The 71,596-nt window shown below is 38.0% G+C and overlaps 3 protein-coding genes, 2 long non-coding RNA genes and 8 other non-coding genes across 14 annotated transcripts in view; 12 read left to right on the top strand and 1 right to left on the bottom strand.

Moving 5' to 3' along the window:
- Positions 1-267, top strand: part of LOC115926577 — a 2,643-nt gene extending 2,376 nt beyond the window's left edge. Inside the window, exon 4 of the long non-coding RNA XR_004065124.1 lies at positions 1-267. This exon is cut by the window's left edge and continues 33 nt beyond it. This is a non-coding gene — a long non-coding RNA (uncharacterized LOC115926577).
- Positions 268-3,703: 3,436 nt separating this feature from the next.
- Positions 3,704-11,074, top strand: LOC584824. 2 transcript variants are annotated; one of them, XR_004065114.1, is made up of 7 exons: positions 3,704-3,810; positions 4,825-4,951; positions 5,966-6,129; positions 8,136-8,217; positions 9,316-9,498; positions 10,519-10,625; positions 10,891-11,074. It is a non-coding gene; the product is annotated as a development-specific protein LVN1.2 (long non-coding RNA). The 2 variants fall into 2 exon arrangements; XR_004065115.1 differs by lacking the exon at positions 3,704-3,810 and adding an exon at positions 3,859-4,010.
- Positions 11,075-24,781: 13,707 nt separating this feature from the next.
- LOC105441317 lies at positions 24,782-34,383 on the top strand. Its single transcript, XM_030991362.1, has 4 exons — positions 24,782-25,346; positions 25,806-26,127; positions 31,973-32,655; positions 33,258-34,383. The coding sequence occupies exons 1-4, from the start codon at positions 24,810-24,812 to the stop codon at positions 33,714-33,716; spliced, it is 2,001 nt and encodes a 666-aa protein (XP_030847222.1). The 5' UTR covers positions 24,782-24,809; the 3' UTR covers positions 33,717-34,383.
- Positions 34,384-35,448: 1,065 nt separating this feature from the next.
- On the bottom strand, positions 35,449-44,625 carry LOC105441797 (probable palmitoyltransferase ZDHHC4). Its single transcript, XM_030991359.1, has 6 exons — positions 44,549-44,625; positions 42,736-42,930; positions 42,139-42,224; positions 40,965-41,269; positions 37,212-37,456; positions 35,449-35,962 (listed from the first exon to the last, which is right to left on the bottom strand). Exons 2-6 carry the CDS (start codon positions 42,862-42,864, stop codon positions 35,624-35,626), a joined length of 1,104 nt encoding a protein of 367 aa, XP_030847219.1. The 5' UTR covers positions 42,865-42,930; positions 44,549-44,625; the 3' UTR covers positions 35,449-35,623.
- Positions 44,626-48,637: 4,012 nt separating this feature from the next.
- TRNAR-ACG lies at positions 48,638-48,710 on the top strand. The gene has a single exon. It is a non-coding gene; the product is annotated as a tRNA-Arg (tRNA).
- Positions 48,711-48,800: 90 nt separating this feature from the next.
- On the top strand, positions 48,801-48,873 carry TRNAR-ACG. The gene has a single exon. It is a non-coding gene; the product is annotated as a tRNA-Arg (tRNA).
- A 90-nt stretch (positions 48,874-48,963) lies between these two features.
- TRNAR-ACG lies at positions 48,964-49,036 on the top strand. Its single transcript has one exon. It is a non-coding gene; the product is annotated as a tRNA-Arg (tRNA).
- A 90-nt stretch (positions 49,037-49,126) lies between these two features.
- Positions 49,127-49,199, top strand: TRNAR-ACG. Its single transcript has one exon. It is a non-coding gene; the product is annotated as a tRNA-Arg (tRNA).
- A 90-nt stretch (positions 49,200-49,289) lies between these two features.
- On the top strand, positions 49,290-49,362 carry TRNAR-ACG. The gene has a single exon. It is a non-coding gene; the product is annotated as a tRNA-Arg (tRNA).
- A 90-nt stretch (positions 49,363-49,452) lies between these two features.
- TRNAR-ACG lies at positions 49,453-49,525 on the top strand. Its single transcript has one exon. It is a non-coding gene; the product is annotated as a tRNA-Arg (tRNA).
- A 90-nt stretch (positions 49,526-49,615) lies between these two features.
- Positions 49,616-49,688, top strand: TRNAR-ACG. Its single transcript has one exon. It is a non-coding gene; the product is annotated as a tRNA-Arg (tRNA).
- Positions 49,689-49,941: 253 nt separating this feature from the next.
- TRNAR-ACG lies at positions 49,942-50,014 on the top strand. The gene has a single exon. It is a non-coding gene; the product is annotated as a tRNA-Arg (tRNA).
- A 2,273-nt stretch (positions 50,015-52,287) lies between these two features.
- LOC115926559 (putative methyltransferase DDB_G0268948) lies at positions 52,288-58,193 on the top strand. Its single transcript, XM_030991355.1, has 7 exons — positions 52,288-52,358; positions 54,237-54,357; positions 54,824-54,984; positions 55,328-55,544; positions 56,118-56,215; positions 56,929-57,060; positions 57,721-58,193. The coding sequence occupies exons 2-7, from the start codon at positions 54,247-54,249 to the stop codon at positions 57,815-57,817; spliced, it is 816 nt and encodes a 271-aa protein (XP_030847215.1). The 5' UTR covers positions 52,288-52,358; positions 54,237-54,246; the 3' UTR covers positions 57,818-58,193.
- The last annotated feature ends 13,403 nt before the right edge of the window (positions 58,194-71,596 follow it).

Here is a 71,596-nt window from a genome sequence, read left to right as displayed (position 1 = left end):
AGAGGCTGGAGGAAAGGCAGCAGCAGCTGACGCAGTTGGTACAAAAACTGCTTTTGTCCAAATCGGGAGCGGCGGTTGATGTGGAAGACCTGAGGGAGGCGTTTACCAAACCAGTGAACACCAAATGTTCATTCAAGGTAGATTAAGATACCTTCATTCAGGGGCAATGCAAAAATCCTAAAACTCATATTGAAACCAAATTTGACCATTTCAGCTAATAATGGAGAAACTTTATCAGCGACATAACAGTTTTGTTGGTGCATCTTTTTTAATTGAATTGCCATCATCTTGTTGAGAATGCAAGACAAAGTTGTATAGGTCTGTAAATTTACTACTTTTTGTAAGGATGCTGAAACCGATGGCCCAAATTCACAAAGGAGGTTTGAGCTCAAACCTTAGTTTTCGTACGTCATATGACGCGTTTTACGCGTTTTTTACAAACCTGGTTTGTAAAGAACAAAAGGAGGTTTGGCGAAACAAAAGGAGGTTTGAGCTCAAACCTTGGTCTGAGCTCAAACCTTGCTTTGTGAATTCGGGCCAATGTGTGTGCTGCCAAACTCTCTTATAACCTTGTCTTCTATATTCATAGACCCTTAAATTTGAGTATTTATATTTGCCTGTTAATAATTCATATCAACTCATTTCTATCAGTTTATTGTAAATAGCTTTTTGTAGATTGTTCATGTGTTTTGTGTTGATTTTATATTTGAAGTAAGATGCAAGGTCCAATGCAAGGCTTCTGGGAAATATTGACCTGCCCACTAAATCCTTGGTCGATCAAAAGGACAATTTTTTACTCTGATTTAAAGGGGAAATCTACCCTAGAAATTTCACTGCTTCAATCAAAGGAGACAAATTTGAACAAAATTAAAAATAAGAAATGGGCAAACTCGGTAAGGAAACTACTCTTTTTTTTTTACATTTTCTAGTAAATTACTCTCGGCTATTCAAATTGACAATGCTGATGACATCTTGAGTAGCTCTAAATTCACTTTGTACACAAAATTTCACATTTTCTAACCCCCATAGTCAAAGCATGTTGTGTAGAAAGCTACTTGTCATTAGTAATCTGAACATACTCTGATTAAAAGCTGTGGAAATGTGTAACTTTAAGGAAAATTTAGAAAATATGAAATTTTGAGTACAAAGTTGATGGATCGCTACTTACAGTTGGTGTCATCAGTGTTGCCAATGTGTAGAGCTGAAACGAGTGTAGTTTCCTTTTTTTTTTTTTTGCCGTACTTTCACTTGAAATGTGACTTCTTAAAATAGTCACATTTTTATCACTTGTAGAAGTTGATGAGAAAGTAAATACATGTACTCTTTTGAATAGTTATAATTTGCACCGGATGATGAAGCTAATCCTGGGTGGAGGCACATAGCTAAATCGGTTATTCACATGTATTTAATGATAATTAGTGACATTTTGTTAAAAGGTTCTGGTGAATTTATTCACATTGAATTTGATATAGTACACAAAAAATTCAATCCACTATTTGGTTTTACCAAAGATCAAGACTTATTATAGAAAGATTTCTTAATCATTTGCTGGGGCATCTTTTTGGCATGAATTGCCAGGTTCTGTAAATAACTCAAATTGCTTTTATAAAGTGTGTTACCAAAGTTGCTATATGTGTGCTGCCAAATTATTGACACTATTCAAAGTATTAATTTTATCTTGCCTTGTATATTCATAGAGACATAGACCCGTGAATTATATGAGTATTCATATTTGCCAGTTAATGAGGCATATCTTCAACTCATCTATCATTTTCTTATGTTTTATTTGTAGATTGTTCATGTGTTATGTATCTATAGTTTTAAAGGGATAGTTTAGTATTGGTCAAACTTAACTTTAAAACCAAAACCTGCACCATCACGGTGCAAAGTAATAATTACAAACGGCCAAGTAAAGCCCCTGTTATTATTCAAAATGACCCGTTACTTTCAGTTTCTGCATTTAATGTTTATTAAAATAATAATTAAATAAATATCTATATCAATTGCTTTTTAAAGAACTATTCAGATTTGTTTTCTTCAAAGTAGTCTTCAAGCATTTTTAATATTTTGAATAAAAATATATTTATGGATATTTCAGCCGTTTGTGAATCGATATTGATCAAATATCAATTTATTCTGAATATTAGATTTGTATGTTCTTTCGGGGGCACTTCGGGAAATACCAATACTCTTTTTCAAATATACATGATGTACTGTATTGCCAAGCCTTTGTACATATTTTGTAAATATGTTTGATAATAAATTCATAAAATCAATCAAATACATGTGTGACCTAGCGTTTATTAAAAATTCACTGTATATTGGACGTTCTCAAAAGTTTTTCTGAACGTTCTTAAAACGTTTCCAAGACATTCTAGACGTTCTTAAAAGGTTTTCTGTACGTTCTCAAAACGTTTCCAGGACGTTCTAGACGTTCGTAAAAGGTTTTCTGAACGTTTTCAAAACGTTTCCAGTACATTCTACACGTTCTTAAAAGGTTCTCTTGGACGTTCTAGACGTTCTTTAAACGTCCTTGAAACGTTCTAGACGTTCCTTAAAGGTTTTCTGGACGTTTTTAAGGTTCTTAAAACGTTCTTAAAACGTCCCAAACGTCCGACAGGTTGCACTTAAAAGCAAATCTATAAAAGGTTTTTTATTGGTTCTAAGAACGTTTAGAAAACGTTCAAAAAACGTCCAGTTGGAACGTTCCAAAAGACGTCCAAAACCTACCACAAATAGACGTCTTTAGAACGTTTTCACAAAACGTTTAGGAAACCAATTTGGAACCTTTTTAGAACGTTCAGAAAACGTCCGATTGTTAGTTGGGTTGGAGTCATCCTCCAACGAAATCTGAACTGGAAACACCATGTCCACTCCATCTGCAAGAAGAGTAACAGTACACTTGGCTTCCTTCAACGCAACCTGAGGAAATGCCCTGCCAGCATAAAGGAGCGAGCATACAAGACCTATGTCCGCCCAATTGTTGAGTACTCTTCTTCTGTCTGGGACCCCCATACCAAAGAGCTCATCTCTAAAATTGAAATGGTACAACGACGTGCGGCCAGATTTGTGAAGGCTGATTACAACCAATAGAGCAGTGTCACAGCAATGCTGAAAGATCTTCAGTGGCAGTCTCTCCAAGAACGTCGAGCTCACAGCAAGGTCATCATGCTGTATAAAATCGTCCATGGAGTAATCGCCATTCCAGCTGCGCCGCCTTTCCTGTACCCTTCTTCCGACCGAACCAGAGGACATCACCTACAATTCAAACAACAACACTGTAGAATCCTTTCCTACCAACACAGCTTCTTCCCCAGCACTATCTGCTTGTGGAATGTCCTGCCTGCAACAGTGGTTTCGGCTCCGTCTACTGAGTCTTTCCGGAGCCGTCTTGCACCACTTACCCTCCGTTAGCTCTCCAGTTGAGACGCATCTTTTTACTTGCACTGTAGCTTAGTTCTTTGTTACTGCACTCAATGTCATGTGTTCTTGGGATTGCAGCCCCAGCAATCAAAGTACGACTTTACTCTACGAAGAGGAATGTACTCATTGGAAGAAGAAGAAGATCTGTCTAGAATCTAGATTTTTTTTTGGTTTCGAGTAACGGGGGCCCATACTAGCTTCCCTAGCTTGCACCGCAAAAGTGGGCGTTTCTATTTTATTGGACCAAAGTTCAGATCACATGACTCTTTGTTTGTCACGTGATATATATAACTCGTGTAAATCAAGTGACATGTTTTGATCTGTTCACTCAGCTCAGCACAGTAAATGTTTTTTTTTCATCCGCAGCGATAGATCTGTTCTGAAATTGTAAGTTTACAAATGCACGATATAACGATTCATTTAGGATAGGAGGATTTTATAGACTAACTTGTGTATTAGAGCATTAATCTGTGCCAATAATGTTGTTGCCGATTGCCTTGGCTGCCTAAAATAGGCAGGCGCAGGCAAGGCGGCCGCAGCCGAGCTACAAGCAAACACTGGCTTAGCCTTTACTCCGCACCTCCCCGGTATACTCCCCGCCTAATTTCGGCAGGCTCTGCGGTAGACCGAATTTGCCGTCTCTTTCGTTCGTTAGCCTCTTATTGGGGTAGGGTCGGCTCTGAGCAAAGAGACGGAAAATTCGGTCTAGCTCTGCGGGTTCGGGTGGCCGACCAGTTTCTTTCAAAATATTACAATTGCAATCTTTGTTGAAAAAGCTGTCGGTATTTGCATACTGCACGAGCTAAGATTGTATATTTTGTCAAACCATCGGCATCAGACCTAGTTTAGGCTAAAGACCAGAAGAAAATTTCCTCTTTTTAGATTGACTGTGAAGTGTGAGTGTTGATGTTGCATGTTCATGAATGTTGCATTGCAATGCAAACACTGCACTTCCATCGATCATCACTAAATCCAGGGCTTGTAACAAGCCCTGACTAAATCAGTCAATATAAAAAGAGGATATTTCCTTCAGGCGTTCAGGGCCCTGTTTCCTTCTGTTTTTGCTAGCATTAGTATGCACATTGAGAATTTTAGTAATTTTAAGTCACAACTTACTGTATTTCTTGACCTAGAAGCTGCCTGTTTTTTAAAATATATATATTCTATTGCGATGTCTTGTAGGCCTATAAATTCTCGTTTAAAAAAAATAATAATAATACCATAGTCCATACTCTTGAGAATTAATTTGCCCATATTCTGATCCAGTGTGCATAGGAATGCCAGCAAATCCATCTCAAAATGATCCAAATGTTCTCAATATGATTGATGTATTTTAATCAGATATTGACTAATTGTAGACTTTGTCACCTTTCCTTTTAAACATTTTTGCCTTGTTTACAGCCTAACGATTATAACGGCAAGATGAAAACTTCAGCGATTATTTCCCTGCTTACCTGCATTGTGATGATGGTGTCAGCACAACAGCCAATTCCTTGCTGTGCTCCACAGCAGTTTGTTCTTCATTATGGTAAATATTTAGTTTTGATAAAGGATAATTAAACCAAAGGCCCATTGCAAAAAATATTAATTTAAAAATTAATTTTGAAAAGGATAAGTTGTAATTTCATTGACATCCCATTGAAATGTTTCATTGAAAATTAACACATGTCATTCGGGTGTCCTCAAACTACATACGTGATGTGTCGCTGATTTGCCAGATTTTTATCCTACTTCTTTTCTTATTTTGTTATTGAAGCAATTCTCCATATGACCTTGCCTCTAATATTTTGTTTTTTTACTTTTTCTTTAAAAGTGAATAAAGAATATGCATTTTATTTACTTGATAAGAATTTATCAGGAAAAATTATTATATTTGATTTTATTTTGTATGGTATGAAGCATTATAATTGGAACTGCCCTTTTATATTTTGTTTTGGCATACAATACAAACAATTTTCAAAATTTATTATACATGTGTAGTTGTGTACCATACAAAATATCATCATTTTCTCTCTTTTTCTTTGTTAGTTGCTTCATACATGAACTGTGAATTTTGTTTGTTTTCATTACATTTAGTTGAATTGGATTGAATATAAAATCAGGAAATTGTCTAAATCGTAATCACTCTACCGTTACTTTCACTGCGTGTGATGTAAATGCATGTTACATGTATATAGGGACATTATTTATTTTAACCCTTTCAACAATATGTTTTCTCATTAACGCATTATGCTGCATGAATAAATGCGATAACAGCATTCAAAGATTTTAAATAGCATGGTTAGATAGAGCAAGCTGTAAGCATACAAACACAATATGAACAGTATTATTTTGCTCCAAATTTGTTTACTGGTATGTTTCTTTCAACATCATCATCATCATCTAGTGCCGTCCCCTCGGAAGGGGTTGGCGGCTATGCACCTCCATTGCTTTCTGTCATGTACCCTTGTTCTAACTACTCCATGATGGGGAGGAGTGCATTTCTTGATATAAATGAGCTTGGGTACATTTCCAAACATTGCGATTTCTTTCTCATGTACAGAGCAAGTTTTAGCCACACAAACTGCGGATATGCCAATGGCTATCACAGAGGAAACATTAGATGCTGCTTATGATTTTGTGAATGCCTTGGTAGGCATGGACCTCACCATCCGTCCGCTTAATCAACCTGAAACCAAAGCGAGGCTCGTACAGAACTTCACTGCGGTGAGTAGAAAACCACTCTTGATACTCTAATTCAAATCGACTGCAAACTGATAACAATCACAACTCTGTACTGAAGACAGATATATAGGAGTTTGTAAGTTCGCGACTGATTGGAGGATATATGCAAACAATCTGGATCAACCGCAATTCTTTATATGACAGGGCCTAGGCAGTAGCACTTCTAAAGGAGGGCTTAGGGTCCCCCTCTCCCCCCCCCCCCCCCCCCCCCCCCCCCCCCCCCAAAAAAAAAAAGATTTAAAAATAAAATTCTTCAAGCCTGGACCTACTCCCCCCCTCCATTTTTATGATAAATGAATTTTAACAATGCACGTGTATAAACAAAAAATAATGCCAGAACCCATAAGTCCCCGAAAGCCAGCCCCCTCCCCCAATTCTTCTTCTTCTTCAATTGCCCCTTGGGCCCAGGTTGATCTTTGGAATCTAAATCTAAATACTCAACACTTCTAATGGAGTGAAGTGAATACTTTGGGATATTAAGTGTTTACTGCAGATGCTGGTAAGGAAGCTGGACCGATTAATTTCTCGTGTGTACATGAGGAAGAGACGGATCTAGATTTTGTGGTTAGGAGTATTGATACGATCAATTTTTTTATTAAGGTCCTAAATAAAAGATCGCTTGCATAAGTAGAAAGAACAGCAGTGTCATGGAATGACCCTTTTCTTGTTCTGAAAGTTATGTTTAAGACTTGTGACGAGACTAGAAGAAATAGTTCGGAGAAAAAGGGGAAGAGGAGAGTTGTTATCTACGTAATGGCAGTTCGCCAACAGCGACGACAGTCGCTAACAGTTTAGCAGTTTGCTTGCAGTTCTAGCATTTCTATGTTGAGATGGGAACTCTTTAGATAATCCTTAGGGTATGTTTATTCATTGAGTTATATTTCTTAAAATACAGTGCTGTAAAATGCCACTGAAAGTAGTTGCAAGTTATAGATTACAGTTGCACTATGGAAGCGATAGCCTAGATCTATATGAATAGTCTATGTGTAGTGACGTGAAACGAATCGCGAACATGGATTCGTTGAAAGTTTGATCGATAGTTTAGACGGTCTTTTGAAGACCTTTTCCTTTGTGAAAAGATAAAGTAGTTTAAAATTGATGGTTGTCAGGAAGATGATATGTGAATTTAACTTAGTTATGAGCATGGGTAGACTTTGAATAAGTTAAGACCAAACTATGTTTACTTGCGTAGGTACGTGTGAAGGTATCTTAGTTATGAGAACCTCTTCACGCACGATTTAATGTGCGGATGAATATCATTTTAGAGATAACGTGATAAGTTCATGATTGTTAGTCTCGTTTAAGGGCTTGAGAAAGTTTCTTGTTTGTGTTATTGATTATTATTTTTGTCTATGATTATGCATTTATGCTTTAAAGATTTGTGGTTTATTGAAAGTTGGCATATTATTATAACTATAAAATTTAGATTTACTGACACAAGAATGGAACTTGAGTATATGTGGAAATTGGATTCCTAAGTGTTAAACGTATTACAAGAACATATATTTAGTGTTTTCATTTGTTGTATTTTGCAGGAATTATCCCACACAGTTGTTGAATTTTCTCTTCACTTTCCAATGATGGTCCACGACAGTGTCACAATAAAGGAACCAACATGAGTTAAACGGATGTCTCCTTTGTTTCATCATTGAATTGCAACAACGTGATTAAACTAGAAGTCACATAAATCCTTTGAGTCCGTATTCCATCACAAGCAGTATCTGTACAGACTACACAGTATACTAATATTTTTGTTTAATATCCAAATGCTGTTTGTTTCCAGGAACTTCAAAGGAAAACAAGCATTGAAATCAAAATAACTGCTTTTCATTTACCCCCCTCCCCCCCCCCCAAAAAAAGAAGAAAGATAATTGAATAAATGAAAATCAGAAATGGCATGCTATTTACCTACTTTTCATTGAAGTAGTGTGGTACATTGAAGACCAACAACCAAATTGAAAGCTGAAGTATTTATAAATATCTTGCAGGGTTACCAATGGATCATACAAGGAGCGACTTGTATCAAGCAATCTTTGGCTGCTGTTACCCCACCCGCAAGATGTGTACCAGGTAACAGAATTACTAATAGATAATGATAATGATGTCAGGCTTATATAGCGCATTTTATTTTGCAATCTCTATGTGCTTAACAAATAGCAAAGGAACAAAGTTACATATTATAAACATTTGGAATAGTTACAGTAACTTAATTACATCAGTCAAGAAATTACCGGTATAGCAATACATGAAGATTCTAAATTGAAAACAGCCAACAAAATTAAGATTTTTAAAGGATAAAATATAACGTCATAAAATATTACCTTAAAGATAAACTTTAGTACTGGTAATGCGATTGCATTGTGAAAGAAAAGTTGTGGAAAGGATCAGAAACAGTTGATCATGTAGCATGTATTGGTGTGCACTGCAAGGTTCTGGAGTCATCAAAATCATAATAAATTTGACCGAGTCTTGGTAAAGTAACAAACACTGTACACAGAAAGCTATATATGGGACAACACACATGGTGTCGGGGCTAGACTAGTACTACCTTGATTTCCTTGTCTTTCTATGCTCATTACTCAGCCAGTATACATTTTCTTCCAAAATTGTTTGGCACATGTCATTTATTTGTAATCTTTAACATTCAGTGTAAGTTTCGTTTGATTCTGTGAGAATAAATTTTCTTTTTTTTTACCAGAACTGGAGTTTATCTTTAATTAATAACACAATGTGAATAAAAGTTGATTCCTAGTTTCTGATCCAGACTTATTGTTGAAAATGATAAGGGGGTTCCATGTTATTTGATATTTTACTAAGATGGCCACCGCACATGCATTTCGTGTATAATTTGGGACTTCAAATTCCCCATTAAATACACTTTTAATTGGGTTTTTTTATACTCAAATGAACTATAAAAAATATGTTATCAATACTTGTACATAATACTGGGCAATTGATGTTTTATAGGGTTCAATACATTTATGAAACCTCATGTTCATTGCTTGGGATTATATGAAGACAGGTAGTCTTCATTTAGGTGAAATAGGATCAAATTGAGTCTTTTGCTTAATAATTTTTAAAGCTTTTTGAATTGTTTATGTAAGTCATTTGCCTGAACTAATTTTATCCACCTCTTCCTTTTCCCATCACTCTTCTAACACTCACTAGAGGATGCAGTGTTCGAGGGGACATTCGATGTCGGACTGGAGAAGTTAAAGGTCCATACATGGCTCATCAATGCCACCGCTCCTGGCCCGATCAAGGGTACGCAGCGCTACACTGTCGCAGACTACATGTGCACACCATTCAGTAGCACGTTCATCGGGACCGAGTCCAACACACAGCCACCAAGTAAGTGCTAGAGTAATAGAACCCACCCTGTGAGTGTCAGCTCCAGATCTTATACTGTACTCCTAGAATATGGGGGGGGGGGGGGGGGGGGGGGACTCATCTCAGAATTGTGTAGAAATGCCTCAGTGATGTTGATCATCTGACTGCTAAAAAATATATACCATGTGCAGCTTTGACAATATTGATATCGTGTCCAATTGTCCCCGGTCTCATGTAACTTTAGTAATGTGAGTTTCCATCTCCTTTCCAACATCATGGCTGGCCCAAACCTCATCTTAGAGAAGAACAAGGGCACATGTATTAATGGGAGTCACTCGTCAGTTTCCATGTGCAGAAGGCCATAATTCGCTGACACCAGACTTGGTTGATACAAATCATTAACGTGTGTGCAGGTACTAGGTCTGCACACAGCGAACCCGTAGGCCAATCAAAAAAGTACCCCCTCATCTCTCGGAGAGAGTCTTTGGGTGACTGGGTGAGGGAAAAGTGAGATAATGGCTTTACCATGTGGGGGGATGGTCAGAAACCGCAGTACGTTACATAAGGCCTACTGGTCATGAAACTGAAGGCTAATCCTGGTGATTGACAGCACCTCTTATTTGGTAAATACCCAAACTGTGTTGAATTCTCCATGAGAGCTAACCACTGAGTGTCTTTAATGGTGATTTCTTGATGAAATTTGAAGAAGAAAAAATATATTTGCATTATTTTGTAAGGTTCAATCATGTATTTGTAAACATGAATAAAAACTGGGCAGTTTATATTGCAAGGCTCGACACTAACAGGAGCCCGGGATAGATGGGCATGGGCGCCCAAAATCTAAGGTCAGTCCTCCAAGATTTTAAAGTTTTACTTTATGGCTCATTTATACAGATTGTAAAGTGTTACAATTCGGACCCCCTATTAAAACAAAGTTAGTGTGGAGCCCTGCTTATAGTCTATGAATTAAAGCAATGTGCACATTACACATTTGTCAGGCCTGATCACTAAGCTTTTTTCGTGGCTCTCTTTTTCTTTTAGCAACATTTGTCAACTCTGGCAACTACATGAATTTCTCCAACAAGATAACTGATCCAGATCACTGGTTCAAATTGCCATCATCATGTAACAGCACCGCATCAGAAGTGGTAAGATTCGTTCATCAATTCTGGCTTTATGTCTACTTTCTGCCGGGCAATCACAGCCCGTTAATTTTTTGTGTTCATTGTTCCTTTAGCTTTCATTCATATTGTTTGATTATGGCTTTCTGTTCAGTCTTGCGATTTACTCTGATGAGGGCAAAAGTAAAGCTTCAGAATGTCTGTTTTCTCATTTTCGATTTTGTAGTTCATACCAATCATCTCTTTAGTTATTTGTATTATCTAGATACTTTCTTTCCATTTTTCTTTGCAGCCTGTGACTGAACGAATGATCAAGCTTTCAAGTGCACGTCACATGCGATTCTTCTAACTTCTGAAGACATCATGTTCACAATCATGATTTATCCTCATAGTAGTAACCTTAAAGCCTATCTGCACTAGTTTGGCCAAGGGGGGTTAGACCTCCCTGCAAGGTCACCAACAGGTGGTTATCTCATCAAATCAGCTCTCAGTTAACATAAGAAAAACGGAACCGTGGAGGACAGTGGGGGACCAATGGTCATCGATTAGGCATTGTTTGCTATATAGAGGGCGCAAGTAGCTATAAGTAGTGCAGTGGGGCTTAAAAGTAATGGCTAGTTCTGGTAGTTAAAGGATATTGAAATAGTCTCATGCTGTTCTATGTAGAGTGCCTAATTTTTGTTCTAGTTTTCACTCCATGATTTCCAGTAAATTTTAGGGAAAATGTTTGGCAGGACTCCAAAATAATAGAGGATATCACTCTACATACGGTATTACATTTGCTTCACACAAATTTTGCAATTTCATGCCCCCCCCCCCCCCCCGCCCCATTTCTTTGGAAAATCCTGGATCCGCCCCTGGCTATATGTGATGGCTTAGTAAAAATGCTGAATTGATTTGAAAACAAGCCTTCATACCAGTTATGAAAAGAATTTTTTTTTTTTTTTTTTTTGGGGGGGGGGGCTGGGTGAAGGAGGGAGGCTGACCATGGTCATATATGGGCTTTACCCATGATCCTAATCCTAAATACAGTAATATTTCATTTTTGTTGGGATGAGAGAACATTGCCACAAAGAATGAGAAACTATCATCGGTCTTGTTATCCCATGTCTGATGAAAAACCAACCCGAGCCTTAATCAATTCCAGGGCTATTGGTATATTAGGGCATCACTAGATGTTAAAAAATTGTTTGGTTCTACACAGTGGCGTACGCAGGATTTTTTCAAGGGGGGGGGGGTTTTAAAATCGGGTCCAAAATTTCGCAACGACTCAGGAAAATTTGAAAATCGCGCCGGCCAAAAAGTCGCTCAGTGGGGGGGGGGGGGGGGGTGGGGGGTGGGGGGTGGGGTAAGAGGAAACTTTTTTTTTTTTGACATTTGGTTCCATTGGGGGGGGGGTAAGGTCACCTTTCTTAGGTCAGCCATGGGGTAATTTTTTATTTTTGTTTTTATTTTTTAAATAATTTAAAAAAAAAAAAAAAAAAAATCCAAAGGGAGGGGGGGGGGGGGGGGGGGAGGTTTAGGGATTTTTTAGGGGGGTTTACACACATAAAAATACCAAAGGGGGGGTTTAACCCCCCAAACACCCCCCTGCGTACGCGCCTGGTTCTACACCTTCATTGAGTTTTGTTTTCTGACGCTAAATCTGTTGTTGTCTAGAAGCAAACTTTGGAATCGTTTCAAGCCTTGTTGGCTAATATGAAAGTCTTTGAAAGCGTTTTGAGTCTTGTAAGCAAATTTGGAATTTAGAGGACTTTTTGAGGATCATTTGACTTCAAATTGTCTTCCGATTTCCCTGATCATTGAGATGAAAACGAATTTATAATGTGTAGGTAAAAATGAATTGTAAATAAAATCTTGCCAAATTTGACTTAATTCTGTCTTGCAATGAAGAATTCTGTAATGAAAATATATTAACTGAAATGATTATAGTAAATTGTGTTCAAATCTACATCGACAGTACTTAATTAATTAAATTAGGCACTTAAGCATGTGATCCTTTTGGAGAAGAAAGAAAATCGACGGTATGATGTCAATGGTTTGTAAAACAGTTTGATACGACAAGGGACTTTTACTGCTAGATTTTTGATATTTGTATAGAAAATACTTTGTTATAATGGTTCTTATTTAGAATACAATGCTATGAAATGTAATGTCAATACTATATTGACTGGCTGATGTTTCATGTCCTGTTATGTGTAAAAATATGATTGTCTTTAGAAACACTCCCAAAGAAGATTTTGAGTAGCCCGTAAAAGCGGTTTTGAAATGATTCATCATCATGATTTTATACTGAATATGTACAAAGACACGTATTTTATATATTGTATTTCAGATTTAAAATTTCAATTTACAATCAATCCAAACTGAACGTAGTGAAATTCTATATTTCTATGCTTGTAAAATCAATTTTATATACAATGTTGAATGAAATGTTTCCAATAAAGAAAAATTATACAAATGCTTGAAATAGAATGTTTGTTAATGGATTTTATGTTTGCATATAATGTATATAAGTCTTAAATCTCATGACATGAACACTTACAGTTCATTTAAAACACATAAAACGACACACAAATATTGTAGAGAAATACATTAGTAATAACGCAATAATGAAGCATCTTTAACAACTTTGAAGCGATATTTTATCGGTTCTAGGACAATCGCCCCTTGGCCAATTACCAGCGGGACAATCAACCCCCCCGGAAATTTACCCCTAGAACAATTACCCCCACCCCTAATTGCCCTGGGGGGGGGGGGGGGGGTAATTGTTCTTGGGTGGTAACTTTTTGAGGGGAGGGGGGTATTGTCCTTGGTGGTAGTTTTCCGGAGGGTGATTGTCCAGGGGTAAGGACTAAACAAATAATGTTGTTTGTCCTTTGCGACCGACCGACCCCAAAATCTTGATATGTACGGTCGGCTTTTTAAAGAAAAAAAATATTAAAGCATTCAAAACTGAGAAATATCAGCCCAAAGAGGGAGACGAAGAAGAAGAAAAAGATTTCCGACCCACGTTTTGGCACCTAAAAGGAAAACAACATTCCTTTTTTTTTAAGGCCTAATTGTCCTGATATGTCTTTTATCAAATATTATATTATAATATGGTTTATCATTAGTACAATTGACAACAAGTATTTTGTATATTTGTATGTGTATTGTAATATATTTGAGATGTAATTTGTTTGTGTACATCAGGGCTCCCTTGTAAAGCAGGCCTTGCGGCTTGAATGGGACTACCCTGCTTTTTATAAAGAAAACATGAATAAATAAATAAATAAATAAGGTATTTACAGCGGAATCATCGATAACAAAAATAACATATCTGGCTATCACACTTCACGTTATAATAATATTTATTACCATGTTATAAGTAAGTCTTCATGCAAACCCAGAACGGCGATTTAGTTTTGAAATACATATGGTGAAGCTGTAAAATGAAAATAAACGCCCACCCCCTCTCTCTCTCTCTCTCTCTCTCTCTCTCTCTCTCTCTCTCTCTCTCTCTCTCTCTCTCTCTCTCTCTCTCTCTTCTCCCTCCCCATATCTCTTATCTTTCTTTCTCACTCCCTGTTTCTATATTATTTATCATGCTCTTTCTCTTTGTCCCTCTCTCCATCTCTATTCTATCTTTCTGTTTCTGTAGTTCCCTCTCATTATGTATGATAAAAGAGGAAATGCCTCTCCTACATCTACCAGGCGCGTAGCCAGAGAGGGGGGGGGGGGGGGCAAAAAAAAGAGGGAAAAAAAATAAGAAAGGAAGAGGACGTAGGAAGAAAAAGGATTAAGAGTCGAGAACGGTACAACGAATTGTCTTCTTTCTCTAATAATTTAATGAAACGTCAGAGCTTCCGCGCTTCGCGCGGGAGGGGGGGGGGGAACTGAATTCAGATAAGGATTAAGAGTCGAGAACGGTACAACGAATCGTTTTCTTTCTCTAATAATTTATGAAACGTCAAAGCTTCGCGCGGGAGTGGGGGAAACTGAATTTAGATAAGGATTAAGAGTCGAGAACGGTCCAACGAATCGTCTTCTTTCTCTAATAATGCAATGAAACGTCAACGCTTTCGCGCTTCGCGATGGAGGGGAAAAACTCCCCCTCCCTGCACCCACCCCCCCCCCCCCCCCCCCCTAGGGAGCGCGCTCTGTTAGTGATTCGCACGCTTTGCGTGCTCACCACCACCCCCCCCCCTAAAATGAAATCCTGGCTACGCGCTTGGTTTTTACTAAAGGGGCTTTCACACCGGGCCTTGCGTAGAGTTGCGTAGAGTTGCGTAGAGTTGCGTAGCGACTACGCCGATCGTACGCAACCCTACGCCGATCGTACGCAACCCTACGCAACTGTACGCGGAGGGACGCGAATGGGTACGCGAGATGAACGCAAAAAATTAAACATGTTTAATTTTTTTCGCGTACCTTCGGCGTAGACTTTACTACGCAACTGTACGCCAAGCCTACGCAACTGTACGCCAAGCCTACGCAACTGTACGCCAAGCCTACGCAAATGTACGCCAAGCCTACGCAAGCCTACGCTACCCTACGCCATTCCGACGAAGCATTAAAAACGTATGGTATGAAGATTTTTTTGGTATATACCTGGATGTAAACTTGGCAGGTATTGATCATTGATAATTCTTTCTTGTAATTCTGTTTGTACTACTACAAGGTATTTCAGACTGACATGTTTTGTTTTGTTATGGTTTATTCAATTTGTGATAATTGACATCTCAGGCTGTTGATATAATAAACAGAGATAAGATTCATAAACTGATGCCTCATGCGAAATGTTATTATGTTTTGTGGAAATCTGTATGTATTTGTGTCGGTTTGTTTGCTTGTGTGTACGTTTGTGGTCCTGTTTGTATGTTTGTAATATAATTTTGTTTAATTGAAATGAGCAAAGAAATAATTTTGTCTCACTCTGTTAGTGAGACTGAGTGAGTGTGTATGTCAGAAGTATTTCTTTAAATCTAATAAATGACTAACATTTATATCATTACATTGTCACACACAAATACGCTACGGACCAAGGACAACAGATATCGTCTTCAAACTTTCAGGAAACTGTTATGGAATGATATTGTACAAATGAGTGAAAAAAGGGATATAGTCAACAAATATCAGACTTCTGTCCACATTTATTCACAAATCAAAATAAGCGCTCTCTTTTGTTGGCGTTTTGAGGTATCAAATCACATCACGTGACCTTGCAATGTTCATCAAAAGAAAGTTCATGTATTACCTTTTTGAATGATACATAGTACAATAATGTAGTACATCAACAAATATGTCTGCATTTTTTGGAAAATAAAATCTTGAACAAATTAACATTACTGCAAAATAACCTCAGCAGTTGCTAAAACCTACTAAAAAAACTGAAAATTTAACGGTCAAAAACGTGTACCAAATGGCACTTTTTACTATTAAAACTTATGGCAGGTTTATAAATGTTATTTTCTACACTCACTATTTTACGCAAATTGGCCTTTCAGCCCTATTTCACGCATGCAAAAGAGACCCACTGCCCCTTGGATGTCACAGTTTGTCAGAATGTTATTATTATACTAAGATCAAGTTATGTTCACATGTAATAACATGAACAATTCTTTGTACACTGCACAATTCATATTGAACTGTCTTTTTAACATATTTTTTGTATTATATATGTTTATAAAGCGCCAATGGCTATACTCGCAGCTCCTACTAAGCGTCTATTGCATTTTTACATGGCATTTTCGCACATAGTAAGCAACCGTACGCAACCGTAAGCAACCCTACGCCAGGCCTACGCAAGCGTACGTAACCCTACGCCAATTGCCTACGCCGTAGGTACGCGGTGCCTACGCCGATCGTACGCAACCCTACGCCGATCGTACGCAACCCTACGCAGGGACTACGCCGAAGCATCAATTTATTCATGAGTACGCAGCTTAACTTCGGCGTAGTCGGTACGCAACACTACGCAACTCTACGCAGATCCGGTGTGAAAGGGGCTTAAGGGTTAAAGATAAATGTATATGTCTCTTTCATAATTATAATAAGCTCATCCACTTTAATGTCTCATTTTACATGTACCACGGATTAATTATTGTTGTTTTTTTTATCTTATTTTGTAAACCCATCCCACTCCCCTTATGCTCGATCAAGTGAAAGAAAAATGGACAGATAGTCTGATTCTATAATTATTATTATTATTATTAATTATATAATTAATCGTACATACTTGAAAGATAATACATCATCATGCGAGTGGGCTTGGGTTATATTACCAACAATGTAAAGTAATAATACAAGCGATGAAGAGGAAGCGTGTAGAGTTTCACAAGGACTCAAAGTGTGTTTTACTGGATTATGATCTGCGTTGTGAGCATTTGGGTAAAGGAAGTCAAGAGAGCACCACATTTCATCTTGATTATATGCTTGCGTTACCAGGTCTTTTTGGATCTTCATAACAAACTGTTAGGATCGGAAATAATAGCCGATTAAAGTTAAACCTCCATGCAGCCGATATAATACCTTGGAATGTTCTTCATATCTTCGCCACAACATATTGTTCTGCTGGAATAGGAATAGATGAATTAAAAAGGTAAGTGCCAATAGATATCATGCACACTCAACTACAGAGCCTAATGAACCAAATGGACACCAAGGGCAATCGGCGGAAATCCGGGGGGGGGGCGTAGGGACACGTGTACCCTCCGCTGGAGTTTGACATGGGACACCCAAGCAGGGGCGGCGATTTCTTTTCATGACCGGGGGGGGACGACGAAATGCGAGGAAAGAGGGAGCAGAATGTAGACTGTGCTTACGTGATACCACGGAATACAGATTTTCTACAATATTTACTTGTACATTTTGAAAGATATTATGCGAGGGAGCGTAGCGACCGAGTGAGAAGATTTTTGCATTTTTATAAGTCTAAACGCTGCACTCTTGGGCCCTCTAGAGCTTAACAGTGCGTTGCATTCTTTAGTCAGTATTTGCTATACATTTTTGGGGGGCGCATTTTTTGCACCCTCTAACAAAAATTGAGGGGTCCACCCTCCCGTCTCCCCCAGGATCACCGCCCCTGTGGGACACAATGTTGAATGTTCCCGCTTACGAATTTAGGTCTTTTATTATGTCTTCCCCATAAGATGGCGCTAAAAAATAACGGTAATCACTTTTTTGTTGTTTATATTTTTGTGTTGCTTTTCAGAGAAAGACAAGAAGTTCTATCCATGTCTTGGCATATACGCCACGAGACTTTTTTTTTACAAATGCCCAGTCTAATTTTTCTGATAAAGATCAAGCTCTAAGTACAAGGCTGCCTTCTTTAATAGAAGAAAAAAGAAAATGGTTGAAATATACAGATAAGATAAACAATCTATCTCATATATTGGAAAGATTCAGATTACAAGATCGACGTTTGCGTTTTTTTTTTTTTTTTTAATTATTTTTTAAATTTTTTTCTGGGGGGTGTTGCTTTAAAGTGAGTTATTGTCTAGGTCTCCGTTGTTGTTGGATTTATGATAATAATTTATTTAAAAAAAACTTATCTTTGGTGATATCCTGACACAGATCGGAGTTCATTTCATTACAATAATGTAGTAACTATTGCGCTGCTGGGAGTGGCCCTGATATTGCCCAATGTCGTGATTTATAGAACTGTTTATGTTTCTTTGTTGAGGGATTATCGGGTGATGAGGAAGGCAAGTGAAACCCATAGTGCCCAATGTCATGAGTCACAAAATTATTTATGTTTTTTTTTCTTTTTCGAGAGGGGTTATCGGGTGATGAGGAAACTTTTTTTTCAGTAATTTCTGTTTTAAGAATAAACAAGACGAAATAATACTGGTCCAAAAACCCATGATCTTGCCTAAGAGCCTGTATAAGCTGATAATTGATAATGCAAATTTGCACACTTTTTTGTCCTTTCCGAATAATTTAATAATTTAATTTGAAGGATGAAGGATAATGTATAACCACTGAAGAATGCATCTACGATCAATGAACAGGGATAGTCATATCATTGCTGGATTAAAGTAAAGTACAGTAATGTCATGAGTTATACAAGTATTCGTGTTTCAATTTGTTAAGAGGGGCTATCATGTGATGAGGAAGGCAACTAAGTGAAACTAATGAAAAGTCAGCTAACCTTCATTGCTATTTCATTTGAAAAATGTATGAGCATTGTATGCCCAAGACACTGTGATAAAGGTAACTAATGAAATTGATAATGTGAATTGAATGAATACCATCTCAAACGATTTACTTTTAATAAAATTCACACATTGCACAAAATCTGCTTCTCATGAGCAAACTTTCGTAACAAGTGAAGGCTTCGATCTATATTAAATTAAGTTATTGTCTGACGACTCGAAACCAATAATGACTTGTAAACGACCCATAAATAGCTGCGCTAAATCCTGTTGTTCCTGGAAAAAGTCTCATAATGCATGGTCTACGGCTCTATATACGCTTTTCGGGGTTTACCCAATAACAGGTGTTGTCAATCATCATGATTTGGTTTCATATTCACACACAAAATATGAACACATTCACTCAATTTTAACTTAGGACCGCCCAAAATAGTCGAATTTGAAGTGGTAAAAAAGGAGGGAAAAGCAGCCAGCGAAACATCAGTATATTTTTTAAATTATTTCTTCTTCAAAACATTTTAAATAAATGTACATGTACTATCCGACAGTTAAAAAGTATTTTATGTTGGTCCCTAAAGTCGAAGTTTCGTGCTCGGAGGCTAATACTATTAGGTATAGCACACCAAAAATAAGTACAACAAACACATGTTATTTGATGATTGCAAATGATCAAGCTTTATGAAAGCTTAAAAAAAAAAAAAAAAAAAAAAAAAAAATTGAAATCGGTCAATGCGTTGTGATTTTATACCATTTTTTGATATCGCAAAATTACCGAAAAACCTGCCAGAAATGGTCAAATTGGCAAAAAATCGCAAAATTCGACAAAGTTGACAACTTAATTCATCACTTTCTTGGACACAAATAATAAATTAAATTATCAGACACTAAAATATCATCTTTGTGGTAACAAATACAAAAAAGAAAATTCAGATATCTATTACCGTTTTGAAAACAGAAGCAAACAAAATAAGTCATTTTTGCCATTTTTTGCGAATCTGCAGATATGAAAAAGTTGTGAAAATAACAAAGTCCGTCTAATTAATATGCGCATATTGTAATGAAATCAAAACCGAACATGATACATCAATGAAACCTATGTATACCAGACAGGTATGGAAATATTTTTTTTTTCTAAGAAAAAAAAAATTATGAATATTCATCAAATATGCAAATTAGGTAATTTCAGCTAATTTTATATATATATATATATATAGGAAAGTCAAACTGTTCATTTTTTGGCATTTATTTAAAGCATAATATTTATAGATCATATTTACACCAAAATATTAACATTAAATTCCAAATATTTTTGCAATGCCAATAAAATATGGCGATGGAAATTACTTGGATCACCGTTACAGCTATTTCCTCATATGTTTCAGAAATTATTCAGAAAAACCAAACAAATGATAAGAATCTGCAGACTACATCGCAGTATAGTTTCTTTAAAAAAATGTCAGATTTGAGGATTTATGACGATTTTCCGAGAAACCATTTAATTCAACAGGCCATAACATTCCACAGGGACTGAATTTCAGAAAAAAGGAAAATTTGACGACCACAGTACAGTTGTGGCTACCTTGAGTGTAAATAACAAATTGATTCAATGAGTGAAACACATGAGGATATTGCATTTTTGTAGGGGAGTTTTATACATTGACGTGCATTTTCACCACGCAGAATAACAGTCAATGGGCGATCAGCGGGCCATGTCACACATGGCTTAAAAGACAATATTCTAATTAATAATTTAACAAATTTCCCACATGTCTATAACAATGAAACTAAACAGAATTGTAGTTAAAGGTATGCTCGAAAGATATGTGAAATAAAAAATAAAAAATAATGTTCAGTTTGTTTAAAATAAATTGACGAAAATTGTTATTTCTACCAACTGACTGCTGTTGTGTGTATGTATGTGCATGGGGCAGACTGTGTGCACAGGCAGTGTGATCACCCTACTAATACAGCACATTGGGATTTGCCGAGAAGCATCTGATTTTGCCGTAGCAGGGGCGTGGGGGACGGGGGACACGTCCCCCCTCAATTTTGTTTAGGGGAGATTGCCCCCCCCCCCCCGAATAATTTGAAAAGTGCAGAAAGAAAGTGTATAGCAAATACTGACTAAAGACTGCAACAAACTTTTAGGCTCTGGAGGGCCCAAGAATTTTTAGACAAATAAAAATCCAAAAATCTTGTCGCTCGGTATAACATCCTTTAAAGTCTATGAATAAATATTGTAGGAAAGTGAAGTGTGAAAGTATTTTACTTGTTTTTATACTATATGTTTGCTAAGGGATGTAATTTTTTAATACAACAAATCTTCAAAAACCTATGAGGGGTAGTCAGCTCCGTCACCTTCACCCCTCTCGTACACTATGCTCCCTCGCACTGGCGTAATAAATGGGGGGGGGGGGGCTTGGGGGCAGTTGCCCCTAATAACATTCAAACGTGGCTTATTTCTAATTCGATACCAGTGATTTACAAATGTTGCTGAAATGGCATGGTTTTTCCCTGAGCTTCCAGGGGCTCTGCAATGCTCATCTGACACTAATTAAAAGCTTAAAAAACCTGAGCTTCCGGGGGCTCTACCCCCTGTATCCCACCAAGGGCCCTAAGACAGCCCCTGGATGTCATCTGATCGTAATTTTATGCCTAAAACCTCTTAGATTTAGGGGCCTACGCCCCCTTTACCCCACTCTAATAAGTGATCTTCATGCCAGTGTCACAAATAAGGTATCAAAATATGGTAATCCGACCGTAATTAAATGCCTAAAACCCCCGAGCTTCCGGGAGGTGCGCCCCCTGGACCCCACTAGGGGCGCTAAGGCGGGTCCCTGGATGCTCATCTGACCGTTATTAAATGCCTAAAACCCTTGACCGCCACCGGGGCTTTGCCACTGGACCCCACGCCAATTTACGCTCCACCAGCTTCGCTCGCTTTGCTCTACCTGGTCGTAAATACTTTAGCCCCCCTCCCACTTTGAAAAACGTTCCGCGGGGCCTGCACGTCACATGTAAGAGTGGGGGTGAGGCAGATTTTTTTTTTGCCCAACTTTTGTGCTCATTACGCCACTGCTCCCTCGTACCTTGCGTTTCGTCCTCCCCCCCCCCCCCCCCCACCGGTCATGAAAAGAAATAGCAGGCCCTTCATACATGATTGCCCCTGTGAGATACATTTTCCAGTTTTTTTATATTACTTTATATTTTTATTTTTGTAATGTGTTTTTGTTATGGTCTACCATTTCAAGGTGTGAAACAATCTTTCACTGACATGTTCCTGTCATTTTCCCGCTTCTATTTATCAAGCAAATTATTATCTGGATGTACTTCCCTTTTCCCGTTTTCCGTTTCGAGAGATGGCGGACAAAATAGATTAGTTCTCCAACTTCCTTCTATTCAATTATAGATTAGTTACTCAATATGTATTTCCTCTATAGGAAAAACCCACAATCAAAAGCAAAATGGTAATCTTCACGTCAATTTTAGATTTGGTCCCGATTTAACTACAATGAACACATGTTTCCGTTATTGATCTTGGCGAATAAACATCACTTTGTCTATATAAAAAAAGAAGTAAATAAACGTTGTTTCGAGTGGTAGATTGCAAACATGATTTGTTTTTCTTCTTTTGACTTCCTCAACGACTCAGGCAAGCCACACCTGGATAAAAGTTGCTGCACTATCACCCCTCTTGAAAACTTGCTCATCGGCCATTATTTTGTAGATTTCCTACAACAAAAAAACATACTACAGATAGAGTGGAATTATGAGGGTGGGGCACGCTACTGAAAGTAACTATTTTCATGACTAAATTCAAGAACCGACATAAAATAGAGCCAGACCAAAAGTCAAGATTCAGTTTACATAATTTATATTACAAAAAATAAGAGAAAACAAAATATGGACATGGACCTTCTAGCTTACGTTAATGTATTATTAAAGGGAAATCCAACCTTAGTAGACAACTATATCTATGAAAAAAAGCAGAAAAATCAGACAAGCAGACGGGTGACGGCGTTTAATGAAATTAGACAAAATACAATGTAGGAACAAAGTTATGAAGTTTTGATATCTGTATTCACTATAGAGCACTTCAATTTGGCAGAGTTGGTAATGTTGCTGTGACGTAGTGACCGACAAATTGAAAAACAGACAAACTTACGTAAATTGCATTTTCCCCCTCGAATTTATCGTATTGCTCTGGAGAGTCTGCTTCTTTTTGTATGATCTATAATAATGTCCTTTTTCGAGTAGTGCCCCAAGGAAGAAGGCACTTATTAAAGATCATATAAACAGACATTAATTATATTGTTTAACGCAACAAACGGAAGAGTTGCCCCCGACTACGTCACAATCCACTGACCACATTGGTAATATGAAATTCGCAAAGAATTATTGATCTCATATTTCAATCATAACTCTATGTTTCTCGTCCGATTTCTTTCAAACTTTCGCCTTTCTGTCTCTCTTATTTGTCTGCTTCCATACAAATGAACTTATTGCAAAGGTTTGATTGCCATTAATGTTTACCCCTCCACGGCTCCACCCCCTCTTTTCCTCTCTCTCTCCCTCTCTCTCTCTATCTCTCTCTCTCTCTCTCTCTCTCCTATACAAAACCAAGTAGATTACCTAATGTCAGGTACAAACGTAACAAGTGCACAACTAAAGTTTAAAGAAATTAAAAGAAAATGAAATTTTAAAAAAGGCTTGAAAAATTGCAGATAATAACAATACGGTGTAAAGGGGGAGGGCCGGAGGGGTGGCACATTTTGAGACGTGTGTTCTAAAGGTATGCCACTTTAGTTTCAAAGGGGGTGCATGGGCCGCTTGTATTTCCCTTTACGCCCATCACCTCCCTCTGAATGGTGCTTACGTTGGACAAGTGTCAAGCAATTATTAATGACCCTCGATCTAGTGAAACTCTTGCTCCCCTCCCCATTGGTTATGTTTCTGTTTCTGTTTCGGTTGCGTCGGTATACTCAGGGTTAACTGTACTTCACCAACGTTTTGATTTGTATGGTCTCATAATGCTAAGGCTTATTGAATAAAAGTAAAATAAAATTATTGAATGCCACCCATATAACAGAAATATCCCTCACCCACACCTTTTCTCTCTCTCTCTCTCTCTCTCTTTCTCTCTCCCCCCCTCTCTCTCTCTCTCTCTCTCTGAGTTATAGCCAATCACCCAATCATCACATAATCATTTGATGATTTTTAATGTAGCCCCCACCCCCCTCCGAAAAAAATTGATCCCGCGAGTGATTGCGCAAAGTACAATGTTCTGAGATTTATGGAGAGTTTCAAAAAACATGACATTCATCCGTTTTACATCTTCCGTGAAAGACATGCTTGGCAGGTATAATGTTTCCATATTCATTCCATATCCAACACGATCGACCTTTATTATTTTTGTTGTGGATGCCCGTTTCTCAGATTTCATCTTTTCCTTAATTGCTTCGACAAAATTATATTAGATTTACAGAATCAGAGTGCCTCTACCTCAATCTGTCGTCTAATAATGTTTTTGTTTTGTTCTATAAACAGGAATAACCGAAAATCCTCGTTACCAAATAAATCTAGGATGGATCAAGAATCCCTCACTGATACAGAAAAACAACTTAGAAATGGAGCCATTCCTAAACGCAAAAGCACGTCCAAACATGTCTTCGAGGACGGATGCATCACTAGAGAAAGTAGCCTTGATGGAAGGAAAGAAATTGATGTGCAAAGGTACGACGTCGATGCGAGTCAAAGATTGGACCGCATCAATGGTCTTTACAAATATGGTGAAAGTTCGAAACCTGGTGAGATTATTACCTCTAGCAGCATTGCTGATAGTGGCGTATTCATCGACGTGGCATTAAGCAATAAACTTGAAATGGAGAGCCTCCCGAGCCCGATTGCTCCACATGTTCACAGAATTGGAAGCGACGATTGGATTAACAACCAGGAGACTTTTGTCAATCCTGAATACATTAAACGCCGTCGTAGGGAAAGTGACAAAGAGGACAAGATTGAGACGAGTGCTGTCTTCTGTCGTTATGACTACTTGACTAGGGACACACAATTGATGGGTTTCAGGAAAGGTTCGAGGAGAAGTGAAGACAAAATGGGTGCCAATCAAAGACATGGAGTTCAAGTGGGGTATGGGAGTATTGGCGAGGAAGTCCGGAGGGGGTCCCCCGACAGAGGTAGATCTAAGGACGTGGATAGTGGTGAGATTTTCAAGACGGAATCTAGAATAAAGGTGGATCGACGTCATAGCCATAGGGAGGAAGAAGAGGAAGGAGGCATTGGGGATGGAGTACGACGTTCCACCAGACCGGAAACGCCTGGGCAAGCCGACGGAAAGCCTCGCGGACAGCCAAGATCACAAAGTGGCAGAATCGGAATGGGCAATGGTAGCAGGACCAGGAGTGACAGTAGTGGGTCATTAAAGAGACAGCGGAGTCGGGTGGAGACACAAGCTACGACAAACGGAATTATGAAAAAGTGGCCCCCGTTCCTCTGGATCATGTTCAAGTTCCTGGGATTGTTTTGGGCCAGACCTGTGATCAAGGAGAGGTATTGCCATCAGTGCTACCGTAAAAAACAGGAGGAAGAGCAGGTAATTATGATCTATCTGGTTAGGTGGTGATCCCGGGTGGTGATTATGTAAAGTACAAGTACAAAATGTCAAGTACAAGTACAACAAAACACGATAGCAATGACTTTCAAGAAATAAACTTGAGGGCAGGTCCCATACTCAATCGCATTGCCTACAGAAATCATGTTCAGATTATGCAATGCAATATTACATATTCTGTCAATGTCACGTTCATATATCTTAAAAATCGATGCCCAAGGCTATTGAAATTCCCCTGGCCTTACACTTTGAATGTCTTTGCAATTGTGTTGAAATTACTAGTTCAAATCATTTCATAATGGCATATATCTCTTAGCAATGCAACTTGGGTTACGTTTTCAAATCATTGTTACAGAATTGCTGTGCTAAATGCAAGCATTGTGCATCCATTATGTAGAAATTCAATGTCGATTTAAACCTTATCCCTTTCTGGACCATTAGAAACTCGTTCCCTCGAGACACTTCTCCTACCTCCATACGCCAGAGATCGGCATCGATGACTCGGACATTGTTGACAACCTTAGGCCATCTTACTTGTACCAGGAGCACAACGCTTCGGGATCAGGCGAATCGAATCCTTTGCTCATTGGCAACATCCAGGTCGACTACCGAGTCGTTAACGGTTCAGGATACTGCGTCAATGAACACACTCATGGTAACGAGGAGGAGGTGGAGAAGGAAAAGAGTGAGCGATGCAGGGTTTGTGATGCGTTGTGGTGGACTGGAAAGGGACAATACTTGAAGTACACCGACACATCAATTGGTGAGTGCATAGTAATTATGAACACCATCTCATTTTACAAACATATGTACAAATGAAGCATCATCACTTTTGTTCTATTGTTAACACAAGAGCCTTTCCAAGAAATCAAGTGAGCAACCAAAGATGGACATGGATATTGAAGTTGATTTCATTGAAAAATCTTGATATACCGGTAGTGTTCATTGCCCTGCCCTTGTAACTTTTCCTTGCCTCCTTAGTCTGCCGACTTCCCCCTCCCCCTTTTCCCCTTCTCACCTTTTCCCCTTCTCACCTTTTAACTACTGATATTGCAATATAATGTTGTACTTGAAATTATTCACAGAGCTATGTTATTGTTTAGTTATTTTTTTGTTTTTAAAAGAAACATTGTTTGAAGTCAATGTAAAGAAAACACATGTCCATTAATTTAACAGTGAATATTTACAATGATTTTACCTAATTCTCCCATTTTTTTCAATATTCACATGTATTTCTGAAGCTTGCTGCCCTAGACACATCGGTCATACTTGATTGATATATTGATTCCATTTTATCATAGCCAAAATAATACGGTCCTTTACCTTTAAATTATGGAGGAAATGGCATTCAAATTCCCAAGAAACTATATACGGATACTTTGTTTCAATGGGTGATGAAAACTGTCATAATGGCTTATTTATAGTTGTTTATTTCATTTAATGTTTCGATTATTATTAAACTACACCTTTATATGAAAGCATTATGCAAGCAGGATCAGGAAAGGTATGGTATCGAGAGGAGCTGGCAAAGTATCAACACAGCACCACGGCAAATGTGCAAACATAGTATACAGTGCATATAGTGCTTGGACTGAAAATTGCTCTCACGGATATTTGTTTAATGTAATATGATTATATGTTCAGATACGGAATAATTAGTGTAAATGGAAGAAATTATCAAGACAAAAAGGTGTGCAACTAACAATGAGGAAGGAAACAGAATAAATGAGGAAATAGGTCATTATCATAGATTGTTATTATACAAATTATCATGATCAGCGTCTCTATCTTTATCATCTACCTATGGGTTCCCTCGAGGGAACGGGTTTCTCAATACCACTCTCCACCAAACAATATCTATAGCAAACTCCAAATTAACCATTCTTCCATCTCGAAGCAATCTCTTAATATTATTTGTATTTCATGTTTGGTATGCAATGCATAAGAAAAAGAAAACTAAGAATTGGTTGTACATTTAATTGATAGGGAACATATTCATCATCACAACTACTACTACTATTATTATTATTTTGTATAAATGTTTTCATGCATGCTGCATTTCCTTGTTGCAAATTGAAATCTAAAAGCATCAAGTATGTGTCAAGTAACTACATGCATCAAAATCTGTAACACATGAACTGGCCTAGAAAGGATCACTTGGGGACAAGCCTCTATGCTGTATGTCTTTCTGTTCAGTGTAGTTCTTCCATCTTGCAACAACATAATAAACTAGATGAACTTCGACTGCGCACAGTCGAAAATGATGCCTCCGTCATAGAGCAATTTAACAAACCAAAACAGAAGAAATTTTTCAAATTCAAGTTCAATTGTAATCCATTAACAGGTTCTCAGAGTATCGTGATTACTCATATTATACAATATGACCCTTTGATCTTTGACCTCATGACCCTAAAATCTACTCAGTTCATTGGCTCTGCAAGATGTCCTGAGTAAAATAGTAATCCATCTGTCAGTTCTAATGAGAATGCGTTAAAAAGCTATTTTTGGATACATAATGAGCCCATGACCTTTGACCTTATGAACCAAGAATTTACTCAGTTCATTGGCTCTGGAAGATACATAAATAATCTAAGTCTGGCAGGAATCCATCAATCTGTTCTAATGATAATACGATCACAAGCTAATTTTGCATACATAATGAGCCTCATGACCTTTGACCTTGACCCCAAAATCTTATCAGTTCATTGGCTCTGCAAGTAACATACATGACCTAAGTTTGGCAGGAATCCATCAATCGCTTCTTCAGATAACGCGATCACGAGCTGTTTTTGCATACATAATGAGCCCTGAGACCTTTGACCTCGTGACCCCAAAATCTAATCAGTTCATTGGCTCTGCAAGATACATACATGACCAAAGTTTGGCAGGAATCCATGAATTGCTTCTTCAGATAATGCGATCACAAGCTGTTTTTACATACATAATGAGCCCTGTGACCTTTGACCTTGTGACCCCAAAATCTAATCAGTTCATCGGCTCTGCAAGATACATATATGACCAAAGTTTGGCAGGAATCCATCAATTAGTTCTTCAGATAACGCGATCACGAGAACGGACATACGGACGGACGGACGGACAACCCGAAAACATAATGCCTCCGGCTACTTCGTAACGGAGGCATAAAAACTTACAATAACACAATGAATCCATTTACCCAGTTTAGCCACATCAACATTACTACTGCTCTTCCTGGAGGCCCTGCAGATATAATGTGTTATTGCAATGAAGATCTTATATGCAGGGGCGTCGCTAGACCTTTTTCAGTGGGGGGGTGTAGAGGCCAACGATTACCGACAAAACTAGCCACCAATTACCGACAAAATTAAATTTCCAATATCTACAAATTCAACCCTACAAACCTGGGGCCGAAGGCTAAATTGTTTTTCCTATGGACTATTTATAGTACTTGCATATGCGCAAAATGGTCATTTTCCTCAAAGACATAAATATACGAATTATTTCTTCAATTTAGTCAGCATCATAGCTATACATTTTAATGCAGGCGCGGAGCTAGGATCTTATTTTGAGGGAGGGGCGGTAGTGATCAAGAGAATCACTTAAAAGCGCGCTCATTAGGGGGGTGTGGGTGATGGGCCTCCCGCGCGAAGCGCGGAAGCTTAGACGTTTCCTAAAATTATTAGGAAAAGAAGACGATTAATTGTACCGTTTTCGACTGGTAATCCTTGGTTGAATGAAGTCCCCCCCCCCCTCCCGCGCAAAGCGCGAAAGCTTTGACGTTTTATTAAATTATTATAAAAAAAGAAGACGATTTGCTGTACCGTTCTCGACTGTTTATCCTTTTCTGAATTCAGTATCCCCCCCTCCCGAGCAAAGCGCGGAAGCTTTGACATTTCATTAAATCATGAGAAAAAGCAGACGATTCGGTGTACTATTCTCGACTCTTAATCCTTATCTGAATGAAGCTTCCCCCTCCCGCGCGAAGCGCGAAAGTTTTGACGTTTCATTAAATTATTAGAGAAAGAAGACGATTCGTCGTACCGTTTTTGACTCTTAATAAGCCCTATTTATCTGAATTCAGTTTCCCCCTGTCGTGCAAAGCGCGAAAGCTTTGACGTTTCCTCATATCATTAGAGAAAGGACACGATTCGTTGTACCGTTTTCGACTCTATATAAGCCCTATTAATTTTGTCTGAATTCAGTTTCCCCCTCTCGCGCGAAGCGCGGAAGCTTTGACGTTTCCTTAAATTATTAGAGAAAGAACACGATTCGTTGTATCGTTTTCGACTCTAAATGAGCCCTATTAATTTTTGTCTGAATCCAGTTTCCCCCTCTCGCGCGAAGCGCGGAAGCCTTGACGTTTCCTTAAATTATTAGAGAAAGAACACGATTCATTGTACCGTTCTCGACTCTTATTAAGCCCTATTCATCTGAATCAATTTCCCCCACTCGCGCGAAGCGCGAAAGCTTTGACGTGTCCTTATATCATTAGAGAAAGGACACGATTCGTTGTACCGTTTTCGACTCTAAATAAGCTCTATTAATTTTGTCTGAATTCAGTTTCCCCCTCTCGCGCGAAGCGCGAAAGCTTTGACGTTTCCTCATATCATTAGAGAAAGGACACGATTCGTTGTACCGTTTTCGACTCTAAATAAGCCCTATTAATTTTGTCTGAATTCAGTTTCCCCCTCTCGCGCGAAGCGCGGAAGCTTTGACGATTCCTTAAATTATTAGAGAAAGAACACGATTCGTACTACTGCTTTTGACTCTAAATAAGCCCTATTGATTTTGTCTGAATCCAGTTTCCCCCTCTCGCGCGAAGCGCGGAAGCTTTGACGTTTCCTTAAATCTTTAGAGAAAGAAGACGATTCGTCGTACCGTTCTCGACTCGTCTAGATGAAGTTTTCCCCTTCCGCGCGAAGCGCGGAATTTATGGCGTTTCATCACAATATAGAGAAAGGAAGACGATTCCTCGTACCGTTTTCGAATCTTATTAAGCCCTCTTCATCTGAATTCAGTTAACCCCTCTCGCGCGAAGCGCGAAAGCTTTGACGTTTCCTCAAATTATTAGAGAAAGAACACGAATCGTTGTACCGTTTTCGACTCTAAATAAGCCCTATTAATTTTGTCTGAATTCAGTTTCCCCCTCTCGCACGAAGCGCGGAAGCTTTGACGTTTCCTTAAATCATAAGAGAGAGAAGACGATTCGTCGTACCGTTCTCGACTCGTCGAGATGAAGTTTTTCTCTTTTGGCGTTTCATCACAATATAGAGAAAGGAAGACGATTTCTCGTACCGTCTTCGAATCTTATTAAGCCCTATTCATCTGAATTCAGTTTCCCCCTTTGACGTTTCCTCAAATTATTAGAGAAAGAACACGATTCGTTGTACCGTTTTCGACTTTTAGTAAGCCCTATTTGTCTGAATTCAGTTTCCCACTTTCGCGCGAAGCGCGAAAGCTTTGACATTTCCTTACATTATTAGAGAAAGAAGACGATTCGTTGTACCGTTGTCGACTCGTCTAAATGAAGTTTCCCCTTCCGCGCGAAGCGCGGAATTTTTGGCGTTTCATCACAATATAAAGAAAGGAAGACGATTTGTCGTACCGTTGTTGACTCTTAAACCTTGTTTAAATTTAGTTTCCCCGAAAATTTTAAACCTCTGATTTCTTTAGCTGATATTATAGGAAAGTGAAACTTTGAGAAAATACAAGTATTGTAGTTGTAGTCACTCTCGAAGTCGTCACAGCGGATAAGAAGTCACAGTTCGTAGGGAAAAAAACTTGTCGGCCGACCGACAATATACATCTCACCGACTTCAAACTTCTGCATTGATAAATTATAGTACACGAGGATCGAGCAAGAATACCGACACAGCTGACCCGACACAGCAACATATTTACCCGTGTCTTTCTTGCTCCTTCGACGAGACGACTCCACCTAACATCCACCTTCTCTCTTTTACTCCCACTCCTCCACTCTCAGACTCTTACCTCCCCTCTCTCTCCTCTTTTTCATTCCCCATTTCTTTTGTTTCCCTTTCACTCTTTTTTCTTCTTTTTTTCCTTTTCTTTCTTTTCTTTCTTTTCCTTTCTTTCCTCTCCTCCCTCTTTTCTTTTTTTCTCTTTCTTTCTTCTCTTTTCTTTCCTTTTTTTCCTTTCTTTCCTTTCTTTTCCTCTCTTTCTTTTCTTTTCCTTTTTTTTTTTCTTTTCTTTCCCTTTCCCTCTCTTTTTCCCCTCTCTTTTTTTCCCTCTCTTTTTTTCCCCTCTCTTTTTTTCCCTCTCTTTTTTTTCCTCTCTTTTTTCCCCTCCCCCTTTTCTCTTTTTTCCCGACGGCAGCGCAATTTTACCGACAATATCCTGACAGGTGGGGGGGTGTCGCACCCCCCCCCACACCCCCCCTTTGGCGACGCCCCTGCTTATATGGTCCAACAAGCTGGGTGCCCCACACAGACTGGGACCACTTTCAATATCTTTATTAACTTTGGTCACCTAGTTCTAGGTCCCGTTGGCTGTTGAGCCCTGTTACCATGGTAGTTGCCATTGATGGCAAAGTTACCATCAATGGTAAGTTCTATGCAGCGGGGCCCAGATGTACAATCCAGAAGTTTTTGTTTGTTATCTTAATGCAGGTCTGAACTCCTGGAATCACCGTGGCAGCGGGATTCTTTCACTTGTCCTCCTCATAACTTACCTCTCTCTCATTCTCTATGACGCTGGCTATTATGCAAGCATCTATTGGGGCAAGAAGGAAGACCTCATCCGATACATCAGCTACATGGCATACCTCGTCTTTGCGGCAAGCGTCCCAGCAATCTGTCTCTTCGGCCTCCTTCGAAATGCTGTGACAAACCCTGCTCCACGTTTCACCCAGTGGCCGCGCGTCCTGGACATCAGATACGTGGTGCGTAGACTGCAGTATCTGGACCTTGCTGACCACGGGCTTCCTTGCAAGCCTTTCCTGGTGGCCTGCACGGTGTTCCCGCTCTTCATCGCCTTCTACAAATTCATGTTCTACACTGTCCTTCTGAAAGACAGCATATATGTTCATTTACACAGCTATTTGGCATGCATAATAGCTGCCATTGGTCTCACATTCTATGGTGTCTTCTCCTATTTCATATACCTCATGAGGATCTCGTTTGACTCTCATCTTAAACTTGACATTGAATTCATACGGAACCACGTTGGTCAGCTGGATGTTTGCCGGTCAAAGATGTCATCGACCGTGCAGGACTTCCTCAATCTGCGACAGCTGGCCAACGGATGGATGGTTATGGTGTTTGGGGTCATTACATGGGCACTTGCAACACAGGTAAGAAATGCACGACATTCAAGCAAACTTTGTAATATACTATTTATATTCAATAATATATATTTTTATGTCTATTCTGCAACTTGTTCTTCCAAGTCATTGATCTTATGAGCCACCAGTGATAAAACAAGCTTTTTAAAATAACAAAGGGACCTTACAGCAGCATAAAGGAGTGCCAAGTTGCATATGCTTGATGCAAAAACTGCATCCTTGTGGTAAAGCTGCTACCATTGGTTTAGGTGAATGCACCTCTAAAGGTTTGATACTGCACACTGAGACTTTGTCTCGGCTCCCCTTCTTCCTGATAGTATCGTTATCATGAGATGTCTAGTTAGTAAGCTCTTAATGAAATGGTTTAGGAAGATAAGAGACATCTCTGTAGCTGGTACATAAAAATATGCCGGTCTTGTCGCTGGTTTTGAGAAACGGGACCCTGTTCCATTTTAGTAAGTATTCCTGTGAAGAAAACGGCTAAATGTTTGTATTCCAGGTCAATTGATGTGGGTCAAATACCCTCACTTAACATTAATCTTAAAAGTCATTATTTTCAATTCCTTTTCAGCCAATACTGTTACTGTTACGTCCATTCCCTTTCAAAACAGATAACATGGAACTACATGTTGTTCAGTGGCCTCTACTTGGGTCACGGCGGCTCTTTCTCCACGCATTCTTGGACCATCCAGATGTACATCAACGGCCTCATGGCGATGGAGAATGCCATGTTTTTCTTCTTCCCGTGCTTTGCCATCGGTGGCTTCAACATCAACATCGTCTGGATCCACTTCCATTACCGCCTGCTGGAGCTTCGGCGCGCCCGTCACGAGCGTTTCTGGTACCGCCTGCTGCAGTTCCTCAAGGAGCATGACCCCGTCAAAAGCTCCATGCGTGTCACCATGCTCTTCACCCTCATAAGTCTCTTCGTGGCACTCCAGTTTGGTGATCAGAACATCTATTACTTTTACAACAACATTACCGCCTCTGATATCGGACCTGATCACCCCGCCGGCATCTCCGCCGCTCAGGATGAAAGTGGAAACTTTCCACCTTTGATTCTACACTAAACTTTCATCAGCTAAATAACTCATATTATTCACTGTGCATTTCTGGTTATATGCGACCCATATCATTTGCCGTAGTTGTAACGCTGCACTGCAGCACAACCTTTGACACATACATTCACAAGCAGACGACCTGGGCCATCACGACGACTAACTTTCGGAATTGCTTGATTCAGATGTTATATAAAACAAATAATGAATGTTTTTTATTTGATCAAAAGTGTGAATATTTTCATTCGTTCAATAGTGCGAAAATGTTCATTCTTTGAGAGATTAACGTTCTATTAAACTCATAAACATTCATTATTTGTATACTATTCAGTGATAAAAACCTAGAGAATCATAACACATGCATGCAAAGATGAGGCTTTCACATTTGTATAATTTAATAACAAAGTCAAAAGAAGAATATATTTACAAAAATAATACATGTACTAATTATGAACATTAAATTAAAAATTGTTAATTTGTGAACAAGTTAAGATTATCAATTAACACTGTCTAATATTCAGCCACTAAATGTACAAAGACCATGGCATATTGCACTGTATATTCAATAGGCCTTTGGCTGCTCTGAAGTGTGAGATGAGACTCAAATTCATTATTTCTTTTTGGATTGTTGTTCTACTTTAAAGGTACTATGTCCCATTTGCAGGTCAAAAAAATGAAAAAGTTAAATTCCAACTGCATTTGAAAGATAATACTTATTTAGAACTTCCCTAAAAAAGGTGGGGCTTGAAAATGTCTTCAAGTGGGAAAATAATGACTATTAGTTGTAAAGTAATAGGCTTGATTTTCAGACAATTGTACCGAATGGTCATACGTTTTATGCTGCGCAAAGATTCAATCAGTTTAATCTTGGCCATCACAAGAAGTGGGTTATTGATGTAGACAAATGCTCATGTACCCTTTACAACTCTTTTCATGTATGTTATTACCAAAGAAGAAAAAAAGCCAGTCAGTCACTCAATAGTGTCTGACAGTGAAGTCTAGCAAGTAAACGGGTTTCCTTGCATAATTTGAATATAAGGACACTGCTATCGTTTAAATTTCACAGATAGGACATACATGACATATTCATAATTCCTGCAAAGTTCTACAGAATTTGAGGTTGGTTGCAAAAGGGACATAGTACCTTTTGGCAATAGTCCAAAAATTCTAAATGAATTTTGATGGTTGAAATGTAGGCCTAATAGTCACATTTCTTTCAACTTGTTTTTGTTTGCAAGCAATATTTAGATGTTATCATTATACGTGTATAGTTCCTTTTATTTGTATTTATATATATTTCTAGAATATTGTGTTTATTTTGTATTGTATGATGTTTGTAATGTTTTAAATTCTGTAAATTCATTTGATTTGTAATTTAGCCTTTGGCAACATTGAGTGAATAAAATATCTGGAATTGAATCGAAATAGCTTTTCATGAGTTATGGCTATACTAGACAAGGCTCCACTATCAGTTTTATGGGTGGGTCATCATCATTGTAAAGATAATATTTAGAAAAACAAAAATGTGTCAAATCCGGTATCAAATATTATCAGTTATAGAGGTCGGCCACTTTGGTCTCGTAGAGGGTAGGATCAGTAATGAGCAAAAGGACACAGGGAAATAGCCTATAAGTTTGGTGATGTTTAGAAGGGCACTGCCAGCAGTGGTTTGGTCACCACTGCAAAATGCCATGCAGCCTATTTTATCATTGGAAATATCACACAGTCAAAGCCGAGTCAGTAGGTTTATCATTTTTGTTATGTTTAATTTAAAGTAATGGAATGTACATGTAAATATCATAACCTGTAGTTCAAAGACATCATGTTTAAATAAAGCTAGTACAACTGTCGTTAAAAGTTAGGCAGGGATGTAAATAATATTTATTTGTTAAAAATCTATTAAACATCCCCCTAAATTGTCATCTGTTGCTAACTGGAAAAAGAATTTCGTATAAATTCCAAACAAAACCTTTATTGTATATATTTTTGCACAGAGGAATAACATCTGCCTGCCTGCTATGATTTCGCTTGGAGTGTGAGTTTTTGTGCTGGCTCACCGTCTTGGCATTTCTGCTTGATGAGCAATTGCAGTGTTGGCGAATTTCCTGTACTGCCTGAGATCGCTTGTATCGCTCGTTGGTGGTTTGGTTCGTCAAAGCTAGGTAGACGTGGTAGAACATGAATGCTGCCACCAGGAGGCTGAGAAGTGCCAGTGACATCATGATGAACACAGGCATGGGTCTTTCCATAAAGAGATGCTGTTGAAATATCCACACATAAATAAAATATAAAGAAGCTGAAAAGCTTACAAACAGGCATATCCCAAGTCTATCCCTTTTACTTGGAGAAGGATTGTTTTTAAAGCCTATCTTTTCTAGTTTGGCCAGGAGGGATTAGCCCTTCCTGCATGGTCACTGACAGGTGGTTATCGCATCAAATCAGCTCTCAATTAACATAAGAAAAAGAGGATCATGGGGGATCAACGGTACTGCTTAGGCATTTTAGGCTATATAGAGGGCGCAAGTAGCTACAAGTAGTGCAGTCCTGCTTTAATATGCCACACAAATAATATCCTTGCGCCACATTGCATAAAGGGATAGATATACCAATTATTAAGTGCATGTTTCCAGGGCAAAACTAATCTATACAGGTTTTAAAAGGATTGTCATATGGCTAATGTGCAAAATTAGGGGGGGGGGGCACTAATTTTTTTTTCTTTTCATTTTGCCCCCTGACATTTCAAACAAGCGCCAACAAATATTTTGTTTTTTGAGGGGAGGGGGGGGGGGGGGGTAGAAAGCACTATCAAAAAATCTACTAAATCATTTTGCCCCCGACATTAATTTTTTTTTTTTTTTTTTGGGGGGGGGGGGATTTAAACCCCTCCCCCCCCCCCCCCCCCCCCCCCCCCCCCACCGTAGATCCACCCCTGGAAAGACAAGCTTTTCTTAGATCTAAGGTATCACATGTAAAAATGTCATGGTTAAATTTGAGTGGTTAAAACTGCCTGTAGCACTGAAAAGTTTAGATCATAGTCATTAATTAGGGCATACAGTTATGCAGTAATAGCTATAAAGATGTCACTGTAGCTGCCCTCTTGTGCCCACTAGGTATGTCTTCATTAGCTCGAGATTGCCAAATAGCCTGCTATTTCTGATTTGGAAATAATCCGGAAGTTAAAAATCACGTCCTCATCAGCTCGGGACTCGACCTTGAAACTTGAAACTCAAGCTCAGAAAATTAGCTTGAGATATTCGCACTAGTGCGAGTTTTCGGGCTGGTGAAGACGCATCGGACAAATAGCAGGATATTTTGCAAACTAGCCCAAGATATCTTGGGATGATTATCTCGACCAAATATCCCCCTCATTGCAACTGCGGGCTGGTTAATTTGTGATCGGGATAGTTAAAATAGCGGGTTATTTGGTTATTATCTCAAAGCTGATTGAAGACATACCCACTGTAGTTGCATTCTTGTGTCTACTGAGCTACAGAGCAGGGAACTCACCTGTGCTGCAACTCTCAAGGTGACTGGCCAGAGCTTCCCATCAGGTCCGACATAGCTGGCCTCCAGCAAACCAGACACCTGGGCAAACAGGCTCAGGGTAGATAGGATGCTGTAAGAAACGAAACCCGTCCCCAAACACAGAGACGTGACGAGAGCAAGAAAGTAGCGGTGGTTGAATCCCCCAATGCAGTTGTTTAGCCACGTGCAGTGGTGATCAAAGCGGTACACACAGTGGTTGCATGTTCCTGAAAGATATGCAAATATGACCATATATGAGTACATAAATATATGTGTATATATATATGTGGAGCCCCACAGAATACCCCCCCCCCTATTTTTTGTATATCTTTGACTATGTATGTATGACACAAGTATATTTCTAGCCCCCATTTAGTCCCTCCTCTTAGTTAATTAGGTACCCCCTCCTGCGAGAGTGGCCTCACCCACAACTAACCTAAACACACCAGCTGGGATACCAGGAGTGGCTTCTCACTTTGTTTTGCCATGCATCCTAGTCAACACCTTTCTTATTTTGTCTTCCTTTCATAGGTAAGAAAGAATCTCTTATTATTCAATTGTGTTATATTCTTGTTCTTCATAATATGTGTATTTCTAAACTATTATAACTTCACTATTCATATATCTTGTATTACTGTATAAAAAGAGATATTAATGGTCTTTGGCTATGAGATGTTGGATTATATGACATGTGGACTATGGGTGGAAATATAAGAAATGCCATGTGGGAAGAGATGCCATGTGGGGAGAGATAATGTCATTGATGAACATAGTAATCACTTGTAGAAATGATAGGAAACTATTACTGTGTGTATGTGAGATTGATGATTATGTTGTTTGACTTAGACAACATTTTAAGTAAGTTTTGAGAAGAGAATATACTTTATTACTGTCAGTATATTTGTCTTTTGCTCGATATTCATGTGTATGTATATATATATTCTTAGCCAAGGACATGTGCCATTTACTATGCATTATGCCAAAGCACATTGTTATATATTATAGTTTGGTTAGATACAGTTTTGATAGCGAAATGAGTGGTTCAAGTCCAGATTATCTTTAACTTACAGTATTATGGTATGAGTGAGTGTGTACGCACCATGTGTACAATACTAGTGTGTTATTAGGATATGGCAGTGCGTTCAATGTGAACACAACTTCTTATCAGAGTTCTTAATCCCCTCTCCCCCCAAGCTTGACCATCCACTGCAATGCATTACACGCACACAGTGTAGATAGAGTATATGCTATACCCAAATGCTATGTTGAGAAGTGTTAGAGATAGAATGTGTTTGTTTTTGACCCATGCTGGAAAATGGTATCTTAAGCGGGAATGAAAGTTTGGTAGAGTCAGCAAAATGAGAAGACAAAGGATTTGAGTTGGGGAATACACTTGTTGAGAAACACATGGTCAAATTGTCTAATAGTTAGCTAGTGATGGATGGGTTGATGAAATATTGTAGTATGAAGACTTGCATAATCACTGTCTGGAATTCATTGTATTATATTGTTAGGAATGATAATTCAGGTTAAATGTTATTGGGAATTACTCTCTATCTCTCCCTCTCTCTCTCTCTCCCCCTCTCTCTTTATATTCTCTCCCTCTCTCCCTCTCTTTCTCTCTCTCTCTCTCTCGGTATGGTTCACCCTTTCTCTTTCACTCTCACTTTGCTTTGTATATAACCATGAAATGAATATACATGTATTTAGTAAAACTATTGGTTGTTGTTTAGAATTAGAATATGAACTGTATGTGAAGATGAGATTATACAATACGAGGAATTCGTAATATTGGTTGTAAGTTTGTTAGAGCTATTAGTACAGACTGCAGACTAAGACTATTTGCCAGTGCTGTGAATATTGAAAGGAGTTATAAGTTGTTGAATGTATCTTTTCAAGCTCAGTAGTCTCGCTGAAAAGGCAGTATTAGATCAAAGTGATGCAGATGCCTATTGGAAAATACATGAGCTAGTTAAGAAAGAGTTATGAGTTTATTCAGTATTAATGTAAATGCCTGAGACAAGAAAGTAACTTGTGAATTTAGGGATTAGTGGAGACTGAGAGTAGAATTACATTCTAAGGGTCTATGTGCACAAGGGATCCTCAGTCTTGGAGCGTAAAGAGTAGAAAGCTTATTAGGCAATAGTATAGGGATGATTATGCCAACATTCTTGTATTAGGTCTATATATGTGATTTCTTGAAAGAGACGCTAAGTGAAGAGTTATATGATTAGAAGCTAAAGTAGATTGACTGATACCGCAATGTTATAGACATTTGATAAGGGTTAAGTTATTTATTAGTAGCGAAGTTATGATTATGAGAACGATGAAGAGTGATATGAATAAAGCATGGAAGTAAGGATAGTTTCGTTTAGAGATAGAAATGTAATGAATCTTTCCCGGTTGATGTTCCTAGTGAGATAGTAAGAGAACACTGAGAGCTAATTAATTCAATGAATGCGAACAGGTAGATTTATTTGTGTTTAATACTTGAAGAGTATTGTTATGCCATTTGATCGTATATATGTTATTGTAAGAAAAGACTGTTATTGTAGAAGATTAAGTAATAAAGACTTTGTTTTGCCATGCATCCTAGTCAACACCTTTCTTATTTTGTCTTCCTTTCATAGGTATGCCCCCTCCCTCGGGGTGTGGGCGCTACATATATATATATATCTATATTTTTAAAAGAACACATTAATGCATGCACATACCTGGTCCTCCACTTGTAGGGAGGAAGTTTTTATTTATTATTCTTCTATGCTCACAATTCCAAATCATTCAAAGTTCTTTACTTATTTCTGACATATAAAACGTTCAACAAGAAATTGTAGGAGTAGGGCAGGAATTTAAAGAAAAATTCTGACTTTATGACTTTATGAAACAAATTGGAAGTGTTTAGTTGAAAACAATGTGCAGCCCTGAGGCTGAAATGATTTGTTTAACAAGACTACTCAATTTCTACCACATCACTGTGGAAATACATAAAGTATTTTATCAAAATACAATGTGTTTAATGGCAGAATCTAAATAAGATTTTCCAATGGAAACCATTCAACTGAAGTAGGATTGTGAGGCGGCACATCATTTGTATTGATTCTTTCAAAACCACATACATATGTAGTGACAATACTTTCTTTTGAAAGAACAACTCTTTTTCAGCAAACACTTTTCATGTAGAGGCCTACATGTATATGCAACCAGCCTTTACTCTTTATATTCAAATCAACTTGGAAGTTGGCTGGACTTGCCCTTAATAACTACACTGTACCTTTAAGTATAGGAATTGTGTCTATGTAAATATTCATTTGTCAATGTGTGTTGGTACTTCTTCAATATCAATGTGATTGATTTGTTTTTATTGGACATAAACTAACCAAAAAAAAGACATTTCTGTCAAGGATTTAGAACATAAACTAACCAAAACAAAAACATTTCTATCAAGGATTTAGAACTCTGATGGGGCGTTTTCTTTTGATGGAATTTAAACTTACTGGTAAACGTCATGAATATTTCTAAACAAGTTATATTGTTCAATTATAATATAACTGCACTTTGCCAATTTCCAGGGGATATTAAAAGAATTATGAATTAAATTTGAAATGATCATTTGCGTGCAAATTTCTCTTAAAACTGGTTACAATCATCTAATCTTTAAATTTACATTGTTTTAAAGATTTCTTTAAACTGTCCTTAGAACAAGATACCTTTTCCACACCCCAGTTTTAATCTTACCACAGTGCTTTGATCTGGCTGGCTTTTCAAATTTACAAGTCCGGCACTCTGCACCCCTGTGATACAACACACAGTCCATGTCATACACATCTCTGAATCGATGCAGCGTCTCTATGGTGATGACCCCTGGGTCACTCTTGCAGCAGATGATAAAAAGGACTAAGCATGATGTAAACCAGAAGTAGGAGACGAAGATGATCCAGGCAGGATTACCCACTGCCAGAGCAAGCGGAAGCACGTCAACCGTGTAGTAGTACAGCGCAAGGAGGAGGACGATCACGTAGAAGTATTGGAAAAAAGGGTTTCTGAAAAGGTATAGATGAAATGAGAATTCATGGAGTCAAAGTTTGCTATTAATAATAATAATAATAATACTCAGTTTTTATATAGCGCTTATTAGAATCACTAAGCGCTTCCAAACTTGGAGATTATTACCCCGGCTTTAGCTGTGCTGCCATTGCGGCGCTCTAGCATTTCAAAGAATTAATTCCTACCAGGTACCCATTTACATCACCTGGGTTGAGTATGGCAAATGTAGATCAATGTCTTGCCAAAGGATATATTCTAATGTGAATTTTTGTTCATGCTTCAAGTTAGCATTACTTGAATTGTGTTCATAAAATTAGGCTGTCTACAGTGCAATACCCATTTCTTGCCACATCAAGTAGGCACATGCCAAATGGCTGGCAAACCATCAATAGAAATTTAGTAAGGAACTCTGCTTCTCTTTTCAAGATTTCCGTACGTTCTGTACAGATGCCAGATTTCCTTATTCCCCAAATGAGCCTTATTTGTCCCCCCCCCCCCATCTATAGTACATGTTATATGAACTTTGATAGACAATTATACCACTCCTGTCTTCTTGAATAAAATTGAGCTGAAAATGTGGTTTCTTTTGGAAAATATGTAACACTATATTTGATGTTATGTAGCATCATTCACCCAAAAGCCAACAGCAAACTACATCACTGGTAGTCTGCCCCGTCAAATGTAGGCCCCTTTAAAGGAAATAGACATACATCTTTCAGTTTCTTCCTGGACATGTTGATATCCATGACGTTTCTTTTACATAAGAAGTCCCTACTAGTTCTTTACATGGATAATCTGAATTCATTGATGTACCTCTAGTTTTCTTTTTCATTTTTATATGACTGAAATCAAAACTCAAACTGACCTCTCATGAATAAGGTAGTTGATGAACCTGTTAACCAATCTTTGGACAGCTCTAGGGAGGAGATTTCTGTGCACCCATTTCACCGTCTGCGGAGAAAAATCAATTGCAAAGTCCTATCCGGTTGACTTTACTTTTTTTCTCTCTTGATAATACAGGATCACCCAGTTTAGATTGGCAATAAATTAATATGCTATATCAAATGAATACAAGATGAAATCTAGAATCCATGATCAGTTATATATAATCTCTTTTCTACATCTTCACACATATTACATACAGAAATATTTTTCAGATTCATTTAATTTGTATTGGCTTTTAAGCTGAATAAAAGAAAACTAATTATGAACTTATGAATTACTCCAAGAATGAAAAAATAAATTAAGTATTGAAAGATATTAAATATAATTTAGATCAATAGATCACCATCTAAAATGCATTATTTCCATCGCTTGTTTTGGGGGTACCCTCATCTTGTGGGATGACAGGGGACCTCAAGTAAAGATTTCTTTCAGATTTTCCTATTTCAAAATCCAAGAAATCATGAAGATACTCTTTTAGTTTTTATTCTTAAAAAAGAAGTTGAAGAGGCATTGGTACCTGCAGAAGGCCTTGTCTTATTTTGCCGATTACACCGTTACGATGAAAGTTGCTGTCGCCAAGCAAGAGAATGTAGGAAAATGAACCAAACGTCACTCCGTATGCTATCATAAGTATCAAGAAATCCATTATGATAAATGATCAAGTTGGGGTCTGCTTCTTAAAAGATGAGTCGACTTCATATCCTCCTATAAACTGAGAAAAAACAGTAACAGAAAAAAAAGTAATAATGGACAAAGCTCAAATTGGGTTATTTTATGGACCCAAATACTCATTGCTGATTATGGGAACTGAACTCAATCATCATCTACTCATCTCTCACATCAAAACATAGCCAAAACAACAAAATTGTTTTGTCACACATGTGCAGTTGTGCACACAAAATACTAAATAGATTTTAGTCAATAGGTCACATTTTGCAGAATAAAAGCATGTTCTTTCATGTTTTTATCCTAACTTAGAAGTTAGACTCTAGAATCTAGAGTCCAACTCTAAATCTAATCTAGTCTAGAGGTCTAGATCTAGATCTACACTAGATCTAGGCATTTTGCATAATATTAATTAGTACTATATTTTAATGCTGGCCTAGGTTAGACCGAAAGCTTCAGTCTCTCTAATCGTCGGTTGTTCCACTGAGACTACGTCTGGCTCCACTAGACCTCCGATTACAGAGACTGAAGTCTGGGGACCTCTTTCTGTGAGGCACTGTACGGCACAAATGGTTCGGTTCGACCGGACCGCGATGAATGAGATATGCAACGAGATTTTCACTCTTTACATCCTCATAACTGCTGCAATTATAACACAAATTAAAAATAACATAGATCTATATATAGCTTATTTGACTTACGATAGCTTGCTCATTTAGATCCTAAATTAATGATTAATCCGAGAAAGTCTCGTCGTCAACATTATCCGTCTTGGTGTTAGTTGATGAATATTCATTTTTTCTTTTCGAACGTCCAATAGCTACCGTAGCTACGTACGAGTAAGCCCAGCTTGACCAACGGACTCCCACGAAACGAGTGCTCTGATTGGCCATTTGGCTATGTTTTGGTAGGTTGACCCGGAAATATTTTGGCCGCCGGGTCATGTAGCCCTATGTTCCGAGTGCATGAACGTTCGGAGATACAAATTGGATAATTCATATAAGTAAGTCCGTAAATTATCCATTTAATATTGAGTTATCAAATTTTGATAACTGTAATTAGGTCTAGGACAAATGACATACCGACCTAATTTACATCTGATTTAGAAATCAGGAAATTAGATCTTAATAAAGAAAATCGGGGAGAAAATGTCGTGGACGAAAATATGTACATATAGTAACATAGCCATCCCCACGGTACGAGATCTCTGGGTTGCCATCTGTATTGGGGAATGACAACAAATGTCAGTTTTATTAAAGAAATGACCCAAATCAGATGGTTATTGCTGTCTAGCCTAGGTCTACTATCTCATTGACAAGATAGGAGTAAGAAAAAACGTGAATTTTGAATATTTCAAGGAATTTCAAGCCAACATAACTCGCCGGCTTTGCATTGACTAAATCTATATGAAGAGCATGAGCTTCTTTTTCGAATTGAACATCTATGATCTACGCGATGTGTATAATTTAAGCCAACATGGCCTACAGTAGGTGGGACTACTAATTAAGGTTTGACAAACGACGTTAACCCCCAAAAAGTATCTAAGCAAATAATGTTTTCTCAAACGAAATGCATTTTACACATCCTGTAAATAATAAAACAATATTGGGCCCAATATTGAAATCATACATATGTCAAACACTCTTGCATCGTGAAATTATTACCTGTCTTTTGAACGATTGTGTTGTCAGTTTTTTATGGTATGCTAGCTTTGAAGAGACAAGTAACTCGTGCAATAATTATACCTTATACTACGGTCACAAAGGTTCGTATGAACGATAATTTCGTACTGTTTTTCCATTGTCTTCCCGAATTTCCATTGTCTGAAAACGTTCGTACGGCGTTCGTAGCAGTTCGTAATGGCATTTGTGACCGAGGCTAAACATGGAACCGGTTTATTCAAATTGTCTGCATACTTTTTAAACGAAGGTTTTTTAATAGTTTACCCGAGGCTATTGCCCGAAATTACAAAAAGTTAAGTATGCAGAATGGATTCCAAGCATTGTCGTTCATTCAATAATACAGGCTTATGGAATAACTCGTCACTAGAAAAGAAACATCCATAAAATGTAATACGTAACATATTACATTTATGGATTTTTCTTTTCTAGTCGTTAGGAAACTGGTCTATTGAGCAAGTAAGATGGAAATGAAAATAGGTGGAGGGGGGGGGGGGGCACGCCAGATCCATCTTACTAATTAATGACGAAATATTAACATGAGAAAAAAAATTGAGGGGGAAAAATATGTTTTTAACGGGTGATGATGGCCATAGTTCACAAATCTCCAACATATAAGGCCAGTGACGATGATGATGATAATAATGACAACTATCAGGGGCGTAATTCCCGGGGGATGGGGGGATGCATCCCCCCACCCTGAGATTACAAAAAAAAAAGAGAGAAAAAAAGGAAGAAGAAGAAGAAAAAAAATGTGAATGTTTCAATTTCAGCATAATGCATGAGAAATGAGTTTTTTTTTTGTATGTATGTATAACTGTATAGCCTACACGTATACAGTATGTCACGATCATTAAAAAGGGGAAGTCCACCCTGAAATTAAGTTAGTTTTAATAGAAGTAGAAAAATGAGAGAAACAAGTCAGTGAAAGTTTGAGCAAATTCCGATTAAAAATAAGGAAGTTAGGATTTTTGAAGTTGTGATCAATCAAACACAAATTGGCAACTCTATGACGTATCATGCGAGCTCAACTTCCATTTGCTCAGTACTAAAAAATCTAAAATTTTCATTTTCCCTCAAGAAAAATTTCAACCATACATGCACCCTAAATATAATAATTGCAAATATGTTTCTATACTCCCCCTGCAAGGAACAAATATATATTCCGTCATCAATAACGAAGAAAACATGATTTTATGGGATATTATGCACAAAGCAAATGAAGGAGAGCTCGTATGATAAGTCACAGAGTTGCCAATTTGTATTTGATTGATCACAACTTCAATAATTCATAACTTTCTTATTTTCATTCAGAATTTGCTCAAACTTTCACTCACCTGATTTTCTTATTATTCTGCCTCTATCGAAACAAACTTATTTTGGGGGTGGACTTTCCCTTTAAGTAGTTGCGCGACGTGCGCGAACAAGCACTTCATAAACTTCAGAATAATTGTCCGTTATTTTGCATGGTATTATTATAGCCCAGACGTAAAGTGCGCCAGCGCGCGAGCGCTTAAAAAGTGCAATCATGTACAGTAGATGCTCGGCTCCCCCCCCCCCCCCCACTCAGTGTTATTTAGGGTACGCGTATGCTCGTTCCCTCCCTTGAAAGCACCCCCCCCCCCCCCATCTCAGGACTGTCAACATTTCTGAATCCCCCTTTCGCCGGCTTTTCCTGCCTTGGAGGCCCCCCCCCCCCCCCAAAAAAAAAAAAAAAAAAAAAAATCCGGAACACTGCTTAATGTACCACCCCCCCCCCCCCCCCCCAAAAAAAAAAAAAAAAAAAAAAATTCAGGTGAGCTCTAGTCGATCGAGGGGGACTGGGGGCCAATGTTTTTACTTTTCAAAATGAAATAATCCTGAATGAGCTTTCAAAGCTAGCAGGAATTTCAGGAATATGATCCCGGGATTTGATCAATTTTTCTATGATATTCAAGATATTTTATAACCCCCTTTTTACATTTCTCAGGAGTCCAAAGAGAGAGAGAGACAAAAAAAATACACCCCCTTTTTTTACAATTCTCGGGCCGGATTTTGTCGCGCGAAAAAGTACCCCTTTCCTGGAGATGTTAGGAACGCGCATGCGGTCCCCCCGACCCCGGAGTGTGTGTGTGTGTGTGTGGGGGGGGGGGGGGGGGAGATGAAGACTGAAGTTCCAGACCTGGCGTGTTCAAGACTTACAGTGGCCGTTTGTCTCTTCAGTTATTTCAAGGTAAGCCTGCTCTGTACACATTGTTATTATTTTTATATTTGAGAAAGGATTTGGCTGAGGAAATTCAAGAATTCATTAGATTTAATTAATAACACAGTACATGTAATATTATATGAATTCCAGAAACATTTTTTTTAGAGGTGTGAAAACTGTGAACGCATCTGATTGAGAGTGATAAATAATACGGTAACTGTTGCATTGCCCAAGTCCTAATCGGTGGTTGTCATTTGTTCACACCTAAAACTTAAGGGACGAGGGGATGATATTTAAGGGCTGCAATGCATCTAATGTTTGTGTAGGTCTATGAATGAATTATTTTGTTGTTTATATTGAATGAATTGAATTGAATTCAGATAAATAGGGCTTAATAAGAGTTGAAAACGGTGCAACGAATCGTCTTCTTTCTATAATAAATCAAACGTCTAAGCTTTTCGCGCTTCGCGCGGGAAGGGGGAAACTGAATTCAGACAAGGATTAAGAGTCGAGAACAGTACACCCAATCGTCTGCTTAAGGAAACGTCAAGGCTTCCGCGCTTCGTGCGAGAGGGGGAAACTAGATTCAGATAAGTAGGGCTTATTAAGAGTCGAAAACGGTACAACGAATCGTCTGCTTTATCTAATAATTTAATGAAACGTCAAAACTTCCGCGCTTTGCGCGGGAGGGGTAAACCGAATTCAGACAAAGATTAAGAGTCGAGCACGGATTAACAAATCGTCTACTTTCTCTAATAATTTAATGAAATGTCAAAACTTCCGCGCGGGAGGGGGGGGGGGTAACTGAATTCAGACAAGGATTAACAGTCGAGAACGGTACAGCAAATCGTCTTCTTTTTTTTATAATAATTTAATGAAACACCAAAGCTTTCGCGCTTCGCGCGGGAGGGGGGGGGGAATTCATTCAGACAAGGGTTAACAGTCGAGATCGGTACAATTAATCGTCTCCTTTTCCTAACAATTTAAAGGCCCACTGCACTACTTGTAGCTACTTGCGCCCTCTATATAACAAACAATGCCTAATCGGTGATCATTGGTCCCCCATGATGCTCTTTTTCTTATGTTAACTGAGAGCTGAGTTGATGAGATAACCACCTGTCCAGTGACCTTGCAGGGCGGTCTAATCCCTCCTGTAAACTACGGCAGATAAGCTTTAAGAAAAAGGTCTATGCTTCCGCGCTTCGCGCGGTAGGCCTATCACCCACACCCCCCTAATGAGCGCGCTTCGCGCGCTCTTTGAGTGATTCGCCTGCTCACTACCGCCCCTCCCTAAAATGAGATCCTAGCTCCGCGCCTGCATTGAAATATATAGCTATGATGCTGACTAAGTTGACGAAATAATTCCTATATTTATGTCGTCGAGGAAAATGACCATTTGCGCATACGCAAGTACTATAGATAGTCCGTAGGAAAAATCAATTTAGCCTTCGGCCCCGGGTATATAGGGTTAAATTTGTAAATATTGGGACATTTATTTTTCTCGATAATTGGGGGCTAGTTTTGTTGGTAATCGTTGGCCTCTACACCCCCCCTCCCCCCACTAAAAAAGGTCTAGCGACCCCCTGACCATTATACATCATTTTCTAAGTGATGGGACTCAAAATAAAGAGTTCGCATCTTCCTGACGAAATACTCAATCTTTATGTTACTACTTGAAAGTGTGTCGTCTTATTTGGGAGTTCATTATAATAAAACACTACAGTTTGCAGCTGTCAGTATTTCGAAATAATTATGTCCGATTCTTTTACTTTATGGTTGTCAACTTTTTTTTGTGAGTGCCCTCAGAAAATTTTGAAATAGTATCATAAAAATAATAATTAAAAAAAAAGGAAAAATAATAACATTGAGGTTGGCCATAGTGGCAGGGCGGCCTTGTGGCCCAATGGATAAGGCATCTGACTACGAATCAGGGGATTCCAGGTTCGAGTCCTGGCAAGGTCGAATTTTTTGTAATTTTGAAATGGTGCCATAAAAATAATAATTAAAAAAAAAGAAAAATAATGACATTGAGGTTGCCCTATGTGGCAGGGCGGCCTTGTGGCCCAATGGATAAGGCATCTGACTACGAATCAGGGGATTCCAGGTTCGAGTCCTGGCAAGGTCGAATTTTTTGTAATTTTGAAATGGTGCCATAAAAATAATAATTAAAAAAAAAGGAAAAATAATAACATTGAGGTTGCCTATGTGGCAGGGCGGCCTTGTGGCCCAATGGATAAGGCATCTGACTACGAATCAGGGGATTCCAGGTTCGAGTCCAGGCAAGGTCGAATTTTTTGTAATTTTGAAATGGTGCCATAAAAATAATAATTAAAACAAAAGGAAAAATAATAACATTGAGGTTGCCTATGTGGCAGGGCGGCCTTGTGGCCCAATGGATAAGGCATCTGACTACGAATCAGGGGATTCCAGGTTCGAGTCCTGGCAAGGTCGAATTTTTTGTAATTTTGAAATGGTGCCATAAAAATAATAATTAAAAAAAAAGGAAAATAATGACATTGAGGTTGCCCTATGTGGCAGGGCGGCCTTGTGGCCCAATGGATAAGGCATCTGACTACGAATCAGGGGATTCCAGGTTCGAGTCCTGGCAAGGTCGAATTTTTTGTAATTTTGAAATGGTGCCATGAAAATAATAATTAAAAAAAAAGAAAAAATAATAACATTGAGGTTGCCTATGTGGCAGGGCGGCCTTGTGGCCCAATGGATAAGGCATCTGACTACGAATCAGGGGATTCCAGGTTCGAGTCCTGGCAAGGTCGAATTTTTTGTAATTTTGAAATGGTGCCATGAAAATAATAATTAAAAAAAAAGGAAAAATAATAAAATTGAGGTTGCCTATGTGGCAGGGCGGCCTTGTGGCCCAATGGATAAGGCATCTGACTACGAATCAGGGGATTCCAGGTCCGAGTCCTGGCAAGGTCGAATTTTTTGTAATTTTGAAATGGTGCCATGAAAATAATAATTTTAAAAAAAGAAAAATAATTACATTAAGGTTGCCCTATGTGGCAGGGCGGCCTTGTGGCCCAAGGGATAAGGCATCTGACTACGAATCAGGGGATTCCAGGTTCGAGTCGTGGCACGGTCGAATATTTTGTAATTTTTAAATAGTGCCATAAAAATAATAATTAAAAAAAAGGAAAAATAATAACATTGAGGTTGCCCTATGTGGCAGGGCGGCCTTGTGGCCCAATGGATAAGGCATCTGACTACGAATCAGGGGATTCCAGGTTCGAGTCCTGGCAACGTTGAATTTTTTGTAATTTTGAAATAGTGCCATAAAAATAATAATTAAAGGTCATACAAAGTTTTTGGGGAATTTTGACAATTGGGTGGATAGTGATTCTTTACAATTTTGATATATTTGGACGCCCCTGTGGATGTATTTATAAGCACTTGAAAATGTAGCCCCTGAAACACTTCTGTTTTCGATAAAAATTGAATATAACAATTTACCGGTGCTCCCGGTAAATTTTGATAGATCTCAAATAACGCTTACGGCCGTACAATGGTAGCTACGACCATGAAATTCTCAGAATATGTAGTTGTAATATGTAATTTCCAAACGGGAATATCTAATCGGTCGATTTTAGTCTAGCAACATTGTTTGTTTAATTAATCTCTTGACCTTGAGAGGGAGCTATACAGTGTATTATACAGCTACAGTTTATTATTTACAATTTCATAACTTTAGACTCGATTTCCACCGCGACAACGATCATTGTATATTGTCAGACTGCATATGCTTCAAATACGTTCATTTGAACCAAATTCATGACCCCATACCAAAACTTTATATTACCTTTAAAAAAAAATTAAAAAACATTATTAAAGGGATGGTAAAATAGTGTCTTTAAAAAAAATGCAATTTATAAAAATGCGAGTGAAAGATCTTTGGGTGAAATCATTGAAAAGAATGTGCTTTTAGTCTCTTTAAATTAGGCGCACATATTATGGTGAAAGAAAAAGAGCATACATATCGAAAGTTAAAAGGATCGACACACATATCCAAAGTTAAAAGGACACTTATTAGAAAACGAAAGGAGCACGTATCAAAGTGAAAATCGGAACTTCATCAGAGGTGAAAATGGGAAACTACTCGCACCTGGTAAGGGGCACTCACCAGGGATGAGAAAGGCACTAATGAGAACGGAAAAGGGGCACTTATTACAAAGGAAAAGGGGCATTATTATAAGGAAAATGACACTATTTAGAAAGGATAGGGGCACGACGTGTCAAAATAAAAAGGGCACTTATCAGAGTTGAAAAGGTGCAATTCTTGTACCTGAAAAGGGGCACTCGCCTGAAATGAATAGTGGCACTTGTGATAATGGAAAGGTGCACTACTTAAAAATGAAAAGTGGCATCTATCACGAGGGAAAAGGGCACTTATTAGAAAGACAAGGGGGCACGTGTCAACATAAGGGCACATATGAGAGGTGAGAAGGGGCACTCATCAAATATGGAAAGGGGCACTAATTACAAATGAAAAGGGCACTTGTTAAAGTAAAATGGGCACCTCTCAGATTTATAATTATGGGCAATTATCATCATTAAGTGAAGGGGCACTTATACGAATGTGGAACAGGTACCTATTAGAAATGAAAAGGGCAATTATCTGAAGTGAAGGGGGGCACCTTTCCTATGTAAAAAGGGGCCCTTTTGGGGTCCTTTCCATATAAGGGGGGGGGGGCGGCGGCTTGGACACTTTTGCCCATTTCACCCCAGTTCTTGTGTATGTTAGGAATATGAATACATATATAATATATAATATAATATATAGACATATTACATAAAAATATATATTTATTATACTTTTAAAAGTGTTATAAACTTCTATGAGGCAATTCCCGTTTAGGAGAATCTAGATGTAAGAATTGCAAGTCTCGATCTTGAATTACTTATCGAAGTGATAATCAGCCTACACTATGAATATGACTGACAAAGAAAGCGGACAAAATATACAGTTCCTTAGGTAGACAAAGGAACATCCCTTCATTGCTATTATCTAAAAATGGGTAGAACAGGTGTCACATGCATATTCACCTTTTAACATAATAGCAGTGAAGGGATGTTCCTTTGTCTACCTGAGGAACTGTATATTTTGTCCGCTTTCTTTGTCAGTCATATTCATAGTGCTAGTCGTCTGCATCAAACCTCCTCATGTGTTTGAAAAGGGTGAAAAGAAGGGGGGAAATGTCACGAATCTCCCATTGTCCTCATATCAGACGAATACGAATGAATCCTCTGCGCGGAAATATAACATGCAGTGGACTTATTCAGAAGTTGGGTATTCCCCTAATTAGTAGTTGTCTAAATTCGGACACTCCAACGACAAATCTATGTATGAGCCATGATGAATAGTATTATGATTTAAAATGCCTTCTTTAAATTAATTCTTTAGTGAATTAAGAAAATATTAAATGGATTGGTGATTTAAATAAAACACATGGTCAATTTTCTATTGTTTGAACCATTGGATTCAAAACTATAAGGTCTTTATTTCAAGACTAACTTTCTGAACTAGCTCGGGTGGTCAATACAACACTGCAAACCACTAAACTTCGATTTTCTGCAATTCCGTTAGCTGTAAAGGTTCGTATTTTGGGGTACAAACAATTTCCCATATTTAATTCTATTCTGCGAGTTAAAGGTTCTCGTTGTGGTTTATCGACTTAAAATATTGTAAACCAGAATTAACGAAGACCAACTCATTTTGAGACTGGTCCGATGTACCTACGTTTATGTATTGTGTAGTTGGATGCGATGCGAGGGGTCTCGAGCTGGATCTGGAGGGGGTGGACGTGGGGCCGGGGGGCGTTATTTTCTTCCATGACACAGATTGGGGCTTTTTTTTAAACAGCGGTACGCTAAAATTGGATAGAGTCTAACTTTAATTCATTGGTGCTCTACTAAACAAGTTTTATCAACATTATTTCAATATTTACTGTTACTAGTCTTAGACTAAAAAATGTATCGGTTTTGTTTCTAATTTGGACTTGAATTGAGGTAGATCTAGATCTATCATCTAGGCGCAATTGCAAATCAGATTTGTGAGACTCCCAATTCCAAGACTGAGTCCCATCTGCCCATCCCACAGTTTAATACTTAGTCTACTCATCTTATTCTTACTCTTTATTATCTTAACTCTGAATTGCATGCCCCATTGATGTGACCACGAAACTATTGCGTCAAGATCCTATACTTCTAGAGCTAAAGAGCAACTTTGCCGTCTGTAGATTTGATCATCTGCGAAAATTGAAGTGGTAGGCCTACTTGCGACATTCTCATGCCATCATGGACATCATTTATATGGAGTAGGAACATTTTTTTTGTGTGTGTGTGTATGAAAACAAATTGGGAGAGTTTACAAGGATTTTTTTCTAATTCGATTTTGGTATGAGAAACACTGTTTCCTTCAAATGAGGATTTAAATGTACACTTAGGCTTTATAGAGGTCTACATGTACAATTGTACATGTACAAGGTTACAGCCCAAATAGAAAAAGTTGTGCAAAACTCCCCTAGAACTCCTGTTAGGATTAGGATTTCCAGATTTTGACACCTTTGCGATTATAGAGACTGAAGTACGGCCTATCGGGACTGTACGGGACTGTACGGAAAAAATGGTTCGGTTCGACCGGACCGCGATGAATGAGATATGCAACGAGATTTTCACTCTTTACATCCTCATAAATAGTTGCTGCAATTATAATAAAAATTAAAAATAACATATATATATAGCTTATTTGACTTACGATAGCTTGCTCATTTAGATCCTAAATTAATGATTAATCCGAGAAAGTCTCGTCGTCAACATTATTCGTCTTGGTTTTAGTTGATGAATATTCATTTTTTCTTTTTGAACGTCCAATAGCTACCGTAGCTACGTAAGAGTCAACCCGGCTTGACCAACAAACTCCCACAAAACGAGGGCTCTGATTGGCCATTGGCTATGTTTTGGTAGGTTGAACCGGAAATATATCGGCCGCCGGGTAATAGTTTGAATGCATGAACGTACTGCTTCGCGGTTCTGAGATAAAATTGGATAACTCATAATAAGTAAGTCCGTAAATTTCACATTCTATAATAGGTTAGCAAATTTTGAAAACTGTAATAAGGAGGTATATATACTGACCTAATTTACATCCGATTTAGAAATCAGAAAAATAAGATCTAAATAAAGAAAATCGGGGAAAAAATGTTTTGAACGAAAAGATGTACATCGGTGACTCTAGCCACCCCCACGGTACGAGATCCCTGTGTTGCCGTCTGTATTTGGGAATGTCAACAAATGTCAGGTTTATAAAAGAAATGACCAAATCAGAAGGTTATTTCTGTCTATGTCGGCTTATTCTGATATTCATGCCTGCTAAAGTTTAAAAAGATCGACCATTCTAATTGTTTCGTGTGAAATTTGATCGTGAATGTATTTTTTACACTTTCCTTTTCCTTTGTTCTTTTCCTTCTGCAGTTCATCCACCATGTCGTACAGGTTATTTGAGGGGGTTAAGCAGGTTGATCACTACATCAAATTTAGGCCTACTTATCCAGCAGAATTATTTCACAAGATAATGTCCTTCTTGAGTAAAAAGGTGAGAATGCTTGTAGAATCAATGGAAAACAGCCAAATCCAATGTTTATTTGGAATTTATTTGGGTAGGAGTTTAATGATAATAATTTAAAAGGGGGAGAAAAGCATACCACATGCAGCTGCTCTTTTGGCATAATTATATTTATATTAGGGTTTCAGCTCAAATTCTGTATTTTTTTGTGCAGCAGTAAAGATACTACTGTACTATAATTATGATCTTCAATTCAATTCAATTCAAAAGACTTTATTTCCATAAAAAAAACACAAATATATACATGTGATATATAAGTACAGACAATTCAAAATATACAAATCATGAGCATTATGTCAAACTCACATATCCATGGTTAATTTAAACAAACTGTGAAAGGGAGCACCTGTAAAAAGCTTGTTTTAGCTTGTGGATTCAGGCGTCCAAATGAATAAAATAATTACCGTACACATTCTTGATTTCCATTTGCTCCCAGAGGCCACCTCCCCACCAGCTGCTTGTAGACGTTGGTTGTGGATCTGGCCAGGGGACCTATGGCTTGAGCTCACAATTTGAACGAGCAATCGGTTTTGACATAAGCAAGGCACAGGTGGAGGCAGCAACAAAGGCAAATACTGCCCCCAATGTTGAATTCAAGTAAGTCTTTTATTTTAACTGCAGAGTTCTTGTGTTTGAGAGTTTAAATGCTTCACAGTTTGTCCGCCGATGAAGACATGTATTGTTTCAGGATATTATAGGCGTTTAAATGTGAGCTCGTGTTTATAATGATTTATTAGTCAAATCATGATCAACGGTGTTTTTCTTCATGTCAGGTTTCGTAATGCGCCATCAGAGTATCGACTAGATTGTTTGTTTTTTAAAACTTTGCTCACATACTTTTGACAATGCCTATCTTCTATAAAGGTGCATTGCTCTCAATTTGATACGATAATTGTCATTAAATTGCCCTGCATTTTATCACCCTAACTTTATTTTTCAGAGTTTCACCAGCCGAAACTCTACCTCTTGAAGACCACTCTGTGGACCTCATCACATGTTCCCAGGCAGTTCATTGGTTGGATTTCCAGGCCTTCTGTAATGAATGTAGACGAGTCTTGAAGCCAAATGGATGCCTAGCCATTGTCGGCTATGCAAACATTTCCTTGGACCACAAGAATAACGATGTCAGGAATAAACTGGAAGAATACTTTGATGAGGTGGGTCTATTTTGTATGCAGGGGCATTGATCAGATTGCCGAGATGGGAGGAAGTGGGAGTGCAGAGTGATGGTGTTTACAAGGGCCCCATTTCATAAAACTTGTTATCATTAATGCTAAATTTCTATGACATATTGGCTCTCAGCCAATCAAATGACACAACTTCCGTACCTTACACCAGTCATTGTATCTCGTTATTGATAACAATTTTATGAGACAGGGCCCAGATTTACATGTGTTGGATACATACAGATGATCTTATCATTATTCAGAGGTAACAGGCTAGGGTAACAGCCCCAAACTGATACCCTGTCAAAAATATGCTATTTAAAAGAAACTTGAATGAGTTAGGGACTGCAATATTCCTTATTATTGGCAATATGGACAAACTGTTCTAGGATTGGGGGGGGGGGGGGGAGCTGGCAATCATAATGGTCAGAAACATACATGTACAATGCACTCTGCACAAAATAATAAGGGGAGGGGGTAACAACCTTCTATATCCTGCCCCCGGCTGTATATGACCAACTATTGTATATACATATATATTTATATTGTCTTTGTTCCCCCTAGATTTACAACAAAGAGCTTGGTCCCTTCTGGAATGAGAAGAGAAGACTTGTTGAAGATAAACTACCAGGTTATGAGATACCTTTTCCAGACTTTGTGAGGTAAATTGTTGGAAAAAATTGAATATTTCTGGCAGTTAAATTTTGATTAATTTGTCCTATCTAACATACCCTTATACAATGATACAAATTAAATGAATATTTAAAATCAATGCACCTCTACTTTAAAGGGATCCGGTAACTTTGTCTCAGATTCTGAAAACATATTCTGGATTTAACTCATGATGCAATGATAATTATAAACCTTTAGGTCAGTCAGGAACCCGTGACTTTTACAAGCCGATCGCCTGTCTGATTATCAAGATATTTATGATTGGAATTACAAATTTTGAAAACCATTCGCCTGACGGTTTTCATAACACTACAGTCTATTGGGGAAAACGAGTATGGTAAAACCGGTCACTCAAAGATTTTTACTTTTTTGAGGCACTTCTTCATCATTTTGAAGCGCAATTTTTTTAGGGCTTCAATATTACATCATATCACAGACACTGATAACACGTAGGGCCGTGTATCTCAGATTTAACATTGTTAAACGATCCCTTTAAGGGGAAAAGTGAATAAATTGTTATTGTCAATTTCAGAATACATACACTTATTCTTGGAGATGAGGTTTCCTTTAATTCACTTTATGATCTAGGGGTTACATGAACGTTAAAAGTCTAATGCTGCATGTTGATTCTCTTTGTCAAACAGGAATGAAAATAATGTTAACATTCTTGTTCAGTTAATTCTATTCACTTTTTTTTAAACAGGGATGACACATTGGAGATGAGAATGCAGTGGTCAGTGTCTCATCTCATTGGTTATATCAGAAGCTGGTCAGCCTATGCAAAGTACCTGGAAGTTAACCCATCTGGTCAAATTCTTGAGGAGTACCATAAGAAGTAGGTCCTTTAAAGCGGGACCGCACTGCTTGTAGCTACTTGCGCCTCTATATAGCAAACAATGCCCAAGCCGAACCCGTTGGTCCCCCATGATCCCCTTTTTCATATGCTAATTGAGAGCTGATTTGATGAGATAACCACCTGTCAGTGACCATGCAGGGAGGATTAGTCCCTCCTTGCCAAACTAGTGCAGATAGGCTTAAGTTTAGAAGGGAACCAAGCATTAGTATAATTGAGAAAATGAATATCGTGAGTATATATAATGTATATACATATAAATTTAACAACTAAATTATTCATCCCCCTTGTAAATTTGATGTTCTTTGTGTTTTTCATAAATCAAGAATAAAAGGTGGACTGGTCGAACATTCGTTGAATACTTTTAGATGTAAGCTTTGATATAGCTCCTTTTGGAATTAAGTTCTTATATGGGGGGGGGGGGGGCACATAGAGATAATGTATGGCCAACTGTTTCAGGCTTAAACAAAGATAGCATAATTAATCTTCTATTTCACTGTTTCACTGCCAAATGGACTCAAATTGAATTTTGGTTTTTATCCTTTGTCTTCTTTTGTTTTGCTTCCTCCCCTCCTCCTCCTCCTCCTATCTCCCTCTCTACGCTTCTCACCACCATCCCCATCTCGCCTCCCTGTCTTCCAGGGTCATGTCAGCTGTAGCTAGTCCTGGCTCATCATCAGACGATACCATTCTTGATGTATCCTATCCACTCACCTTGCTACTGGGTCGAGTTTCGTGAAAATCGATGACATGTATGGATAAGATGCGATAATGTCTATTATATAGTAGATTGCAATATATTTGTCAAGTGTTTAGAATCAAGTAGAATCTGAATTCTGAATGTCTATGCCGCGGCCAAACTTTGAAACAAATGTAACCCTCTTATCTTTTAGATCCCTTGTTGACCATACACTGCGAGACAAACGAATATCACTAGCGATATTATTTTTCGAAAGATATGATTACATATCAATTTTGTTATATGCATTATTGCATTGTGTACATAACTCCCTATCAACTCTCTGCATAACTGAAATAATAAAGAACTGTTTTATATCACGTAAAGTATCATGGTATATTTCTATTAAAAGATTGATATTATAAAGTAAATAGGACTAATGCATGTATTGTATTGTTCATTTGTGTCTGGCTGTCACAGTAGTGTTTTTTGAAGTTCTGAACTTAATTTTGAAAGAGCTTCTTTTTACATTTGAGACTACGTATTAAAGAGAAGGTTGAGTTCTGGGAAGAGGTGAAAATAATTTGTGAGCATTTTAATTATATTATGCAAGTGTGGAAGAACATCGGATAAAAAATGTTCCCTGAAAAGCATGGCACTTCAAATGCCTTAATATTCTAAATATGGCATGTAACATGCCACATGTTCATGTAATCCCATATATTTCTTTCTGTGTACAGTGCTTGTAACTTAGCAAGACTGGGCCAAATTTCTTATCATTTTGATGATTCCAGAACCTTGCAGTACACAACAATACTTATATGATAGATGATCAACCTTTTCTGATCGATTCCACATTGTTTCTTCCACAATGCAATCGCATGACCAGAACTCAACTTTATCTTTAAGAGGTCTAATTGAGAGGAAATATAAATTTGGATATAGATGAGGTCAGTGCCCTGACTAAATATATTTGGAAATACCCACCCATTCCACTATAAACCCCTATGTTTTTAATATTTAACCTTTGACGGCGTGCACACATGCCCACACCATGAATTCGCCTCCCCCCCCCCCCCGCCAAATTGTGTACCTATATGTATAAGACACTGAACTCTAACACGTTATATTTCAGTGGTAATAGACCAATTTACCAACATATTTGTCTTTCTTGGCGACCTAGTGACATTAACCTGTTATTAATGAGTAAACTACACTACTCGAAATCCAGTCCGCATATATTACTTGTTCCTCTATCAGGCAAGCCTCGGGCAAGCGCGGGGTCGTAGAGAAAGTATGCATACAATCCGAATATGGTAGTAAGCCAGTCTATGGGGAACAGTCAGAACCGTCAAAGTATAGGGTTTTTAATGATTTCCACTGAATCTAATATCGTACACTATCCCCCGAAAGACACAAAGAAAGACATGAAACTATCCCCAAAAATGAAACTTATTTCTCAACATTGGTAACAAATAAAAATGAGATGAGCAGAATGATCACCATGGAGATCAGGAGTGCGATACATCGTGCACGACATACACATATCATCATTATCCATTCGATGAGCCATGGCATGAACACCTCCAGAATTGATGAGAAAGCGCACGCAAATAATAATGTAGGCATAGTGATGTGTATCAATTATTCAAAAACATTTCCCGCCATTCGAGGCCAATTATATGCAATGCTAAACAATGCAACAACAATAAAAGAGGGAGGGGAGAACAGTCTATGGAGAACAGTCAGAACCGTCAAAGTATAGGGTTTTTAATGATTTCCACTGAATCTAATATCGTACACTATCCCCCGAAAGACACAAAGAAAGACATGAAACTATCCCCAAAAATGAAACTTATTTCTCAACATTGGTAACAAATAAAAATGAGATGAGCAGAATGATCACCATGGAGATCAGGAGTGCGATACATCGTGCACGACATACATATATCATCATTATCCATTCGATGAGCCATGGCATGAACACCTCTACAATTGATGAGAAAGCGCACGCAAATAATAATGTAGGCATAGTGATGTGTATCAATAATACATTCCGCCATTCGGGGCCAATTATATGCAATGCTAAACAATGCAACAACAATAAAAGAGGGAGGGGGGGGGGGAACAGAAAATTACCTCCATAGTTGACGCCGTCACTATATCATTCAAGTAAAAAAAAAAATAACAACATGACAATGATGAAGCTCGATTCAGGTGCGAGCTTCAAAGAGCGACAAAAATCATGAATTAAAGGGAACTGAGAAAGAAAGAAAGAAAGAATAAAATAGCCTCCTTTAAAAGAAAGACACACGAGAAGGAGAAGAAAAAGAAGAAGAAGTAAAAGTAGAAGTAGAAGAAGAACTGAAGAAGAAGAAGAACAAGAACAAGTACAAGAACAAGAACAAGAACAAGGAACAAGAACAAGAACAAGAACAAGTAGAAAAACAAGAGGAAGAAGTAGGAGAAGAAGTAGAAGAAGAAGAAGAAGAAGAAAAAGAAAAAGGAGGAGATAAAAAGTATTAAAAACATAAAAGGTTGAATGGAATAAGACAAGATAATGAATGATATATAGATGAAGAATAAAAGAGCGAGGGTGAAGGTGGGAGAGCATGAAGACGGGAGGGAGATGACGAGAGGGAATTCGAAGGCGGGAGGAAGGGACTCGTTGGTGGAAGAGCTAGAGAGACACTGAGACAGACATAAAGAGAGAGGGGAGAGACAGAAAGAATTTGCTGATGTTTACAGTGAGATGAGAGTAAAATGCATTTGCCACACCTAGACAAAAGAGAGAATTAATTGTGATTGTTGAGCATTATGTTCTGAAACCAAATATTGCTATGCAGTATAATATAGAGCGAAGGTTAGCAAAGAGGAACTTTTTCCAAACGAAAGTTTATTTTATATGTTTATGGGTTCATGGCTGTATATTCAATGCACTTCTAAGAAATACAACCTAGCGATTTACTCTGATCATTGACATTATGTCCGGCGAATTTATTATTCTCTTACATATTTAGGCAAACAGTGCAAATTCTTAATCATTTCCACTCAATCCACTATCATTCACAAATAAAATGATTCATTGGTTTTACTTATATCTACCCCCACCCCCTCGAAAGAAAAGAAAAGAAAACATACCATACCCCTAAAAAGGGGGAATTTTCTTTCTCTCTCACTAAACCACCACCCTGCCTAAATTAAACCATTATTTCTCTACATCGGTAACAAATAGAAGCGAAATGAGGAAGAATGAACGCCATGGCGACCAGAAGTGAAATACATCGTGCACGACATACACATATCATCAGTATCCAATCAATGAGCCATGGCATGAACACCTATTTTAGTATAATTGTTGAAAGCCGAATTTAATTCTATTTAATTTAATTAGGATTAGTAGGTTATCATAAACTGATAAATGCAGTGATGAGAAAGCGCAAGCAAATAATAATAAATGCCATAGTGATGTGAATCAATAATTATTCAAAAACAACTTGTAATGCTAAAATGAAAACATAAAAAATATGGTTGACGACTTCACTATATCGTTATGACTATATCATTGAAAAAAATAACATGAAAATAATCAAGATCGATTCAAATGCAAGCTAATACTTATGTCACATTTTTCTTTTATGAACTGAGAAAAAAGAAGAACAAGAAAATGGCCAATAGGAGGAAGACCCACGAGACGAAGAAAAGAAAGAAAGAAAGAAAGAAAAAGAAAGAAAAAAAGAAGAAAAAGAAGAAGAAGACAAGAGTATTAAAAAAGAGAAAAAGTCGAATAAAATAAGACAAGATAATGAATGATATAATAAGCAAATAATTACCGTTGGTGAAGGTGATGGGACAACCTATCACTTCCGAGGCGATCTGGATATAGCTATCTTTCCGAAGCGAAGCTGAGGAAACATAGCGTATACATTCAGATCACCGAGGATGTGATAGTTTGCCATCGCCTGAAACCAAAATGTGATTATTTACTTTATTTTCCACATAGGAAACATTTCACTTCTTCCGTCATTTTAAGCAACAAGTCATCAATTAACAGCTAGCAAACGGTGTACGATACGTACAGTGCATGCAGTACTTACGTGCGTATGTATACGCAACGTATACAATATTGAAGTGCGTTGCACTGTGTAGATTACTATCTACACAGTGCAACACACTTTCACTGAAGATAGTAGTACTATCTACACAGTGCATCTTTCATCACGTGATTTACTTATGACGAATCGTAGAGCAAGATTCTTAGTATGTGGAACATAAAGAAGAATAATATAAGAGGATAAGGGAGATGGGAAGGAGATGACGAAAGGGAATTCGAAGGAGGGAGGGTGCGATTCCGATAGGCGGAAGAGCAAGAGAGACACGGAGACAGGTTTACGGGGAGAGGGGGAGAGACAGAATGAAAGAGAGAAGGCAGATAGAAAGAGGGACAGATAGACAGAGACAATGAGAGAGAACCAAAGAGATAAGATATAGATGCCGTTGGGAAGTTGATAGGTGAATCCTCAATAGAGATAGTACATAGAAATATGATGATAGGCTTAACGTTTTTAATTTCGTAGTGATATTACAGGTCATTATGTGCTTAGCATCGGTCAAAACTCCATTCTATTTTACAAATAAGACTTTTGGAATTATATTATCATTTTTTGGCAAAACGTTCAAATTGTTTTCATTCCTATTTTGCTGTTGGTTGCTGTGAAATTGAATTCAACTGTTTGAAGGTAAAAGAGAAGAAGAGAGGAAAAGGAGAGAGATGGAGAGAGATAGAGAGAGAGAGAGAGAGAGAGAGAGAGAGAAAGAATCGCTACACTGATTACGAAATAATAACCTGAGAGGATGTTATCGTTGGTAGAACAATACAAAAACCAGTTTGGTAAAAATAAAAATATTAGAGATGAATTATTAAATGAAAGGATAGGGGCTGTGTGAATATCAAGGAGAAAATCCCTATTGCTATCGCTCGTGACGGCTATCTTAAAGATTCTGAAGTTCTAACACTCGAGAGCGTCCGGGGGTTCCTTAGGTCCTTAGCTCCTCCGGGAGGGTATCTCCCCCTGGCCCCCATTCGCAAAGATAAAATTGATTCATAATAATAATAATAATAATAATAATAGCTCGTTCTTATATAGCGCTTTTCAGGACCGGAGGCCCTCACAAAGCGCTTTACAGATAAGTATATTATTACCCCGGTCATCGGATTCAGGCTTACCCGCACACAATGTATGCACATTCTCCACTCCCTGGGGAGCATTCCAGCCAGGCGTCATTTTTACATGCGCACACTTGCTAATCTAACCACATTAGCTTTCGCATCCTACCGGGTACCCATTTAACACCTGGGTGGAGAGTGGCAAATGTAGATCAATGTCTTGCCAAAGGACATTAGTGCAACCCTTTGTTGTATAAAATTGTCCATAAGAGAGTGAATGTCCTTCTATCGCTCAAGACGGCTATTTTGAAGGTTCAGAATTGCTTAAACTCGAGAACGTCTGGGGCTCTGCACCACAATTGGGGCCTTAAGGCGGGCCCTTGGTCCCCATCCAGAAAGGCTAGGACAGCGCGCTTTGCGCAAACGTTGGTTTCCCCCCCCCCCCCCTCCGAAATCCTAGATCCGCCACTGCATATTAATTCGTAGATAGAAGTTGTTGTTGTTGGTAGTAGTTTTATGGCATTCATTCGGTACTGAATATATACGCCATATCTTCAGTTATATAAGAAAATGAAGTTATCAGTAAAGAACACTGAAAAGAAAAAATTGTAATAATATAATAAATTAATCAGTATCGCAATTTATTAGGAGTTTCTAGATGGTTTACAACTTCGTATTTCTGCTTTTTTTTGTATACGTTTAATCTGGTCAGCCCGGTTTCGATTGCATAGAAATCTAGCTTTGCTCGATCTGAAACCACAGAACTGTAAAATATAACAGTTCTGTGTCTGAAACAGGCTTCTCGGCTACTCGGCGTGCGTGCGCAGTTATCTTTTATTTCGTAGATAGACCCTTTTTTTTATAACGTTTAAAATATATCGCCAAATTGATGTACACATGGAAGGGAATATAGGTACACAATATGCAGCTCTCTGATTGGTCCGATGGTATCCAATATCTACCACAAACGTTGAGCAAGCCATTGTCTGTAAAGCTCCTTCAGCAGGAACACACCCGCTCTATAACATCCCAAACATAAATCAATTGCGACCAGCCGCCAGATTGTAGTGTCGTTCATTAAATGAACTACATGTACCTATTGCACTTAAAGCATTTTCCATTTGTTATTTGTGCGCACATAAGCACCCTTCCACGTTTTTCCTGTTTTGAAAATAACTGTTGGTGCCGTAAACTTCAAGATTGTTGTTCGACTGAAAAAGTATCTATACAAGATAAGAGCAGAGATCAATTTATATAAAGGTAAGACGAATCAAGGGTCATATGGGGTTTAATCATAGAATTCGATGATAATGTTCGATTGTATTGGATAACAAATTTATCAATATTTGAATTGTATACATTAATATTTCAAAGAAATACCAGACAAAACTAACATGAAATATGAATATATTTTTTGTAAAGGACGTGGGGAATTAACATTTCCCATTTCTTAGAAATTTCAATTTTGTTATGTCTATTCTCTATCTCTTTCTGTCTCCCCCTCTTTCTATAGTATATATCTGTCTCTGTGTCTCTCTAGCTCTTCAACCTGCGAATCCCTTCCTCCCTCTTTCGAATTCCCTCTCGTCATCTCCCTCCCATCTTCATGCTCTCCCACCTTCACCTAGGTCTTTTATTCTTCATCTTTATATCATTTATTATCTTGTCTTATTTCATTCAACCTTTGTTATTACTCTTAGTCTACTTCTTTTTTTCTTCTTCTTTTTCTTCTCGTGGGTCTTCCTCTTATTGGAGGCCTTTTTCTTTTTTCCCCTTTTTTTTCTCAGTTTAATACATAATTATTTATAAATGAAACATTTGATTTTGTTGATATAAGTATTAGCTCGCCCTCGATTCGAACTTCATCATTGTTATGTTTTTTTATTTTTTTTTATTTATTTGAATAATTTAGTGACGTCGTCAACTATGGAGGCCATATTCGTTCTACTTTGTTTTCGCTTGTATTGTTGTTGGCCTCGAATGGCGAAAATTGTTTTTGAATAATTGATACACATCGCTATGCGTAAATTATTATTTGCTTTCGCTTTCTCATCAATGCAATTATCATTTTATGATCACCTACTTATCCTAATCATAGTAGAAAAAAATTCGCTTTTCAACAATAATAGCGGTGTTCGTATCACGGCTCATCGAATAGATAATGATTCATTGCACTTCAGGTTTCCATGGTAATCATTCTGCTCATCTCATTTCTATTCGTTACCAATGCTAAGAAATAATGGTTTTATTTTGGGGGGTATTTCATATCTTTCTTTTTTTTATTTCGGGGGAGGGGGGGGGGGAACGGCCGCAAGTAATACAAAATGAATCATATTATTTGTATACGATTCAGTGGAAATGATTATACAATATTTAGATTTGCACTGTTTGCCTAAATGAATTATGTAACAGAATGAATCCCCCAAACATAATGTCGATAATCAAAGAGCATGAACTAAACTTGCTCTATCACTACTTTGTATTTATTTAGTGTGTATTTTCTGTGTCTATATTTTGAATGTTTCTTCACAGAAAGACATTGAAAGTTTATTCACTATTTGATAAAGCTATTAATCCATGAACATACAGAACAAACTACTGTTTGGAAATTGTTCCTCTTTCCCAACCTTCTTCCAACCGCATTTAGCATTATTTGGTTCGAAAACATATAATGCACAATCATAACAATGGATTCTCTCTTTTTAGGTGTAACACATGCTGTAAAAACAGCTTAATTTTAATAATTTCACAGCAACCAACTTCTCTCTTTTTAGGTGTAACACATGCTGTAAAAACAGCTTAATTTTAATAATTTCACAGCAACCAACAGAAAAGCAGGAATAAGAGTAAAGAAAAACGTTTTGCATCGAAAGTCATATTTCTAAATGAAATGTAGTCTTGACCGATGCTGAGCATGTAGAGGCCTATATTATCCATACGAAAGCACTAAATGAATCCCACTCAAACATTTAAATAAACTGATGAAGGTATATTTATGTTCACACCGTAAACTGTATCAGAAGATTAGATCTTCGTCATCGTCAGTAACACCTATGAACAACACATTTGAATAAAATAAGTTATTAATATAATTATACTGAAATATTATGTACAAGTAGCGTATATGATTAAGAAACAATTGATAGTGATTTTTTAAACAAGTGTCTCTAATCGGTTTACTTACTTAGGTAAATAATTCGATAGCTTCTGCTGTTCATGCATTCTCAAAATTGTACGAGACTGCATTCAAATTCCGTACATATTGACATTGAGCTATTATAATGTTTCATGCTTTTGTGTGGCCAAGATATGAAACTCTTATTTATGAGTATGGAAAGTTTGATAGCAAGTATTTGAGCAAACATGATAATAGCCTATCACTTCAAGGAGTTTATATCATGCACACAGACTTGTTACTATAACAATGTCTGAACATTTCGGTTCGTATCTCGTGGTTTACATGGTTCCATTAATTTCATATTGGAAATCTAAACAGAATATAAAAGGAGCATATCAATTAAAAGTAAAACCTCAACAAGACATAACATGAACAAGATAAGAACGTATCATTTTCATCGTTCCTCTAAAACAACCCCGATAACTTCAGCATTAGCCTATATTCTAGAAAATATATGCTGCAATACGTAGAAATGTGACTTTCAAGCATTCTTCCTTTAAGATGAGTTTAAATCGACATAAGTTTATCTACAGCGGGGTAGCTAGTGCCAGTATAAACAAAGTGGTGGAGAGAAAGAGATTGTAAATGTCTGAAAATAAATATTCTACCAGCAACATTTACAACGCAATTTTTCTCAAATTTGTAGACACAGTTTGTGTGGTTGATCCAACCCCCTACTTTAATGACATCGAAAAACCTCGGCGTTTAAAAAAAAAATGACATTTACATTTCTATATCTTACTGATTGATTGATTTTATTCGCCAAGCCTCAACACACAACAATATGTAAGAATAACGGATCAAAATTAAGTCAGCTTGAACAAACCCACGAAAGCTTATTTCCAGTGGGTCCCCGACATAATTTTTTATACACAATTAATAAGTTAAAATCTTATTATTTACAGACAGATAAGAAAAAAACTTATCAAAGATAATAATAACACAGAGCTCAGTGAATACGCGCTGGTTGCCATTTATCCCCCCCCCCCAAAAAAAGAAGAAGATTATCTTCACCTGTCACATGATACATATATATATATTACCTTCAAGACTTCTCTCAATATATTCATGACCTGGCCCAAATATTGAATATTTGAATTAAACTTATCGATTACAAAAGGTTTACCTATTTTTATGCGTATCCATCCAAGAAGATTTTTTTCAATAAAGATATCGGAATCTCAAGAAGATTTTTATTTTTTATTTTTTTATACTTACCATTGGAACAATACTTTTTCACCTTTACGGTGGATGAATGTACATTAATCTACGAAAGAGGGTTCTAAAATATCATATCACTCAGATCGAGCAGTTAACTCCAACATCTTCAGCATGAGAGCAGTCGTGGTTGCCCCATCCGCCATTACTGCAATCAGTCAACCTGGCTTCATTTCCCGAACAGTCGACACTCTCAAGGTATATCGGGCCAGATCCTTGTCCGTATGTTGCACCACTCCAGGCTACGCCAACATTGCCTGAGTATCCAAGCTGTCGACAAACTACCCTCGCATCAGAGTCATCCCAACCATCATCACAGACTGTCCCCCATTGACCTTCATGGAAGCTGATCTCAACCCTGCCTTCATCTGAACTGTCACCGTCAACCAGCCGGATTTCTCCCTCAATTTCATCTTTCAAAATAATAAAACGAAGGAATAAGACCTCTATACAGTGCGTCCCAGAAAAAACGAAAACGAGAATTATTGATGTTTTATTATAACTTAATCACAATTAATTTATAATTAACAAACGACACATATCTGTAAAACTTAGATCCTCCTCTTTCATTTGATGCAACTCATATGTTGCATATTTCACGCATGAGTGATTAAAATGAATTTGAAGAGAGGAAACCAAAGAGTCATTTGGCGGACGGAATCTACATTTCAAAGAGAAAATCACATTTCTAGAAAGTTGAGTTTCTGCCCTTTCATATGACACCTCAGTCAGGAAAAATGAGCTAGAAATAACAAAGTTCTGTTTGTTTAAAGTAGTGCTTGCATTTCCATAATTGTATTAAACGAATCGTTTTCACTGGCTGCCTGCCGTAGCAACAAACGGAATTAACAACAGACTTAACTCCGTTTCGTTGACAATCAGCCGTAGTCGAAAGACATTATGCATGATTTTTCTCTTTGAAATTCAAATACCGTCCGCCCAATGACTTTTTGGTTTCCTCTCTTCAAATTCATTTGTTATCACTCATGCGTGAAATATGCATCAAAGGAGTTGCATCAAACGAAAGAGAAGGATCTAAGCTTTCCAAATTATGTGTCATTTATTAATTATAATTGTGACTAAGTTATGATAAAACGTCGATAATTCTCGGTTTCGTTTTTTCTGGGACGCACTGTATAGTATGAGACTCTCCCAAAACAGTTACCCTATTTTACCCGTATGATTTCACCCCTCATTGCCAAAAAAGGTCAAAAGCTCGACCGTATAGTCGTCGGGTTAGCCCCGAGAGTCCCCAAAACTAACCCCAAAGCCGGGTCGATTTCATGCCACGTACCTCAATCTAAAATCTTTGCCAGTAGAAAGTAATGAGACTGAACATTACTTTAACACACACAAATAATATAAAAACAGACAAAATTTTCTTCGGTATGGGATGTCTGATGCCTCCTAAAAATTTGTATCAATTTTTCTTTTTAGGTTCAAGGACCACATTTTGTCATGAGAAAAGTTGCGACTTTATTACAAAAACATAAGAAGTGAAAAACAAATAATGGTTTTCTGCCCCCCCCCCCCCAAAAAAAAAAAATGCTCTGGTTCTAGTTTAGACAAAGTGTGCGATTACAAGATTAAGTTGAGTTCTGGTCAAGCGATTGCATTGTGAAAGAAACGGTGGGGAATCGATCAGAAAAGGTTAATCATCTAGCATATGTAAATATGGTGTGTACTGCAAGGTTCTTGAATCATCAAAATGATAAGAAATTTGGCCCAGTCTCGGTAAAGTTACAAACACTGTACACATGAATACGTATATGGGACTGCACGAACATATGGCGTAAAAATCCGTCCCGATTTTTATGCTGTTACATGCCATATTTAGAATATTAAGACATCTGAAGAGCCATGCTTTTCAGGGAACATTAATTGTTATCTGATGTTCTTCTACACTTGCAAAATGACAATGATAACACTCACAAATTATTTTTCACCTATACCCAGAACTCAACTTCTCTTTAAGTCGAAGAAGAAATTCCCATGAAGATATTTGGAGCTCTCTGCATCAGTGTTGAAGATATTTACACAAAATATTGGAATGATAAGTTCGCCTATACATTGGACAAAATTAATGTACATGTATCTACGAACGGGGGTTCTTTGTATCTACAAGAAAAGGCACTGTAAATATCCTAAGTGTGAGTGGTCGCAACCTACCTCCACAGTAAACTCCAGCATCTTCGTAATGTCCGCAGTTGTGGTTGCCCCATCCGCCATTACTGCAATCAGTCAACCTGGATTCATTTCCCGAACAGCCGACATCATCGAGGTATATCGGGCCAGATCCCTGTCTGTATGTTGCACGACTCCTGGCTACACCAACATTGCCTGAGTATCCAAGCTGTCGACAAACTACCCTCGCATCAGAGTCATCCCAATTGTCATCACAGACTGTCCCCCATTGACCTTCATGGAAGATCTCAACCCTGCCTCCATCTGAACTGTACCCGCCAACCAGCCGGATTCCTCCCTCAATTTCATCTTTCAAAACAATAAAACGAAGGAATAAGACCTCTAATACAGTGCGTCCCAGAAAAAACGAAAACGAGAATTATTGATGTTTTATTATAACTTAATCACAATTAATTTATAATTAATAAATGACACATATCTGTAAAACTTAGATCATCCTCTTTCATTTGATGCAAATCATATGTTGCATATTTCACGCATGAGTGATTAAAATGAATTTGAAGAGAGGAAACCAAAGAGTCATTTGGCGGACGGAATCTACATTTCAAAGAGAAAATCACATTTCCAGAAAGTTGAGTATCTGCCCTTCCATATGACACGTCAGTCAGGAAAAATGAGCTAGGAATAACAAAGTTCTATTTGTTTAAAGTATTGATTGTATTTCCATAATTTCATTAAACGAATTCGTTTTCACTGGCTGCCTGCCGTAGCAACAAACGGAATTAACAAAAGACTTAACTCCGTTTCATTGACAATCAGCCGTAGTCGAAAGACATTATGCATGGCTGATTGTCAACGATAATTCTCGGTTTCGTTTTTTCTGGGACGTACTGTATAGTATGAGACTCTCCCAAAACAGTTACCCTATTTTACCCGTATGATTTCACCCCTCCTTGCCAAAAAAAGGTCAAAAGCTCGACCGTATAGTCGTCGGGTTAGCCCCGAGAGTCCCCAAAACTAACCCCAAAGCCGGGTCGACTTCATGCCATGTACCTCAATCTAAAATCTTTGCCAGTAGAAAGTAATGAGACTGAACATTACTTTAACACACACAAATAATATAAAAACAGACAAAATTTTCTTCTGTATGGGATGTCTGATGCCTCCTAAAAACTTGTATCAATTTTTCTTTTTAGGTTCAAGGACCACATTTTGTCATGAGAAAAGTTGCGACTTTATTACAAAAACATAAGAAGTGAAAAATAAATAATGGTTTTCTGCCCCCCCCCCCCCCTCCAAAAAAAAAATGGTCTGGTTCTAGTTTAGACAAAGTGTGCGATTAAAGATTAAGTTGAGTTCTGGTCATGCGATTGCATTGTGAAAGAAACGGTGTGGAATCGATCAGAAAAGGTTAAGACATTTGAAGAGCCATGCTTTTCAGGGAACATTAATTGTTATCTGATGTTCTTCTACACTTGCAAAATGACAATGATAACACTCACAAATTATTTTTCACCTATACCCAGAACTCAACTTCTCTTTAAGTCGAAGAAGAAGTTCCCATGAAGATATTTGGAGCTCTCTGCATCAGTGTTGAAGATATTTACACAAAATATTGGAATGATAAGTTCGCCTATACATTGGACAAATGTACATGTATCTACGAACGGGGGTTCTTTGTATCTACAAGAAAAGGCACTGTAAATATCCTAAGTGTGAGTGGTCGCAACCTACCTCCACAGTAAACTCCAGCATCTTCGTAATGTCCGCAGTTGTGGTTGCCCCATCCGCCATTACTGCAATCAGTCAACCTGGATTCAATTCCCGAACAGCCGACATCATCGAGGTATATCGGGCCAGATCCCTGTCTGTATGTTGCACGACTCCTGGCTACACCAACATTGCCTGAGTATCCAAGCTGTCGACAAACTACCCTCGCATCAGAGTCATCCCAATTGTCATCACAGACTGTCCCCCATTGACCTTCATGGAAGATCTCAACCCTGCCTCCATCTGAACTGTACCCGCCAACCAGCCGGATTCCTCCCTCAATTTCATCTTTCAAAACAATAAAACGAAGGAATAAGACCTCTAATACAGTGCGTCCCAGAAAAAACGAAAACGAGAATTA

This window comes from Strongylocentrotus purpuratus, unplaced genomic scaffold (genome assembly GCF_000002235.5).
Source record: "Strongylocentrotus purpuratus isolate Spur 01 unplaced genomic scaffold, Spur_5.0 spur5_contig_845, whole genome shotgun sequence".
Lineage (NCBI taxonomy): Eukaryota > Metazoa > Echinodermata > Echinoidea > Camarodonta > Strongylocentrotidae > Strongylocentrotus > Strongylocentrotus purpuratus.
Note: the sequence above shows the minus strand (reverse complement) of the source record. Positions and strands in the feature narration are given on the sequence as shown.

Coding starts and splice junctions, on each gene's coding strand:
- LOC105441317 (XM_030991362.1), top strand. CDS start 24,810: ATGGGTTTCAGGAAAGGTTCGAGGAGAAGTGAAGACAAAATGGGTGCC. Junction 26,128..31,972: donor GTACACCGACACATCAATTG/GTGAGTGCATAG, acceptor ATCTTAATGCAG/GTCTGAACTCCTGGAATCAC. Junction 32,656..33,257: donor CATGGGCACTTGCAACACAG/GTAAGAAATGCA, acceptor CTTTCAAAACAG/ATAACATGGAACTACATGTT.
- LOC115926559 (XM_030991355.1), top strand. CDS start 54,247: ATGTCGTACAGGTTATTTGAGGGGGTTAAGCAGGTTGATCACTACATC. Junction 55,545..56,117: donor TGGAAGAATACTTTGATGAG/GTGGGTCTATTT, acceptor TGTTCCCCCTAG/ATTTACAACAAAGAGCTTGG. Junction 56,216..56,928: donor CCTTTTCCAGACTTTGTGAG/GTAAATTGTTGG, acceptor TTTTTTAAACAG/GGATGACACATTGGAGATGA.
- LOC105441797 (XM_030991359.1), bottom strand. CDS start 42,864: ATGGATTTCTTGATACTTATGATAGCATACGGAGTGACGTTTGGTTCA. Junction 42,225..42,735: donor TAAGACAAGGCCTTCTGCAG/GTACCAATGCCT, acceptor TTTTCTCCGCAG/ACGGTGAAATGGGTGCACAG. Junction 37,457..40,964: donor AGCCAGATCAAAGCACTGTG/GTAAGATTAAAA, acceptor CATATCTTTCAG/GAACATGCAACCACTGTGTG.